Genomic DNA, 70,380 nt, shown 5'->3' on the forward strand with positions numbered 1-70,380 from the left:
AATTCGACCAAAAGTTACGTTCATAATCCTTAACCGAAGCAAATTTGACTAAGGATTAAGTTGTAAACTCTTGACCGAAACGAAGACTATTATAATCAAGGGTTTTTTTCCCTCGTAATCATATTTTTGTGTTCGATCTTTTTACCATTAAGCACCTAGCCTCACGCACTAATTTGATCAAAAGTTAGTTGTTAATTTTTGACCGAAACAATTTGGCGTCCACCGTGGAGCAAACGGTGCTTTGATCATTATTCATTCTCAAACCGGGCCGATTCAATTAAGTTGTTGTTCGAACCGGTATCAACATTATTGAAGATTTGAAAAAATGAACTGATCCATCTATTTACACGGATTGATCGTTATTGGTTGATAAAATGGATTGATCCACCGTAGATGTTAAACGGACAGATGGTTTTCACTTCTAAATAATAAGAATAAACTCAATTATTATATGTCCGGGTTCTATCATGTATAACATTTTTTTAAGAACATTTTTTTAATACCTATAATTTATAAACGAGGAGCACACCGCTATAGCACAATATGATTAGACCAATATATTCGAATAAAAAAATCCGGTTGTCACATGATTTGATCGATAAATACGCAATTTCGCACTCGGTGATGAGGATGCAACGCATCGACGACAGATCGGATCACATGATCTACTACTACGTGTCCTTCACTAGCTTAATTTCTCAAACATTTTCTTTTTCTTTTGTTTTAAGTGATTATATTTTTTTTATATTTAAAACAAGTAATATACATATACTGATATACACATTTTCATAGAGATCCGATAGGCATTTTTTACCACTTGTTGTAATTAGCATATATTATATCATGACTAGTAGGAAACTCTCGCGATGTTGTGACGCTCATAATTTGCAACGCGGAATTCATTTATGTTAGTTAATCAATCATTTCGTGATATATTGTATAGTATTTATGTCAGTTTTCTTATTTGTATAATATTATAAAAAGGGTTATTATGCCTATTGTTTATTTTTCTCATGGTTTTTGAGTTACTAATATCAAAGTGGTCTATCTATGTTATAAACTTTACAAATGATCATATGCATACATGAACTACCACATATAGAAGATGACAATTGTTGCAAAATTCAAGAATGAGATCGAATAACACTAAATACATGAATTTGATACAAACAATATTTTTTAATGGTTAGTTAAAAGCTAACTTCTTAAGAAAATGTGTAATAAAATTAATAGAACTATGCATCAATCCAAAAGTCAACCTGGTATACTTATGGCTGGAAAGCCACTTCCGTATCATGTAAATATTACAAAAAACAATAATAATATGTTAAATCATAGTACACTTATCTGATTATTTTTACAACACAAATCTTGACAACAGCATGCTAGAGTGCTAGTCCAAACATTTTGAACAAAGGTAATCAACAACAAATTGTCACACCCTCAAAATCCACTAACGGAGTTTTACCGTTGGAGGGTGTGAACTAACAGGATCGGATTCATTAGTTATAATCAAACCATAAAACAAAGTTTCAAAACCATGAAAACGTTTACGAGTAATTAAATGCGGAAGCGTAAAAACCATAGAAACCAATGTTGCGTCACGCAGGACGACTTAAAACCCAATGATAACAGTTTAAAATAAGTTTGCATTATTAAAAGTGTTTCAAGCAATGCATGATCCTAAACCGCGCGCCCGCCTCGGCTACCTGAGAATAACATACTAAAAGTGTCAACACAAGGTTGGTGAGTTCACAAGTTTATATAAAATAAAGCGTTTAGCGTTTGCGTTCAGCGTTTTGCGTTACAGCGTTTTGCGTTACCAGATAGTGTTATGTCAATTATATATCTATAGGTAGCTAGCCTATAAAACAAGTATCACTAAGTGTTCGACATCGAAGCTGACTGTTTATCATTTGCCTTGCCACCAGGTCTATCCCGACCATGGTATGTGTTTAGCCAAGATTACACCCACTCGACCTCCAGTCGAGTTTAGCGTTGGGTGGGGTTTGTCAAACCCAGTAGTACTACTCAACAATGACTCGCTATTATCCAATATTAAACGGTTCGATGTGAATGAAGGACTTTAGTTATTGCGTTTGCCACTTAGTCTTTACAAGTGATATATAATCTATATTAACAAAATCTTAAATGCGTTTTCGGAGTATGTTATCTCCCTCAATTGAAAAGCGTTTGAAAACAGTTTAGAAATGGGAAAGTGAAACTCACTGTTTGCGAAGTATTCCCAAAATAATTCACCAAGCTGCGCGTCACAAAAAAACTCTCTCTAGCGTTCTAAAACAACAAAGAGATTTTTCTAAGTGTCGGAAATTTATCGAGTCTCTAGACCCGGCACATAATACCTATGCACACAACATGTTTCGTGTTTACTCTTGTGAATCGTGTGTGACTTGAACAAGTGTATTTGTGATACGTTACATGTGTGAGCAATTATTTACGTGTCATGTATTTATAATGTACATCACTAGCAATTACTCCCCGTAAGGGCAATTTGGTCAAAACATAACAATTATATAGCAAGTATCATGTTTCATGCATTTTCACAAAATTCAGCAGCTAGTTTCACCGAGACAGAAATTCTACTTGAAAGATTGTACTATTCCACCGATCATAGCATCTCAATTAATTTACCAAAAATCATCACAAAAGAATATATGTGTTAGGTTTCCAGAACATATTTTATTTTATTTTTATTCCACATAGATTTCTCATAATGATCAAAACATTACAGCAAACTCATAACAGTCAAATTCATGCGCAACAGAATGTTATTTGAAATTCCCGTTAAACGAAAAATCCAATAAATGCAAGACCACTTGGGTTAGGTTCCTAACTCAATAAGTCAACTTCCAGAAGTGGAACCAACCCAATTGGTCTCGTAGTTCATGAGATATAATATTTACAAAACAACCTAACAGCAGGTCTAACAACTCAGCTTTGCACAACGTTTTTGTAAAATCATAAAAGTTAACTTTTACACGTCTAAAAATTGCAAATTTATATTCTTTAGAAACTAGACTCAACCTAGTTTACTGTAGTATCAATAATATCAACCAAGTTTCACCTTTACACCCTGTTACAGTCAATTAAACATCAATAACACAATCTGTCCAGAAACTGTTTGCATCCAAACTCAACATATTAACTATCTATGAACCATAATTCATTCATATAACACTCTAGATTCCATAATCACTATCCATGCACATCAATTACACATTACATACATGATTAGGGTTTTTGTTTGAACTCAAATCAAAGACACAACAATTAACATGTAGCAATATCAATTCTAGTTATCAATTCATCATCAATACATCATCAAATCAAACAAACTCATATGAACACAATAACATGTAAAAATCGGAATCTAGGGTTTGTAATTAACCCAATAAAAGTCAAGATTAAGTATAAAGGATGCATAGGATAGTCGTTTATACCTTCCTAGCACCTTAATCTTCAATCAAAAGCTTGAAATTGATTGTATGTATGTGTGTGTATGTCGACGGCAGCCAAGGGAGCCAAGGGGGGGGGGGGGGGGGCCGATCGGATTGTGTGGGGAGGAGGAAAGAGTTAGGGTTAACATATTATAAATAATAATATGTTACACCTTGGCCCCTCCACTTCTAAGTATTACTTATCTAGCTTAAACTAACTTGTTTACATCTTGAGTTGGTGTTTTAACCAATATTATCACATAACACATAAGTCTAACACCTAATTATCACATAATTATTGTTTTGACGTTTTTCGTTTATTCACCAATCGTTTGCGTCAACTCGTTTGCGTTTCGGTGCAATTCCCGAAACACTACACATGTAGTAAGTGTTAAGCGTCATTTAAACCCTAGTTTAAATGTAATGAGGTGTGCGTTATAGATTCAGTGATCTTAAGTTTGAATTGACGGAGTTGAGTTAACGGAGTTAACCTGAAATTGACGATTGTCACACAAATTCACCCAAGAAACAGCCTTGTTTTTGTTTGACTTCTACCACTTAAAGTCAATAGGCCAACTATAAACTATTTTGATTGATTACTTCAAATCGTTCAACAAACGGGTGACTAGAAAACGACCCGTTAAAACCGTAATGTTTTTTTAATTTTGTCTTGATTCACTCTAGTCCGAATAGTCTGAACAAAAATGAGCATTTCTAAGATGGACCAATTCTGATCTGAAAATAGCTATCAGTTAACATTGTTAATGAAAGAAACCATAATAATAATAATAATAATACTTGATTATGATAAAAGACCCCTCCTCATCCAAAAGCCTCAATTAAATCTTTATTTTTCCCATAATTTTACGCCCTAAATTAAATGTTAAAATTTCACTAAAGGTAGGGATAGAGAACGTGATGTGAATGCTCTTATATATAGTACTTTGATTAATTGTGATACATAAGATAGCATGTAACGATCAATCTTTCTCATTCCCTCTTCTATGATTATATTTTATCCACTATATACAAATGTATCGTCGGTTCTTGTATTCTTAATATATTTTTTGCGCTAAAAAGGCCATGCTCCCATATATTAAATATTTTAATAATTTAGCGAGAAAAATGTTCATACAGTTTTTAATCTAGGATGTCCAATGAGAATCACTTGCGGTTTTATCGACGTGTTGAGCATGAAAATCAGAACCACAACCACACTGTTCATCATTTGAAACTATTTCAGAGTCCATAATAAGCTTATATATATGTGTGTTTCAATAGTTCCACTTCTGATGATAGACACCATTCAGCAGCTTCTGATTTTCATGCTCACAACGACGGCAAATCTCCAAGTAAGTTTCATGTTCTTGAATCTCAATCTGTTGAGAATTAGAGAAGAAACTAAATAACGAGAGGGTATTTTGAGGGGGTGGTTCGAGTGTTTTTCTTCGTTGGGGCATAAATGAACCGATTAACGAGCCCGGTATGTGAAAACTAGACTGGTCAAAACATGTCTAATATTCATAGGATTATCTATATATATAGTAACGGACGTTGAGTAGCTTTTGGCTGTGCAAGAGTCGTCCTGGAACAAAAATAGGGTATCTTGAGGGAGATTGAAATCGAATGGTTTCGTTAGGATGTGTAGCCAATCATATAAAATTTTTGTTGGACATGTGATTCACTTTTAAATAAAAATCTTATATTCCCCTTAAAAAAATATGTATTTCAACAACTTTTATATTAAAAAATGGTTCAAGTTACAAGTTACTAACTAACTTATTTGAAATTTGAAAAGAAAATAAAATACAAATTTGATTACAATAAATTATAAACTAATCGTTTGTCGATAAATTGTTTTAAAACTAACCCGGTAAAGGTAAATTAATAAACTTAAAACAAAATTTTGATAATAAACTTGTAAAATCGATATCTTATCTTAAATCTTAAATATATATAAACGAAACATCCATAAATTATCTCAAGCCACTAGATTGTGTTATTTACAAATAAAGGCTTCTTATGCATTTGATACGAATTCACGTGTATGAGTCTCATTAAACCTAAATAGCCCTTAAACGGGTTATAACATCTAATTATATTAAAAATTAGTCTCGCCAAATATTTGATATAACAATCCTATAAAATTGGAATATACTAAAAACTAATATCCAATTTTTTAAAAATATATTATTTATAATTAATTAAAAAACAATTTTATAGTAAACAAAAGCGGATCATAGGTCTCACCAAACTCATATAGCTTTTAAACCAGGTTATAACACCTCATTTATTTGTGAAACCATTTCATCATCAAATCTTAAATATAACTTTTTACAATAGATAAAATTAAAATCCTAAAAAATATATAAATATTAGAAATTAATAATGTAAGTCAACCCTGTAATACAAGAGATAAAAAACTAGTTATCAATAAACATATCACGCGGATAATAATAACTAAAAAGTGTGTGTAAAAGATTATACTTTTACCTTCACTTTTAGTTTAAAAACCATGAACGATAGCCCACCTGTTAAAACTTAAAAGATGCAATTTCACATCATATTTAATTTCAAATCCAAAAAGCACCAAATTAACCCACTAAAACATGACGGATTCACATAAACATGTTACCAACTACCATTTGCATACATGTTAATAGATACCAAATCCTCAAATATGAAAAACAACTTTAAATACTGCATTTCTATAAAAACTTACCTGATTAACAGAATTGGAGTCCCCCTATCATATCTTGTGGTGCTACTTTAGCCATATACACAGTAACCTTTATAACAAATCCAAAATAATAACAATTATAATAAATTTCTTATCATTGTGTTGATTAAAGGACATTTTTAGCAATAAGTTAAAATGATGTTAACTAAAAGACATTTTTAGCCCTTGGAATTATAAATTTATGCTACAAAAGTTGTACTTATAGCAATATGTTTGGTACCTTTTAAAATTAAGAGTCGTTAACATATTATATATAGTAAAGATAAAGTTTGTTTGCCCACGTTTATTTTTTAATGTTTGTTGAAATTGGTTGTAGTAGTGAATAAAGAAAGAGTAATGATAAATGTATATGAAAATATTATTTAACTGAACAAAAGAGATAGATGTAATGGTTTTTAATGTAATTATAGATATGGGAATGGGGGATGGGCCGGGAATGCTCTAAGAGCATTCAGATCCTATCTCGTATTTCCTATGCGGGAGGCTTTTATAATGTACAGAGTAGTTTAATGTGTGGTGAGTAGAGAATAGAGATAATGCAGTGATTTTTCTGTATATTTGAAAAGTTATAGGTCATCATTTATAATTTTTTAATATTTTTTTTAAAAATGGTTGTGAGTGAAAGAAAGATAAAGTTAATAATAAGGGTATAAAAAATAATCTATAATTGAAATGGATAGATACAATTTTGTAATTTTTATTATAATTTTGATTTGAAAATAGGGGAAAAGATGATAATACTCTAAGAGCATTCAAAACATGTCCTTTATAATTATGTGAGTATGTTCTCTATAAGATCTTCAATAATAAACCGATCTTGACAAATAAGATGGTGATTGATATAAAGGCAACATCATTTTTACGGGTGATGCATAGAAGTCGAAGATCGAGCGTAGATTGGGAAAACTAATGTACGTTCAACTTTGTCAATTACCCATTATAAGTCTTTGATGTTGCTTGTTATATCCTCCTTTGTGACATTTTGTTTCTCTGATTGTTTGGGTTTATTGTAGCGTGAAAATATTCTTTTTTTTGTTTAATAATATTGGTCTTTAAAAAAAATTGTTGTAAGTGGTTGGAACTTGAAAGTATAGAAGAGAGAAAATGATAATATTCATAAGTAAATTTGAAGAAACATTGTTCATGTTCAATATTTTTTTTAATATTTGTTGAAAATGATTGTGAGTAGAGATGAAAAAAATGTAATGATAAAGTTATTACAAAATATATCATTTTATTAAAAATGAGAGAGAATAAAATTTTTAAAGAATTTTAATGTAATTATAGAGATGGGTCAGGTATGCTCTACAACATAGTTACCTTATTTTTTGATGTATAAACTTTATCTCACAAGCACTATGCATAAAATTTCGAAATACAAGTTATATTTTAGTTCTTAAAACTATAAATTATATTGTATTAGAATATGTAAAAGAAATAAAATTTTGATAGCCCTGGTGATTCAAATGATGCACCATGAAATTCAAATATGTATCGGCCCAAAATACGTGTTATATTTATTTTAAAGATTATTCTTCAACTAACCTAATGTTAAGAGATTTAAAAGTAGTTTTTAAAATTTAGAACATAATTTGACAAAAACATCATACTATTATTACGCTGCCTTGGCCAGAATCATTGAGAATCCAAAATTCGAATCGACTTATTCGATTCGATCTTTTAAGCTTGATTTGTTTTCAAATAATCAGCATGTTTTAATACTAACTATTTATATATAACAAACATGTCTTACTTTAATTCATATATAATAAGTGTTAGTATGTAATCATATGTTACTTATAAAAGATAATATTTACTCAAAAAATACTCGATTATTATTTTAGAATCGCAAACCGTACAAACCGTACACTTAGTAATTCTACTAAATTATATTTTTTTAACAACAATAAGGCTTGAACTATCATCATTTGTAAATGTCACGTCTAGCACCTTAATATTGTTAGGCCAAAGACCCTTTGATGATTCGTAGTCATAGGCAAAGCCACCTAATGGTTGTTTGGTTCGTCTGACACAAGCTTTTTTGTGTTTACCTTGGACCGTATTACTATACGCGATATTTGCAAAGGAGCACGTTCTCTTTTTTTTATCTCTCTTTGATTGAACCCAATTAAAAACAAATTGAGCTCATTTAGTAAATAAAGTTTTAATGAATTAAATTTTAGTAATAACATGCTTATATATATAATCTTCAATATAAATAAATAATTTACTAGTACGAGTGCCCTCGCGTTGCAGCGGGACGAAAATTTGGTTAGTAATGGTTCGGTACATGATTGCCATGGTTGGTTTTACATGGTTTTTTGTGACATTTTTGTTTGTATAAATAGTTGTGCTACAATGTACCTACCATTGTTCAAATCTATTTGAACCGTTTTGATAAAGAAAAAACTATCCCAAGCTTGGTACCGATTCACAACCGGTATCTGTTTTTTTTAACTGATTTTGTAACTTAAATAAGCAAATACACGACAAATTCTAATTAAGATACGAATAAACAATTACAACATATGTATATACTAGTATAACATGATAGGTATACAAAAATTTCTTATATTTACACCTCTACCTCTTACCATGATGTACCCCATTATTATGAAAAAGAAAATGAAAAAAAAAGTCAAATATTAGTTGTAATAACCTATACTGTGTTGGCAATCGCGGGTCATTTCCAGATTCTTTGTGATGCAATCAAAGCCTCAACAACAATTCTTTGAGTCTCTACAACCGCCATGCCACACGCTTCTTTTGAAGCTCTTTCAGCTTCTAATGATTTGGCTTTAGCTTCTTCGTCTTCTATTCAACTTGATGCTTGGCCTGCACACAAAATATGAAAATTAAACAACTCTTTAGCAATAATATAACAAAATAAGTAGATACAATTATAGAAATGTGTATTTTTATACAAACCTCTTTTGTATTTAATTTTCCTTGACTGTTTTTTCTTCTTTTAAAGCCTTTGCTTTCTTTGCCTTTTCAAAATTTTCTTCTTTTAAAGCCTTTGCTTTGTTTGCCTTTTCAATTGCAGCATCGTCTGTCATGTTTGTTTCCTTCTATATGGGATTTGTATTCATGGTGAACATCAATAAAATGATTGTCAAGTTTTTAGGCACTATAGAAATAATAAATAAATAAAAGATTAACATACTAACAAGCTCAAAATTGGGTGGAAAAACACATCACCGACTATTTAAATGCAATATAATTAGGTCTTACATTTGGCGTTGATCTTGCAAATCATTAGCCACATGTTGTTGAGAAGTACCACTAACACCATCATGATGTTGAGCAACCCCTAAAACATCACCCCAAAGAGTCTGTAGTGTGCCCGGTTTTATTCCTTCCCTTCATTACTTCCAATTGCCTTGCTGCCTAGTATTGATTGTAGCAAATGAGAATTAAGATCAGTAATTTTAGCAAATAATGTAAAATATTAAAATAAAAAAACACATGTCACCCACCATATAATAGCCACTCAACATCCTGACATACCCCTTGAGAGTTGCCCTGCTAGTAAAGTATCTTGTCCAATACGCATCTACATCACTTGCATATCTAAGAAAAAAATTTAATGCTAAGTTTAAACATACTGGAGACTTTAGTATGAAATTATATATTTTAAACTTCAATTATACTTACAGAAAATAGTCATTTTCTTTGAGAGGCCATGAGTTGGTCTCAGCATATTTAGCATCAATGTAAGTGTATATAGATGGTGTTGAATAGAGAGCATTGACCATCCTGTATGCATATGTAGTCAGAATTTAAAAATAAAAAAATAAACAAAAAGCAAGTGAAGGTGGTTGGTGAAGTAACTAACTTTATTGACATAATGTATAAACTTGTCCATATTCCTATACCATGACTCTGCATACTGATATTTGAAGTCGGTCCCGTTGTCCACATTACATGATTTGTGCGAGTAATATTCTGTATAAAAGAAAATCCATAAATTTTTGTAACATTTGGTTGATTATACAGGAAGCCATTAAAAGTTTAAAACATATACATATAGCTCACCTGTGCAATGGCTGCAGCCACGAAAACATTAACTCATTCTTCAACATTATAGTCAAACAAGTCTATGTCATCCTTCAGTGTTACAAAAGCAATTATGTTAAGTCTTCATAAACATTGATACACCTTAAATCTTATTTATTAGGTTACATGAATAATTGGAGAATCATCATTAACTTCAAAGTAGAACCCGCCAGGTGGCAGTTAATAATTCTCGGAGAAAGCACCAGAAAAGATCTGTAAAGATTAATAATATCATGTTAGCCTGGATAAACCAATTACAAACACTAATGATAATAAAAGCTAAGCACACATGTGAAGATGAACCGAGACTCTTGGATCCTCGCCAGATGACTTCAAGATGTTTACCCCCTTTTCATTTAGCCCTATCTTGTTAATCAATTCTCCGAAAGTAAACATAATCAAATCCAACCAAAAAGATCATGTAATAAGATTATTATTTAATATGCATTAATAATGGCGGTTATATAACAGAAAAACCGACATCTGCTCCCAATACGTAAGCCTGCACAGCAGAATGACCAAAAGGGTCAATTTGCCAACCAATTCTCGGTGTTACATTGAACTGTTGCTTAATAAACCGATGCCCATAAGTTGTTTGATCAATCATGTCATTGTAATGTGGTGCTGCTTCATCATGCATGCACCAACCTCCATTTCTACCCAACCAAAACAAATGCATCAAAACCAGAATTTAAACAAGCATAATCAACATTAATAAAAGAGTCAACTATATCCGCTTACATCATCTCGAGTTGACCCGTGCTAACAACACGCTTTACTGTAGCCTGGGTTGCCTCACTCTGATCCTTCCACCAACGTTGGAAAAACGCTTGCAACATTCATAAAGAGCTTGAATCGAACCGAGCTTAAAAGAGCTCGAGCCGAAAATAAGCTTGTTTAATAAGCGAGTCAGCTTCAACTATTCTGACCCATAATACCTACTAAGCGACTGTCAACCACCTCAAATTGCACGACATGATATGGGCTCGAAATCGAACCTAAAAGCATGACCATTCACAAATACCTCATTTGTTCTTTTATGGCAAAAACTTTTCAAGCTCAAGTGAAAGAAACTATAACCAAACCGAACCCATTGTGAAAACCGAAACCGTACGGTTTCCAAAATTTTCCAAAATAAAAAAACTGATTTTTTTAGATTTTAGTTCAGCCCAAAACTAATCCAAACCGACTCATACACATTCACAAATACCTCATTTGTTCTTCTTTGGCAAAAAACTTTCAAGCTCAAGTAAAAAAACTAAAACCAAACGAAACCCATTGTGAAAACCGAAACCGAACGGTTTCCAAAATACAAAAACTGAATTTTGCAGATTTTGGTTCAGCCCAAAACTGATCCAAACCGACTCAATACTCATTCACAAATACCACATTTGTTATTTTTTGGCAAAAAAATTTCAAGCTCAAGTAGAAAAACTAAAACAAAACAAAAAAAAAACCATTGTGAAATCCGAAACCAAACGGTTTCCAAAAATGCATGATCTCATTTTCAACCTTTTGAATATTAGTTATCGTTGGCTAAAGATGTGATTTAAGAAGCAATAGCTCAAAAGACAGAAGGATTTAGGGGAGCGGATCTTCAAGCTCTGTTATCGGATGCACAGCTGGCGGCTGTTCACGATCTTTTAAACAGCAAAGAAGCTCACGAGGCCGGAAATATGCCACTCATTACCGATACACTATTGTGGTTCATTTGTGACAATGCACGACCTTTGGTTTCAGAAGCTAAAAAACAGAGATTATAAAGCATTTATGGCCAATTTTCGGATGCTTCTGTTAACTTCTAAACTTAAACACAAAATACTAATGAGTTTAATTTTTGAGGAAAAAAAACACTTTTTTAAGAAAAGAACTAAATAGCACGACATGTTTAGATGAATGTTTGACTTGAAATTGACCAAAACTTGCAAATTTCTTATTGGGTTCATGTCATGGCAAAATGGGTAAAGTGATCAAACGGGTCATATTTTACCTTAATTTTTGTTCCCTCTTTTTAATAAAATTATGATCACGAAAGTTATTTTATTTCAGCCACTATGTAACTTTTTACAAAAAGTTAATTATAACTAAATAAGAAACTTGTACCTGCATTACCAAACTTGTCTAAAAGTGAAGTTAAATAATTAAAATTTAAGAAAGACAGCATCTTCTGATGATTGATAAAAGCAGTTGCTGTTGCTGATGGTGAGTTCAAAACCAAACCTTTTCTCATCTGAAATTTGACAAATAATTAATTATCTTAAAAACATGATAATGATGAAAGATAGGGGACCATAATATTTAGAGAACAAACTATAGAAAAACCATTTGCTCTCAAAAGTTTAGAAAGTAGCAGCAAGTCTAATTCATAGTGGTCACAAACCGTAACCATAAAAAGTCAAACTAAAAGGATGCAGCATAGTAATAAGAATGCGAAAAGATGAAGAAATTTAAAGGATGTTGATTTCATACGCTTTTAAATGCATCCAAAACAGCTCGAATCTGTTGAAATTGATAATTCTCCAAGAAAATTAATAATTAAAATGGCCTGCACCATAGTGAAACAAAAAAAAACAACTAACATGTGCTACTTTATACATAAAGTTTCATCAAAATCATAATGGTAACTAACAAACTTCGGAATCTCTAGGATCAATTGTACGTGATGTCTTTTTTTAAGGCTTCATGAGCTTTAGTAGTCTGGTTAAACTGAAGATAACCACATAGTATATTCATGTATCAAGAACAGTTGGTAATAACCTGCTACCTAGGGCTTATTATAAGTCTCTCTACGTAAAAAGAAAGCTTATATTGAGACCCAATCATATATGACTAAGCAATCGAACAAAAAAATTACAAAACCACAACATGATAACAAACCATAATTCTATAAGAATCTTCAATTAACGAATTAACAAATCTAAGAAGTCTAATACCTGTAATCGAGGAAGCCATAGCCCAGAAATTGATATCAGAAGACCAGAACTCAGTTTAAAACTCTAAATACAACCAGGGATGTTACTGAGACTAAAAGAGCCACTTTACGCCTCACCGTCTGAATTTGAGGATTTAAGGTTTGCTTTGGGTCCGCAAAACACCACAATATTATGATCTGGAATGAAGAACACAATCCAGTAAAGGTAATTAATTGCCAAAATAGGATTGAATACCTTTCATAGAATCACAAACCTGGACTCATCGGAGGATGATACGATCGCCTGAACTTGAGGATGTCAGCCAACAAGTAGTTTTGATTATAATTGAATATGAATCGAGTTAAGAATCCAGTGAGCAAGAGAGAGAGACGTTTGAATTGCCAACAGATGAGTGAAACTATCAAATAAAAGGATGTTAAAGACACAATTGAAGGATCAATTAAAACAATTAAAGGAGCAATTGAAGCTCGCCTGAGATTTATTGTAACTGACCGATTGAATGGCTGAAGGCGTCGGCAGGTGAGGGAACATTTAATATTACTGCGTTTTTCTTTTCTCCTATTATAATTATAATGTAATATAGATAATATAGATATAGATAAACAAAAGTGAAACCCAATTTGATTTTTTAAATTGCATTTGTTATATTGATTTTTTATATAAAAGTTGTGATTGAATATGCTATAAATTGTTTTGTAAACATGAAAACTTGCAGGAAACAAGTATAATATGTGTTTTTCTTTTATATCAGATGACTTTATATTTTATTCAGTGTTTTTTAATGACACTTTACTTTTTATTATTTTTCCATTTTATTATGTGGCACTACTAGGCCATACCTGATGCGAAAAGTTTGATGTCGAATAGCAATGAATTTAAGCATCAAAAACCACTTACACCATATGAGAAAAATTAAAATTTTATGGCTTCGTCACTATTCATAACCTACTTAACTTGGTATATAAGCTCGAGCCTGAACTCATTTGCTAAATGGCTTTACTTTAGACTCAAGCTAGTTTTTTCTTATTCGGTTAAAGTTATAAACAAGTCAATCTCAAATAATTTATAACATGCTCAGTATAGTTACACCTACTAGTATCATACAACTTTCCTAATCCTTATGTTTGAAGTTTTAACCCAACTTGGATGGCAAGTTTCTCAAGTAAGTAGTAACTACCATTATTATTATTATTATTATTATTATTATTATCTGTTTGAAATATTATGAAGATAACTAGTAAGGAGAGAATATCGGTGAGACATTCTCTAACAATTAATATCCAGGTAATATTCTTTGGCATCTTCCCTACGTTTCCCTCATCATAAATACCCTCTCATACTATCTGCCTTCCAACAAAAAACCACACATACCTCCCACCATCTTCAAACACCCGAGCAAATTAAGATGTCTGGCATTGTGGTTATTTTCGACTTCGACAAGACGATCATCGACACCGATAGCGACAATTGGGTGGTGGATGAATTAGGCGCCACGGATGTGTTCAACCAACTCCTCCCAACCATGCCTTGCAACACTCTCATGGTACCATGTTTTTCCGTTTAAAATCTTTAACCACTTTCATGTTCTTTTTGCTTAATGTCAATGGTATATTATTAATATTGAATAAAAAAACAGGACAAGATGATGGAGGAGTTGCATTTAAATGGTAAGACAATTGAGGACATTAAACAAGTACTAAACCGTGTCCCAATACATCCTCAAATTGTTCCTGCTATTAAAGCCGCGCACGCTTTAGGGTAACTAATTATATTTTCTATGTATTGGTTTTTGGAAGTGATGTTTTGTGGTATATTAATATTAACTGATTACTTATAAAGGTTGGTTTGTATGAATTTTTTTCAGGTGTGATATGCGGGTGGTTAGCGATGCAAATACTTTGTTCATAGAAACTGTGTTAGAGCATCTTGGAATACGAGGATGTTTCTCGGAGATCAACACCAATCCTAGTTTCATAGACGAGGAAGGCAGGTTAAGGATTTTGCCGTACCATGATTTTCATAAGTCATCCCATGGGTGCACTCTGTGCCCTCCCAATATGTGCAAGGTAAACATTTAATACTTGAAAAATATTAAACGTTCCCTCAAACTTAAAAAATATTCTATTTTGTCTAATACTTTATTTTTTCACAACAGGGTAAAATTATAGAAAGAATCCAATCTACCTTCACAACCGAAGAAAAGAAGACGATTATATACTTGGGAGACGGGGCTGGTGACTTTTGCCCGAGTTTGAAGCTTGCAGAAGTAGATTACATGATGCCAAGAAAAGATTTCCCCGTTTGGAGCTTGATATGTGAAAACCGTCATCTTGTTAAGAGTGGGGTCCGTGAATGGATGAATGGGGAGGATTTCGCTCGAATCCTTTTACATATTATTAATTCAATGATTTTGACAGAGGATATCAAGAACAATGTGGACAACACAAGTCAATTATTTGACTGCAAGTTTGTGACCATTGCTATCGGAGCTTTGCCTAAACCGCTCTATGTTCCTCATTAACATTAAGTTGTTATAGCATGTGTCCTATGTTGCATTGTTGAAGATTTTGTTCATAAAAGTTGATGGATGGAAATGGAACAAGATGGTAACATGGTTGTGTTTATTTGTTGTTCAAAGATGGAATGCATTGAAATTATTGACCCCAACTCGAAGATCACAAATGCTAGACAAAAATGATTCTATAATTGACTTCGTGCACATTCGGATATGCTAATAATTATATATATATATAAAAATATTTGTCTAATCAAGCTATCAATGAACACTGGTCTGATTAAATAAATATATAAAAGTATTATGGATTATGTTAAATATAATATTTTTTTGGAAACATTGTTGTATCTAAGTACATGCCACATGCTTTCGGTACGTTGAACGTGAAGAATTATTAGCTTTTAGTAGAAAGTTTTACTTTTCTTGAAGTTTCCTCAAAATTATAAAGTTTTTATCAACTTATTTTTTATTCTAACATGTTTGTTTACAGGTATTTTAGTGACACCGCTCCCTATATATAAAAAAAACCCACCAATACGCCCTCGTATAGACTATACAAGGCGTATAGAGGGGTGGTCATTGTACGACCTTTATTTTAAAACAACTATATATTTCAATCTACTCTATAGAAAGTTATATAGTATATCTTGCATGATTTCAAATTAATAGTATGTTTTTTGTCTCTTTATATATTTAATTTGTCTATTTATTTGGTGATACATGTCACAACAATTTAGTTTTATTTGGAGGCAAGAGCAGGCCTTATAATTTTAGCCTTCGTTTTAAATCATCCACGTTAGCTAGGTGTAGTGAGCCGGCACGGCATGGCTCGATCACAGGAAGCGGTTTGGGGACATGGCTCCAACGGTTCATATATATCCGAAAATGATATCTTGTTAGTTGCATAGCTAAGATGTTGACCACTCCATGTTCTCTTTTGTTTGGAGTGGCAATGATGATAAAATAACAAACAAATGATGATAGAACATAACATATAAATTTTATATTAACTACATACTGGATCACTAGTCCAGAACTACTTTCGTATCGGAAGTTAATTTAAATAAAAGTATTAATTACCTATGAAATTCAAGAAAAAACTTATAAAGAATATTTAAACAATAACAATCTCAAACTTTTAAATGGTGAAATAAAAAATTGGGAACTTAGAGAAAATCAAAGATTTGCATCTATCATTATATTCAAAACTGAACCCCCAGTTTGGACCTTGAATCGATTTATGTTTCGTAGGGTTCAAATGGGTTTGTAACCGACTCGAAATTGGTTAAATTGGAACCTAACTGGCTAAAACTCGACTCTATCAGTAATCTTGTTTCAACATGATACGATTTGAAAAAAAAAAAAAACCTAATTTGACAATCTTTGATCCAACCCTTGTTAAACTTTGAGCAAGCGAATCAAGAACACGAACACGAGATTTGATCAACACACGATCGACTATTAAGAAAACAACAAACAAGAAAAACTTAATAATTAACTGATACAATGTATGGCTTATATAGAGCTCATACATGACTAATCCTATACTAACTCAAATACACAATTTGAATATAAAACAAATAGGATTAAATAAAATAAGACTAACTTATCTTATAATAATAAACTAATTATTATATTAAATATTCTCTGAGATTCTAGGAGACTCCAATCTGATTTGGTGTTGGACACATTTAACACTTCCTCTCAACACCAAATTTCTTCTAACCGTGACAAACACGAAGCACCTCGACTCGAAACAACCCGCGACTCAACACTATAGGTCACGTCTTCCGACATCGGCTCAAATGTTGATTTTCAACACTCCCTCTAGATTCATACTTTTTCCTCCAAGGTCTTTCACGGTCCCGCAACACATGTATCACTTTGGACTTGATTCTTGAACTCGTCACACGTCTTCACACGAAGTTCCGTCTAGGTTCGTCACTCCTTAATCTACACAAGATCAAGGACATATTCAACTCACCTCCAAACATTCTTATCACATGCCTAGATCATCTTCGGTGGTCTCCTACGAACCCACTATTCGTACAAACCGAAAGCATTGAGCCCATTGTCTTCTATTTTGACAGCCCCAAAACCATAACTATTTGACTATTTAAACTTGGAAGTGGGTATCTAGAACAACGCAACACACGCACACCGACTCACAGTTTACTTGAAAAGCTTTTCTTATTAATCGACTTACGATAAAGAAAACTAGATACATAATAAACATACAAACTAATGGGTTTATATGACCCATACATAGCAATCCTAACCAAACTCAACTAGGACTTTAAATTCAAATAAACTAAATAAAAACACTTAAAGATAAACTCAAAACACTATTAAAAGATAAACCAAATCTTTTAATTATTATCTTTTTATTTGAATCTTGATCTTCTCCTACCGCCCCTACGAGATCGAACCGTACCACCCTTGAACGCCAAGCAAATATTGTTTTACGTTTAACACTCCCTCTCGGTATTTGCTTCTCTAAGTCTCCCTCTCAATCGTGACTTGTTCCACCGAGATATCTAATCCCCAAAAGTACTCTTAGCTCTTCAACATTAATTCTTGAAAGAGTTTCTTTACCTTTGTTCATCCGATTTATTTCATGGTCAATTACTCACATAGACCAACCTCATTCTTTACCAAATTAATTACTTGTTGTCCGACTTATTTCCATTTGTCAATGGACTTGTATCTATTGATCCAGATAAACACCAAAATAGAACCTTTGGTGGGTGTGTAACCACCATTCCTTTAGTCACCTTCATCTCACATGCATGCCATTGCATGGTGTTCATCACACGTGATCCATCTAACAAGAAACTACCAGACCCATTATATTTTATAAGTTCTTTGTTGACTTCTTGATTCATAACCTTCACCGGCTCTATTGTTAGATCTTGAATATCCAAATTTTGAGGATTTTCCAAGCCATAGGATGCTCCCTCTGTGTTCTGCGTCACGGTGGTTTGAATCTCCACAACCTGAACATCAACTCCGACACCGATATTCAACACCGGACCACCGCTAGCGACCGGTGCATCACCTTCAATCACCATAACATCATTATGAAATACTGTATTATCCGTAATCAACTCCTCACTACCGGTATTCATCATTGAATAACCTCTAACAACCGATGCATCATCACTGTTATGGGCCACAACATTATCAACGGTAGCCACCAAAATACTCGTAGACTCGTTCACATTTAGCATATCAACACCATCTTCAATGATAGCTGTAAAATGCAAAAGCATTCGTTTCTAGGACGACACACGTCTCTTCATCCCACACCTCTTTATTATGAACTTTTGAGGAGTCTCCATCTTCCCGTGGGTTCGATTGACAGTCACGAACCCTATGACCCGTTTGTCCACATTTGTAACACATGAAAGGAAATCTTTTTCTACCGGATCTGGATTTCTTTTCATTACCTTGATCTTCTTCATCAGATGACTATCTCTGCTTATGTCTTGTTGGTTTCCTTGTTTGAACGTGAGATCGATTTTTCTTGGAAAACAAATTTTCAAGAATATCCCACAACTTCTTGGGCGTCTCAACATCTAGAAACTGTTCTAGCACTTCCTCTTCAATCGTTGTTTTCAATATGAGCATGGCTTTATCTGCTTTAATCTTCCACTTCCGTAGCACTCCTGTTGCATCTTCTCTCGGTGGTTGTACCGTCTCAACACCATTAACAACTTCCCACAAATCTTCGCATTGCATATATGAACTTATTCATGTCGACCAGACGTTGTAGTTTTGGTTGTTGAGTTTCCTCATAGCACCGATATCTAGAAGATCTATCATCATCGGAGGTTTGCTCGTTCCCCACTCTTGGATCTTCAGCTCGGACCACAAAATCTAAACCTGACTTACAGGTTAATTCGTAGTCTTCAGCCTTCGATCGGATCCTCTATTCTAGACGAACTAAAACAGCCAGCCCTAGCTTCCTTCGACTTTGACCGGTTCAATCGCTAACCCGACAAACAGGTCGCAACTCGTTCAGGATAAAAAAACACGGGCCCTTCTTAATATGAAGTTACTAGACTTAACTTCGCCAAACACTTAGCAGCGCTCACGAATTTGATCGTGACTTCGGGTTCTCGAAAAATAAACAACAAAAAATTTCCGTCCTAAATCAATTTGAGATGTGTAGTAACGTAGTAGCCTGGTTGCACTTTATTATTATTTTTTTTCATGCACAACGTGAATTAATTAAGGTGTGCACTTACCCTCCTTCAAATCAATTTATTCAACACCTACTTGCATTTATATATCACTTAATCACAAACAAAAACGGAAACAACTTCGGTTTCTTTTCGTAGCCTGCAAAGGATTCCAATCAACCCCGAACTCGATCGCCGGTCTTCGATCAGCCAATTCAAAACCAAACTCGTTTGCTCCCAGAAACCAGTTACAAATGCCTCTCGAAAACCGAATCACCACTTTGATCCGTGAAAAGTTGGTTAGAACCGAACTCGTTCAACCCTTTTTCTTTCCCTTAAAATCACTTTTCCGTAACCCTTTTGTTATTCTGATAGCTTCCACCTTACCGGAAGAAATAACCGCCGTAGGAAATTTTGTTTTTTCCTGATGCTTTCCTTTGCAAATTACCAGCTATGTCTCGCTAGTATCCACTCGATGGTAATCGCCGGTTGTTCCACGAATTTGGAACGAAAACAAACGGATGGAAGGAACTCTTGATCACTGATCTCCTTCTCGATCACGGCTTCTCCAAAAATCAATTCCTCCTTATCGATCACAACTTTGATCGACAAACACCAAGAGCGCAACCGCTCTGATACCAATTGTTAAACTTGTAAGTGGGTATCTAGAACAACGCAACACACGCGCACCGACTCACAATTTGCTTGAAAAGCTTTTCTTATTAATCGACTTATGATAAAGAAAACTAGATACATAATAAACATAAACAAACTAATGGGTTTAGATAGACCCATACATAGCAATCCTAACCAAACTCAACTAGGACTTTAAATTCAAATAAAGTAAATAAAAACACTTAAAGATAAGCTCAAAACACTATCAAAAGATAAACCAAATCTTTTAATTATTATCTTTTTATTTGAATCTTCATCTCCTCCTACCGCCCCTACGAGATCGAACCGTACCACCCTTGAACGTCAAGGAAATATTGTTTTACGTTTAACAACCCTAACCGGTTTGAACACACAACCTGATATGAAACTAGTCAAACCCAAAGCGAACTAGCTAAAACCCAATTTAAATCGGTCATACCCGACCCCCTCAAACACCGGTTTCAACCAGAAGTAACTTGGACCTATAACCTAATGTGTGCTCCTCTATCCAGTTAGAGGTGTAAATCCTAGCTAGTTAACCGACCCAAAAGCGGTTAATAATGGACATAGTACAAACCATTTTGTAACCAATAGGTTAGTGATCATTTAAGGATTTTTCACATAGAAATCGGTTCCCAAAACAAGTTAACCGGTAATAGATTAATAAGGTCGGTGTCATGTTAATTTCAATAGGTTAATAAGATTAACCGGTTATAAATCGCACTCGACCGATTACAATGGTTAAGGTTTTCCACTCAAAATCTGTTAGAAAGCGTAACCCTTTATTGGCAATAACATGCTTTAACCGTTTGACCAATAACCAATAACCAGTTATAGTGAATAACCAAATTTTCAAAAACCTGTTAACTGACATTTGCACTTCTACCTCTAATACTCTAATAGCCTAATAGGGTTAAACTAGTATTTGCACATCTACCTCTAACTAGAGGTGCACAAATTGGGTTTTTCAAATACTCGGGTTCAGGTATGACCGGGTATGGAAAATCGGGTATTGGTAATACCTGGGTAGGGTTCGGGTCCGGGTGTTGTCTCTACAAACGATACCCTATGCATCGGGTTCGTGTCGGGTATAGAATCGGGTTTTCTAAAACCGGGTATTTGAATACCCTATTTTCGGGTATTGAAAAAACCCTATTTTCGGGTTTTTTCGAGCTTTTTTCCAGGTATTTTTCTGGTATAGATTGGATTTTTAAAAGGTAGCACTTTTTAGGGTTATTTTTCGGGTAATTTTAAGGTATTTTTCGGGTATAAATCGGGTATTTGAGATGCCCGGTTTCGAGTATTGGAAAAACCCGATTCCAGGTATAAAACCAGTTCAGGTTTCGGGTATTACCGGGTACAAAATCGGGTCCGGTTCGGGTTCGGGTTCGGGTTTTACTACCGAAATGCATACCCTATCCGTACCCTACGGGTAGGGTCGGGTACGAGTTCGGGTATTTAAAACCCGGGTATTAAAAAAACTAGTTTCGTAATTTTATTTCGGGTCCGGTTTCAATTCGGTTTTTCTTTTCACCTCTAGCTCTTAACAACTCTCAAAGCTAAGCCTTAAGATCACTTGCCCTGGGCTATAATTTTATAACAACAAGGCAGGCCCAACTACAACTTAGGCCAACCGGTATACCTCAATAACTCAGTTTGCGTAATGGTCTTACGTGGAGGGTAAATCATGGAAATTGTCTCATTTGAACACCACCACGCCCTTACACGTGACCGGATAATTTGAATTCGAATTTCGAATTAAATTGAATTTAAAATCATAAATTCGTATTCGATTCGAAATTCGATTTCTAAAATCGAATTCGAACCTTCAAATTCGAATAAGAGTTGAATCAAATTTCGAGTTATTCGATTCAAATTCGAATACTGAACACCCCTAGACCGGACCAACATGAGGACCGTCACACAGGTCATTATTCTTTAAACCAATCAAAATTTTATGTTTTTCTTTTCTTTTTGATTTATTGGAGGAAAATGATCCACTGGTGTTTGGTACAGAGAATGGAAATGGAGAGAAAATAGAAATGGAAATGGAATTGTAGAGAAAGAGAATTGGTATGGAGAATGAGAATCATTTCTCTTGTTTGGTACACGAGAAAATAAACAGAGAACTCTACCATACCAAACCCCACCTCCACCCAACCTGACACCACTCACCACCGCAGCCCCACCACCACAGCCCCACCACCACCAGCACCACCACCACAGCCCCACCACCACCACCAGCCCCACCACCACAGCCTCACACCACCAGCACCACCACCACAGCCCTTTCTTCAACCACAACCCACCACCACCGGCTGCCGCCACCAAACCCCCTTCTTCAACCACAGTACATAAGAAATTAAAAAGATTCAAATTTTTGGAACATAAGATATAGAAAAAGGAGGCTCAGATCTGTCATCACTGCCTCTTTGGAGATTTTGTGGTGGTGGTTGTGGTGGCGATGATGATGATGATAATCAGAAGCCACCTGCAACCACCGCCGATTTCCACCACCACTGTCACCCACCTGCGACCACAATCAACCGGTTACCATCTCTGTGTTCACCACTGCGAACGGCGGAGACGGGGTGGTGGTTGCAGACTTGGAGACGAGGTGGCGGTTGCAGACTTGGAGACGAGGTGGCGGCCGGAGACGAGGTGGTGATCGGAGACGAGGTGGTGGCCGGAGACGAGATGGTGACATGCTATGAGGAGGCTGCTGAGAAATGGATTTCTCTTTGTTTTAAAGAGAAATGGAATTCTCTAGTTTTAGAGAAATAGAAAGAGAAATAGAAATGAAAAGTGAAAAACAAACAAAAGAAATATTTCTAATTCCAGTTTTCCCCAATCAAATCCTTCTATCAAACACCCCCTAGGGGTTGAAGCGAGAAAAGAGAGGGGGGGGAGCTAAGTTGGCATTGACGGAATAACCAAATTAAACCATACCCAGTAGCCTACGGAAGCAAGCACTACTGGTCAAATTACTAAAATTAAAAGATATTGTCAAAAGCAGGTTATCTTTTTATCATGCTTTTGAATTTTCAGGAATTTCAGAAGATTAAGTCAAAAAAACATTATTTCTCAAATTCATGAATATTCCAGTCACCAGTAGCCACCACAGAATCCTAATTCACAACCTACTAACTACATTACATTAACCATCTAAAAGACAATAACATACCACAAATCACATTCTTCACTCCTCAAATCACATAAATAAACGACGTATGATCCATAGTCTCCCCAGGCACATCATCATGCACATTCGGCTTCTTCGCTCCACCTACCAACCTCGCGGGATTCCCCACAGCCGTCGTCCACGGCGGCACGTCAATCATCACCAACGACCCCGCACCTATCTTCGCGCCTTCGCCAATCTTCACTTTCCCCAAAACCGTTGCTCCAGCGCCGATCAAAACCCCATCACCAATCTTCGGGTGCCTATCCCCACCTACCTTCCCGGTCCCACCCAACGTCACGTGATGCAATATCGACACGTTGTTTCCGACCACTGCCGTCTCTCCTATCACCACGCCAGTGGCGTGGTCCAATAGGATACCCTTTCCGATCCTAGCGGCAGGGTGGATGTCTACTGAGAAAACATCTGCTATGCGCGAGTGGAGGGCAAGTGCTATGGGCTTCCGGTTTAATGCCCAGAGCCTGTGGGCTACACGATGAGCCTGAATTGCTAAAAAACCTGTAGTTGTTACAAAAATGGTTAATCAAATGATTAAATCAATAGTTATCTACTAATTTAAGTTATCCAATAAGATTAATAATAATACATATGTGCATTTAATCAAAAAAAAAAAACAATCCAAAATAAGTAAACCAAAACAAAAACCGACAGTTTGATTATACATTTCTGTAAAAATCAAACTTTTGGTTTTATTATTTTGCTTGACTAAAACCGAAAATACTGAATTGAAGTTATAGATTTGTATTTCCTATTTTAACTTTGAAGTAATTTATAATAGATTATAATAGTTTATTTTCATCGACTTACGACTTATTAATTTTTTTAAAAGCAATAAGATGTTTACTATGAGAGGAAAAGTTCGATAAGTTACACTTTTGTAACTTATTAACTTTTTGAAATGTTGTAAGGAGGTAAAATAAGGAATTCCAAACACCCTTAGTCCAATTGTAATAATCTGATAAGTATTAACTAACAAAAAGAAATTAGGTCTAAATAAAAAAAATAGATTAATATATAGTTTAACCCAAATACTTTTATACTAATTAGTTAACTATTGATTTAAAATAAAAAAATTTCCCCAAATTTTTATTATTTTTTAGAACTTTTCTCTCTTTCTCAGCCCAAAATTTTCAACACCAAACCGATCAGAACTCAAACTGAAACCCAAAAAACCGAAGCCAAACGATTATAAAAAAACCCAAAAGACATTTCGGCTTTTGGCAAAACTGAACCAAATCAACCCATTCACGCCAACTAAGTTCTACTAATTACTAATTAAAGTTGTATTAGGAGTGAAAAACTCGTGAATATTTTTCAACCAAAAAACTTTATTCACCCAACACTATTTTAATTAAAAAAAAAACTCACCTTTGTAGTTTAATAAACAATGAGCGAACGAGATACACGCGGGATCACGTTGACGGGCGGCGCGTAGGTCAGCAACGGTGGCAGATAACAAAGACGGATCGGATGAAAACGTGTTTAAAAACAGATCGTAAAGGAGAGTTGATAAAAGAGTAGAAGAACAGAGCTTGTTTCCTAAATGGAAAGACAAGGATCGAGTGAGTGATGAGTGTGAGATGATGGTGGAATAGAGGTAACTGGCGAGAGCTGGTTCGGACTCGGCGTCACGGCGTGCTTCGGCTTTGATCTGGTCCCAGACCCACGCGTCTTCGTTTTCTCCGCCGCCGGTTACGGTGCCGTTAGTGGTGGTTGGTGTGAATGATGACATTGGGGTTTGTGGTGTGGCGGAGCGTTCTTGAAGAGGCATATTATTATTTATGGAAGAAAGTTTGTGTGGCTAAAAGCTAGTTTAGGTTCATAATAATATGTATCAGAAGTCATGTGAAGTGATGTTACCTAAGTGCCCTCGGTACGTGATCATAGGTTTTTTGAGTGGAATATTATTAGAAAGTGAAAGAAAGTGGATTTGAATTATTGTTTTCAATTGGGTTTTTGAATTCTATTCGAATTTGAATTTGAATTTGGTGAATTTCAAAAGATTACTTTTGAATTTGTTTACATGTCAAATAAATTTTATTTTTTTATGATAAAATATTTTATCTTTTAATTATCTAATCTATATAATTTGAGTATTTTGAGTCAAATTTTTTTTAATCAATAGTGTAGTCTTGAATCTGTTTAATTTGTTTATTATAGTTAGTGTATTTATACAATCGCCCTTTAAAAGAGAAACACCAATTGCACTATTAAATATTATTGAGTCAAATGCCCTTTAATACTTTGAGTCAAACTGAATTCGGATTTATTTTACTTGAACAATTAAATAACATGCACCCTGATCAACTTCAAAGCCAATATGACAATGTTAAATGCTTTTTAGAATAATAGATAAATTAAATATGATATTAGTTTGACATATATAATGTTGAAAATTCGTATAGCTTGAATGGTACTCAAAGCAAGTAATATAAAATGATTATTTAAGAGACAAGTGTGATCTTGTTATCCACAAGAAAACATAGTTGTCGGCATGCTACTTGCTCGTATTTTGGCTCTTTGATCAAAATATTGTGTTATTTGACAATAATTGATAAGACGAAATATTTAATACTAGATCCAAAAGATCCAAATTAGTAAAAAAAAGGTAAGAGACATTGATGATAAGAATATTGTTGGAAAATATGATTGAATGAATATTAAGTGGCTTTATTAAATGTGATTATTCAAGTGGTGAATTGAAGATTAAACTCTTAAGTGATGTTTTATGTTTCTTAACTAGATGACTTATGTCACTTTATTAGTGTTTTAATGTCTAATATTAAGTCTCTAATCAATAAGAGACTCTTCATCCATGCATAACTCTATAAGAGTTCTTGTGTGTCTCACTCAAAAGAGAGAGTGAGAATTCTTAGAAAAATAATAATTGAAGACTTTATATGTGAAAGTTTACAGAGATGAGTACTTTATACTTGTTTCCGTCACCATCTTATTATTCCATATATTTTTTCCAATAACACCATTTTACCAAATGCAATCTCGGGTGCAAGTGTCATCTCCGATTGTACCCTGGGAGACAGACGGACTCTTTAATAAAGACCCGAAATCTGTTTTAAGGAAAGCGTATTGAATACGTGCCTCAACCAACGCTCAATATATTGTTTCGTTTATCTTTTGTTGCAGTCAACGGAGTTGGGTCAAGAACAAGAATCTATAGCCATAAAAAGGAAAACTAAGTCGAAGGTGAAGACATTCAATAGGTAAACGACTCAAGTCAAGAAGTTTATGTTGAAGCTTTTACAAAAGACGTCGGCTTGAATTTTCATATTTATACAAGTTGTACTTCATATTTATTTTTTTTTTCGCTTTTGTACACTGTATTTCTCTTATATAACGAGAGTATCGTTATATTATTTTTATTTTAAATAAAAAGTGAACCTATGTCCTACAAATATTTCCTCCTAAATGGGGGTCTCTATGTGGTTTTAACTTTTAAAGTAGCAGTAAATGGTAATGACTCTCTTACTAAAATAGCGGATATTTAAACCTTATAAGAGTTCAAAACGTTAAAGAATAATTTAATACCACACATATACACTAATACACACATATATACGCGTATAGCGGTATAGACATAGAAAATTATAGTAAGAATCATTTGATTATATACTAATCAAAGTAACCAATTTTTAACCTTTGATAATCCAACATAAAAAAGAGGCAAAAAGCCTATCACGACTAATGGAGGGATAGAGACATAACTAGAGAAATCTCTATCATTCATTCAAATAAGATAAAATGGCTTAAAAGTTGTTTTGTTTTGGTCCTAACTATCAATTTATTAAATGGTTTCATTTGAGCTCAATGCACGATAATTTGAGGACGAACGTCGCAGTCGTAGCTTGATATATTCAGTAACTTCACTAAGAAAATATACCATGCCTCGTACCCATCAAAAAGTGTTGGTTAAAACTTAAATCAGTAGAAAACTTTTAGCAAAATTTTAATTTTATATTTTCACCATTTGTTTGGCAAACAAATTAAATATGCAGCCATTCCTAATTGAGGGTAGATATGGCAGCAGATAAATCGTTTATTATCATACTAAGAAATGAAGCCAATTAATTATACTAAGAAATGAAGCCAACTAATTATTTTTTTTATTTATGTTTACACTTTACTGTTTCAAGGAATAAATGGTTTTAAGAGCTTAGGGGGTGTTTGAGATTGCTTATTTTCTCTAACTTATAAGTTAGAACTCATTAGCCTTCTATGATATTAAAAAAAATTGCTGGAAAAAAAATTCAGAAGTAACGGGAATATCGTAATGTTAAATTAGCCTTTTGAAGATGTATAATAAGGTGATTGCTTTTGATATGAAGGGGAAAAGTTAATAAGTTACACTTTTATAAAAAGTGTAACTTATTAACTTATGAAAAAAGTTATAAAGAGGTCAAATAAGTAATTCCAAATACCCCCTAATTAATAAAAAAAAAAGTATTACGTCATTTGTGTTGTGTTGTTACTATTTATAGTCTTATACTGCGTTTCAGATCTATTAACAGAAGCTGGAATAGCTCAGTTGGTTAGAGCGTGTGGCTGTTAACCACAAGGTCGGAGGTTCAAGCCCTCCTTCTAGCGCATATATATTTTATTTCAATAATAACTATTAATCCAATTTTCCTTTTTATTAAATCAATTAAATAAGTATTTTTATTTAATTAATATCGTTTTACATTTTTCACCTATAAATTCTAAACAACAATTTACCATAACTTATAGTTATTAAAAATGATAATGAAAACTTACGTTACAAATTTTATTTTTACTTATAAATAAATATTTAAACTAATATATCAAATTTTATACTTACTTAAATAATAATAATGAAAACTTATATATTTATAATAATCAAGACATATTGATTGACGTGGATATTCCTGTAATCTGTCATCGATCAAGATCCAGATCCAGATCCAGCACCAGCTCAATGAAGACTGCAGTAGACTAGTTTCACAGTCGTTATTTCAGTTAGACCAATTCCTAAAGCCACCATGGGAGCGGCATCGAGCTCGTCGTCATCGTCAACTTCGGTACTCGCTTTCTATTCGTTTATATTCATTTTCACCGAGGAGTATAATAATGATTAATATTATTCTATATATATATCTGGATTAGGACATATAGAGATCCAGTTCGCTGACGGTAGGGGAAAAGCTCTGTGCGGCGTTGATACCGTGTGTAGTTGCAGTTGAGCTTCTCATCCACTGCTTATCTCCTTGTTTAGATGCGAACGATAAGCGTCCGGTGAAGCCTGTTCATACTTTTGATGAAGTCAGACGCCTAGCTCGTAACTCGCCATGTACGTTGACTGCGTATACTTCGGAGTTAATTTGTTAGGTTTTGAAATGAATGTTAATTTATTACGTGGAATTGTTTCAGTTTCGGTTAATGAAGTTGAGGCGTTGCGCGAATTGTTTAATAAGTTTAGCTGTTCAATTATAGACGACGGACTCATTCACAAGGTATTGTTATTGTTACTGTTATCTAGTTTCAGCTCATCTGTATGAATAACTTAGTTCGTTCGTTAGTTAGTTAGCTAGTTACAGACTTGCGGTACTCTAGGGTTTGATAAAACATGAAAACTAGATAGGATTTAAATTGTAGGTAGAAATTGAGTTAACAAAAAGCATAATTAGCTAGTAATTTTTTTCTCATTGACCAAGTAAATATTTATAAAAGGATCCAATTACAAATTCACAATAAAGAGGCTAGTAATTGAACTACATCTTATGCATTATAAGGTATATCTTGCTTATGTATATAAATGAAACAGAGTTTTCTGGTGTACACAAAGACAAACTCGACACAACAGTAAGCGTATTTACTTTGTTTTTTCTTCTTTAAAGGAGGAGCTTCAATTAGCTTTGCTCAATTCAGCAGGCGGTGAAAATCTATTTTTGAACAAGGTGGGTATTTTTAGCCTATGTGTACAATAAACGAATGATGTATTTTACTTCATATTCCAGAATCCAGACTAATTGGCAACTAATAACATTATGGCATTATGTCCCTTGTCTTTTTATGTAGGTTTTTGATCTATTTGATGAGAAGCAAAATGGTGTTATTGAATTTGAGGAGTTTGTTCATGTATTGAGCATCTTTCATCCTAATGCCTCAATAGAACTAAAGATCGATTGTAAGTACCGTGTTCCATATTTCCAGGCAGATTGTTTTTCAGGTGCCTTCAATCTTCATAGTATTATTACCTTTTTCATGTTTTTCATTCAACAGATGCATTCAAGTTTTATGATTTGAGAAAAACCGGGTACATAGAACGCGAAGAAGTAAGCAGTTAATCTCTTTACATTTGGAATATCTTTCTACTATTGTTGTTTAACAGATAACTGTTTTTATCAGGTTCAAGAAATGATTGTTGCCGCTTTAAAAGAAACCGGGATGCATCTATCAGATGATGTTCTTCAACAGATTATAGATAATGTGACACTTCTTAAGAGTTAATTAATCATTCTTTTATTGATAGGTCAAACAGGTACTCATATTTACTTACGTTTCTATGTTTCAGACGTTTGCTGATGCGGATGCTGACATGGACGGAAGAATCAATCAAGAAGAGTGGAGGAACTTTGTTATTCACAGACCCCATCTCTTGAAGAACATGACCCTTCCATCTCTTAGGTACCATCATTCTTCGTAAAGTTTCTTAATCTTGTCGTAATTGGGGGGGGGGGTATTTTAGGCATACAATTATAGGTTAAGGATTTCTGTTTATTGATATGTCATGTAAACTTTTTATCTAGGTACAATGTCATAAATACACAGGAAATGAATAAATATAACATACTCAAAATACTAAAAAATATCACATTGGCCCATTTCAGTGGTATGACCAACCCTTTTCTTTCTCCTTACACACTCTAATATCCTAATGCGAGTGTTAAGGTAAGGGTATAAATGTCATAAATTCGAAAGTGCATATATTTGATATATGATTTTGTTGAGTAAACATGACATTATACCAAGTTTTGAGGGGATATATGAATTGCTCCTTATCTATAGTGAAATTGATTACGGTGCACATATTTTCTTATTTTTTCCTCATTAAGGCGCATTTTAGGTATTCAGTTATTAATCTTTAGATTCATTTGTTAGGGATGTGACCGCAGCCTTCCCGAGTTTTATATTCAACACAGGAGTAGATGATGTCTGAAGGCAGAAGGCCCATCAACGTTCTTTGATCGCTAGGTAGTTAAAAGTTTGTATTTTTTATATTCTTTTTATGAAACTCATGTTTCATAAAAATATATTTCATCCATACTACAATTTAAACATTGGCCATGCTGTTAAAAGACAAATACGGGGGCGTACGGAAACTGGGATTGGCTATTAAAATCTAAAACTGATTGGAGATTGCTTGTCACAAGTACTTATCAATTCACAATATAATGAGCAACCTAAATCGATGTCGATTATGTGAACAAAAGAACCAATCCTAAATGTAAGGCTCGTGTCACGTCTTATGAAGGTATAATCAGCATCAATAAAGTATCATCAATAGCATCAATAAAGTATCATCAATGGCATTATTAATCATTAATGCTTTTTGAATGGCATCCACTAAATTCAAGTATTTTGAGGTCGATCAATCAAACAAGCAAACAACCAGAATTTAATTGAAGTACACAAATAAGTTTTTTTTTTTTATTATTATTTTTTATTTTTTTATTATTATTTTTTATTTTTTTTATCTAGAAAATAATATAATCGGATCAGCCTCTTTATTCCAATCTTCTTATTAATCCGGCTATGCTATCGCCTATTTTTGTACTTGTGACGAAAAAAGTGTTATATTTTGGTCGAGTTAGCTGAGCTAAAACCCAACAAGCACAAAAAATATTCTCGAAAACATATAACAAGTCATACTCGACATCACATTCCAAAATTTATGTAATATGATATGACTATGTCACACATAAACGACTTATATTCAACTTTCAAGCCAGAATTAACCTTGCTTGGGTGAAGAAACAAGGCACTTAGGGGCTGTTTGACTTTTTCAGATCTGAATGAGTCAGATCTGAATGAGCATCTGTCCCATTCAGCAACAACAGTAAGTCTGAATGATTCAGACCTAATTTTAACCATTATGTTTTTCTGTTTGGAACCAAACAGTCTAAGTCTGAATGGATCAGATGTTTACATCTGAATGGTTCTATTCAGATGTAAACAAACAGCCCCTTGGACGAATAGTAGTCTAAGACGAGTTAAACCATGATAAACATGACATTTTTGTTTCTTTAACTTATTAACTTCGGTGATTAAAGATTATTTTTATTTCTTTCTTGCGTTATTTCTAGTTTGTATGGTTAACTGCGCACCAAATAAAAAATAAAAGTAACATATAAACATATTTTAGTAAACAAAAAAGCAAAATTTTATGATAATTATTGTAAAAAAGAGAGAACTAGAAAACAAGAAAATTAATATCCTTTTACTAGCAATCATATGAATGTCACCTACTAGTAACAATAAAAGATTACACCAACCACTGCTTCATTTCTATTCCTTTCCTTACCATTCTCTTCTTCCTCGTCATAACCTTTACTGTTTACATCATCAATCAGTCTATCTTCACAGATGAGTAAATCTTCCTCACAAACCACAGGCAAGCATAAAACCCGATCGTACCCGTTAACACAAAGAACGTGTAAGAAGCAATTGACATGTACCCGAAATACAAAATACCCGAAACCAGCTTTGTAATTTCCAGTTTGGTAAAGAAGTAGAATATCGAGTAGAGGAAAAGATACAACGCGGATGAACCAGCAGTAAGATACGCACGCCACCACCAATGGTAATCCTCACTGCACAACTGGAAGTAACACAACACCACCGTTATTTCCGCACATGTGATTATCAAAATCACAAACACAATGAACAAGAACCCGAATATGTAGTAAAACTGGTTCAACCATATGGAGGTTAATATGAAGAAAAGCTCGATAAAAACTGCGCCGAAAGGTAAAATCCCGCCAATTAGAATCGAGAAAACAGGTTGCATGTACCAAGCTTGTTCCGAGACTTGTCTCGGGATCTTATTCGTTTTCACAGGATCTTCGACTATGGGTTTCTTGAAGCCCAAGTAACTACCTACAAACACCAACGGTACCGATATTCCAAACCATAAACAGACGAGAGCAAACATGGTTCCAAATGGTACAGCTCCAGACGACTTCTCACCCCATATTATCGCATTTAAAACGAAGAAAACCGAGAACAGAATACCAGGAAACATAAACGCGGTTTTCAACGTGTTTCTTTTCCATTCGGTGCCTTTGAACATTTTGTATAACCTTGCAGAGGCATAACCGGCAAATAAACCCATAAACACCCATAAAAGAACCATAGCCGTCATGAGGCCACCACGGTTGGATGGTGACAAGAAACCTAGTAATGCAAAGATCATGGTAACTAAAGTCATTCCTAGGATTTGGACACCGGTTCCAACATAAACGGAAAGAAGCCCAGACTTTGTGGGGGCCCGGAAAACGTCTCCATGTAAAAGTTTCCATCCGGTTTCTTCTTGGGCTTCTTCTTGTGAGTCTAATTGGTTATAATTTGCAATGTCTCTGTAAAGTGTTCTCATCATGATCATAGCTACCATACCCGACAGAAATAAAACTATCATTAACGAGTTTATGATTGAAAACCAGTGGATTTGATCATCATTCATAAGAAGGTATGTGTCCCAGCGTGATGCCCATTTTATCTCACTCTCCTACAAATTTTATAAAGATTAGACAATATAATGAAGAAAAAACGTGTGACGTATTTTTTTTATAAAAGGATTCATTTGCCCATACCTTGAAAGTAACATCATAAGTAAATACCACCTCCTTATCTGTATCAACTTCCTGAGGAACCGTGCTTCCTTGAATTATAGTTTTGGTGTTTTGATTGCATGTTGTCAACTGCGGGTTCTTGTCATCCCAATCTTTGTACTCATGATTGATACTGTTAGAGCATAATATATAAGATAAAAGTCCAGACTGATATGAAAGATAATCATCTATGATGTAAGGTGGACCCATATGTAACTAACATACCTGTTTGGAGTAACTTCAAACCCAACAATTCTTGCAGAATCGGTCTCAAGGTCATTATGATACATGACTTTAAAGCTCAAGTGATTGTTAATGAAATACTTTTCCTCTTTGCTCTACAAAGGAAAATTAAAGAATTTATTTATTAAAATGAATGGTTCAGTTACAACTTTGCCTACAAAACTCACCCCAGCATAGTTCCCTTTAAAACCAACACGAAAACCGTGTTCATAAGTGGTTGACTGGCTACCAACCCGTCTTTGTCTACGAACAGCAACCGGAAGGTTATCCAAAATCCTGCATTGATCCAAAACAAATGAATAATAATGTGCCATAAAATTGGTCAAAAACATATAATAATGAAAATTAATGTGAAAAAAATTCAGACATGATTTTAAAAGAAAGGTGCATACATGTTAACACGGTACTCATCATCAATTTTTTCCTTGAAGTTTTTTGCAGATTGCGCATCCAGCTTTACTCTGCAACCAGCTTTACATGGGAGCTCCTCTCTCATATTAAACTAAAATAAAGAATAAGAAACTTAAATCATTAAAATCATGTTTAGAAACTATAACTTACAGAAAAAAAAAGGGAAAAAGTAGATACACTGTAGACGGAATTCTCTATGCGATCACCTCGCAGCACCTCTCCCAAGTTTTCAGCACTGTTCTGAATGTGCTTGGGCTTGCAATAGTTCAAGTAATAATAGTCATAAGGAAGTTGGGTCTTTGTAGAGGATAGCTTGTTGACTTTCACTTGAAGAGGATCCCCCTGATAAGGATCAAAATCAGGCAATATAAGATGCTATAAAATAGCTATAATCAGATAAAAGAGTAAAAAAACAAAGCAACAAAGTCAACTAGGCTTTTCAAATTGTGTTGCAACTTTACAAAGATGAACCTCAAATCCTGGAAACAATTAAAGTCCAATGTTTATAAGATTACAAAAGAACATAAATCAAGGAGCTAGATGCAAGCCTTTTCCACGTGCTTGATCTGTACTCTACATTATAGATTAATATTATTAAAATTTACTTGATTTGGGCTTTAGAATACTAATTACTAATAACCACTAATGCATACACCTAAAGGTACATATCTGCTGTATTTTACAAATTCATCCTAGCATACCTCATTTTACATTATGAAAACTCAAATATTATTCCTTTCCTATAATTAATACCGCCATTGAAACAGAGAGTTGGAGCTATCTGGTGCATAACGAATAAAACTGGCTTAAATCTTTGCAAGCATTAGCATTAAGCCATCAACTCATAAGCTCAACAAACAGCAAATGTGGTTCGATTACAGATCACCAACGGCAAACGAAATCAAATACACTAACTCAACGAATATACCACCGACCGATCCCAAAACAAACTCCTATTGAAAATTCAAACACTAAATCATGATACCAGATCATTAACTTTTCCTTTCAAACAGTACCTTGAGATAACCTAATCGTAACAAAAGCACAAAATGTAAAACCCTAAACCCTAGATCCAATCGCAAATGATACAGATCGCACACTATATACTATATAGTAACTACAACCATTAACTAAAACTAGAACCACGGATCCGAGTATAAACACATAAATAGATGTTAATATAAGCCGATCAAATCTAAACAAAATGCAGTGAGCAATTGATTTGGAAACACACGTACCCGTTGAAAGTCACGAGGAGCAACACCGGGAAGATAGAACGATTCGGAGGACGAGATTAGAAAGAAGAAGATGAGAGAGATAAATATTAATAATTGATTGAACCTCCACTCCATCATCTCTTCTATCGTATGAGATTTGATTCAACACCAAACCAGAAGAAGAAGAAGAAGAAGAAGAAATGAAAGTTTTGTGTTGAGTTGATTTATAAACGCCCTCGGATTTCTACTATTCACCCCCCCCCCCACCCACCCCCACTACAACTTAATTATTAATTTATTATTATATTATATAACTTTTGTTTAATAGTACATGTATCATATTAATATTTTCTTAAACGTCTACTTTCTTTTTTATGTTTAGCCAAACGCACTCCCTAATTTGAAGATTCTTGTTTTCTTACTTTGGTCAGACTATATTATTTTAACCGGACTCAAACTAACTTCAGAGTTTGGCTTGGGTGTTCCCATGGGAAACCATATCACCGACTATGACAATCGTTGTGCCGCAACAAGAATATTACTCTATGGCGTAAGTGCGTAACACACGGTGGGACGAACCTGGTTGGATCAGAATTCAAACAACCTCACAAGGCCTAGCTAAATTCTTCATTGCCAATATAGCACATGCTCGGACGAAAACCCTCGTGGGCAAAGAATTTGATTGATAACCTCACAAGGCCCAGCTAAATCTTTCATTATCAATATTCATCAAAAGTAACACAACTGATGATCGAACTTGGGTCTCCACTGGAGAACGCAAGCCTTTCTACCACTAGGTCACAAGTGGAGATATCAGATTATTGCTAATTAATACATTTTTAATTATATGATATATTTTTTCAAAAAAATATATTTTTTTATATATAACATAAAAACATAATATATATTATTATTTAGTTATATCATAATAATTATATATGTTACAAAAATTTTATTATATAGATAAAAAAAATAATGCCGTTTAGGCTTGCAAACAATCTCATGTTAGATGAGTGAAGCAAGGGTTTGGATTCGTTTGTTTAACAAACAAAGACAACTTTTAAGGATTGAGCTCGTGTAAACTTGATTCGAACATTAATGATTCAATCTCGAATGGCTTAAAAGCTGTCTTTCTTTGTTTACACTCCCTAGGTCCATATGATGAGTGTAAAAATTTGTGCGAGCCCGTCTAACAAATGCATAAATACCGTATTATATAGGATCATTGCAATTTACACTACATTAACTTTTTTTTTATTATTTTTTTTACAAGTGCATTAAATACTTGTCTTTATTCATAAATACACAATATATCTACAAATTAAAACTTATTAATTGTAAAAATGGTTTTGTCTCATGTAAATGTACTATTCATCAATTGTACTTATTAAACTTTGGGTACAACACTATGAAGCATCCTTAAATAATACCGGTCTTTTTGCACTAACACGACATTTTTAGTGTAACTAAAAGAAGATGTCAAACATTTTGTGTAACTGATACTACATTTTTGTATATGACTAATCATAACTAATCAATGGTAGTTGTTACATACGTCTTTTGTAACCTGGCAACACATTTTTTTGATACGACATGTCATTAACTTCTTCACTTAGTAAAGTTTTCTTATTGACCAAAATAGTTAATACTAAGTAGCATTTTCGAAGTTATATTAAATATACTTTTCTCATACAATTAATTATGAGATATTAATGAGCATGTTCTCAAGAATTAGCCTTAGTTTTTTTTTTTTTTTTTGGTTTCTAAAATGTTTTTCAAATATTCAAATATGCATGTATTAACATGTTTTTCAAACGCATTAAAATGAGCATCATCCTCATTATTTCGCTTATAAACTAGAAATTTAGGTTTTAAAATGCAAATTGTAGCGTCATTCAAAATTTCTATTCGTTCATGCTTTAAAATTATGATCACTTGTCAAACTAAATCTATTAGGTATAGAATAAAAGCGCATTACATTATTAGTGACAGGATTAACCAAGCCATAACATAAACAAGCACTCAAGCTCAAAACCGAGAAATTGAATCAAACCAGAAGATGTTTTGCAGATCAACAACCCACCCAGCTCGTGTTAACCCATACTAAAAATGACACGTTTTAACACGTTACCCAATTCATGACCCCGCCCATTTTATCGCCTCGATTTCAGCTTATAAACCATACACGAGCACCAAACTTATCACAGGCAAAAAGCATAAATTTCCTAGTTCCAATACTGCCCTTAGGTTAAATCTGTGTCTGCAACATGTCTAATATAACAGAGATCAACATGTTCCAAATCCTGACCATACAACTAAAACTTGGAAGGTACCATAACGCCATAAGATTCAATGAATATCTCGAAATAAGAGAATCTAAAGTTCCACCCTACGAAGTTGGACAAGTGAGGATGTGTGACTTGAATTTCTCCAGCTCCTCAATAACCTCCTCTTGTGGCCTATAGATCAAATCAATCATCCTCCATATCTACACATTCACCCGCAAAAAAGAATAATCAAATAAGTACCCAATTATCATATAAAATCATCTTTAGAAAAATAAAGTAAAAACCATACCTGTAGGGTACCACCGCCACCAGTACTTTCACCATCATCAGATACACTAACAATCGTCCACGGATCATGCGAGTTCCAGTGAAAATCAACCACTTTATCCCTGCAATTGAAGGAAAACATATTATTTTCAACAAACTTATTGTTTTATTAAAATAAAAACTTTGTACCTGTGACCAGAGTGACGGAATAGCAAGCCTGGTGCAAATTTTGAAGCTGGGCCAGACCGCTCACCAATCTGGATATGAAAAAAAAACATGTTTAGAGAACGTGAAAATACAGTAGACAGATTTACCTTTTAAAGCAGTGAAAATATCTTGCATATTCACTCAGACAGCAGATAAAATATAATCATTTACTTATAACAACTTGTTTCACTATAAAAACGAACAAAAAAAACCAGAAAGTTGTGTCAAGATAATTCATAGTAATAATGTTTCTTTTTCAATTCGTTCATTAAGTGAAACAAACGATTACAAGTAACTGATTTTTTTTTTTTATGGAATGAGTAAATATGTTCCTCTTATTATTAAATAGCTTCTCACCTTATTGTGATCCCATATGTTCAAGACACCATCCTCAGCCGAACTTCCAAAGATGGATGATTTGTCTGGTGACCACTGAAATATATTATTTAACTCGATGAATAATGTGAATAAGTTAAATGATGATTATAATAATATAAAGTTTCCGAAATTTAAATGCCTGTACGCAAAGAACAGCAGCACTGTGATTAGTAAATATGTGGACAGGGGATCCAACCCCGTCAGAAGTAAGATTTCGACGGTCAAACAAGCGCACAGTGTTATCGGCTGACCTGTAAAAAAATAATAAAAAAAAAGATATTTTTTGAAGGCCAGGACCTAATTTATTGGATTAGTTTCACATGTATCTTTTTAAAGTTTAAACGTTTATATACACCCTCCTAATTTTATAATAGCATATTTGCTCTCTTCAACCCAATTCATACCAAATTAATAAAATTAGAGACTTGTAAGAATCCATTTCATTGAACGAACAGATAAGAAAACAAAATTATTACTGTAAATAATCTCTTTTCTGTTATGTCACGAAACAAATTATAAGTAACTGAAATTTAGTTATTAACTACAGGATAGAGTGATAGACAAATATGATATATACTGTTTTGAAAGGGTAACTATGATATCTTATAATTTATAAAGATGCATATGAAACTTTGAACTTTGAAGATGTTATACATGACATTTTCCTCTATTATTTATCCCATAACAAACATTTTTTTTATGATCTGATTAACCCAAAATTCATACAATAATCTTTAACGGGTGCTAATAAACGCTCCTAATGTGAAGCAAAATATAACATCTATGATTTACCCGGTCAAAATGAGATTTTCATCAATCGGGTTCCAATCAACGCAGTGAAGATCCGCATTATGAGCTTTCTCAACCTGCAAACAATCATAAAGTAATCTTACAACAAGATTTTATTAAACAAGAGTTCGGGTAACTAAACTATATTATCTTTTCTTATATAAATTTCAACTTTAGTTTTGTCTATATTCCAGACAGATGAGAAAAAGCAATCCTATAAATCATTAAGCACGCACAAACTAGCAGAACCCTCAGAAAAAGTATATGTAAAAATCACCTTGACTACTGGAGAAGTCCCGGTTCTAGCATCCCATAAAATAAGACAAGAATCATCACCAACACTACAGAACTCTTGAGCACTTCACAACACATATAACAATAATTAAACAAAATTCCAATTAGCATATTATAGCTGTCATAGCTATAGATAAAAGTGGCAAATTAGGCAGGTTGGGTAGCAGGTCAAACAGTTTGAGATACCTTGAAGGGCAGAATTGTACATCCTCGACAGTATCTTGATGTCCTTGATAGATACCTCTTGCTTGAATCTTTGGGATCTCAGTAGGTTTATCATCATTCCCACCAGAATCTGTTGCTAAAGTGGAGATGTGATCTTGAATGCTCCACAACACAACTGATTTATCCTTGCCTGCAACAAAGTCAATTATTAACTATTAAATAGAATGATTTTATAATATATCAGCATCAAACAGCATAAGCAATTGTTGCAGTGCATCACCTCCGGAGAGTACAAAGGGTTCACTTCGGCACATATCAAGAGCAAATTCTGCATTTTCTTGGTGACCAGTTAATATCTACATTTTAAAGAAACAAAATATCAACTTTCTGCTTTGAGAACTGAGTGAATACTAAATACAGTTATAAACATCCGCATTACTAAAAATATCTAGAATTTCACATAATAATAATGAAGCATGCAAAGAGACAAAGTTAGTAAAGTGGCTATTGGAACTGGACTGAACGAGTCAGCCCGGCCCGACTTGACCACTTTGAAATGTTACAACGACCTACCAGATCAGGGCGAGATTCTGTGGCCCCCAGGACAGCATGGCGATTGGGTTGAGCTTCAACATCCCAGATCAGAACCTGGTTTTGGAAGAAAAAAATGTAAATAATAAGATTATATCGATTTAACTATATACTGAAACCAACAAAAAAAACGAATCAAATGCATACATCAGGACTGTCGGTGTGTGTGGCTACAATTTTGCTGTTCTGAGGAAGCTCCCTGATGCGATTTACCTTCACAAATAAAAGTCAATGTCATATAAAATATAAGTTTATCAATTCATATTTTCAAAAATAACTAAACTGCAAGGATTATAATTACCTCTCCAGGATGAATAATGGTTTTAAACTTCTTCACAAACGGAGAGCGTGCTTCTTCATTGAACTACAACAGTACAACATCAGCCGTCGTTAGTCAAATAACTCACAAAAAACAAATATCAAAATTGTTGCAGGCTGCAAATTCATATTATTATGGCCTTACCTGTGCAATGTGTTCAGCAGCTGCAACTCGTGGTTTCACAATCTCACAATTCGCTATCACGAGTGTGTTTGGAACACTACCATCAGTCTGGAAAAAGAATCATAAAACATTTAAATATACAACACAGATTATTATTACCATAAAGGCTTTACAAACAACTTTCCGATCACTAAAGCTTTTGTAATAAGAAAAGGCTTCATTCACCTGTTCTGAAAGGTAGAGTCGTTGGCGGTTCTTGTAAGTAGCTTCCTCTATAAGCGGTCCCCATCTAGTAACACAACAATAGTAGCCAATGTGAGTAACATGCATTTTAATTTTAAAATGATTACTAATAATACAACCTATAATGTAGCTTCTGCACATTGAATAATATCCTTCTTTTTCCAAAAACCACAAATAATAAATCACTACATTTCTATTTCAGAAACAAAATTAGGCATAAACCACAGATATAAACAATTAGTCACAAAATATGCGAAATCTAGGTCATAAGTTAAGCTAATTTCCGTAACAAAACATACCGGAGCTGAACAAAACCCTAACAATGGAAGCTAAAGATGTAGGGTTTAAGAAACTGATAACGTATGCAGCATAGCTACTTAAATGTTATAAATAATGCTAAGTAAACATGGATTGAATAAGCAAATGCAGATACTAGACTAGTGTGTCTGTTTATATATTTGAACGATAAAATTGAATCTGTAAAATAAAATAAAAAAAAAACCCTAGGTAGAAGGTGTAGTGAGTAACCGGCATGAGAGAGATGGCCAGAGGAGGTTGTGATTAGCGAGCCAGTCGTAGAGAACGGGTACCAGAGACTTACGGTAATAACAATAAAGTTAAAAGCGTAAGCACGTTTGAAATAGTAATGACGTTTGTATAGATTATTACGATGAAAAAGCATTTTTAGAACGATGTGTAGCCGGATGGTAAACTCGCAGAGTGTGGCTGCGAATCAACGCAACATGTGTATCGTGGTGACGAACTGCCACGAATTCGGTCGGTATGATAGTAACAAATAAACGAAACAAATTGCAACGACAAATCGACGCGAATACGAGCGCTATGAACAGTACTGACACTAAGTCGAATACATAGAATTCGGTCTGTATTGACGACACTGACACTAAATCGTAAATATAAATTAGTAAGCCCAAAAAAAACAACATTAAAAACAGCTTATGTGACAATATCATAACACACCACGTGAAGCAATTAAAATACCCTCGACACCAACCAACCATAGATTTTAGTATTAAGTATAACACATTAGCAAACGAAAAGGCAAAAGTATTTATAATATCGTAATTATTTATCATTAACTAAGGTCTAATAGATATTGGTAGTAACATATTGGTTTTTCCTAATTATTTATCTTTGTTTTCACACTAATTAGTTTTAACTATAATATTGTTTTTCCTAATAACTTTTAATATTTAAGGTTTTTTAAAAAATATAAAAATGTAGTCTTTTTCAAGTTTTTTTGAACACATCGGTATAAACTTTATTAAAATTAGAGTTAGTAAAAAAGAATATTTTTAATATAGAATAAATACTAAGTATGCTTGATGAATATAAGTACTTTTTTATATTTTTTAAGTATATATATTGTTAATTTTCAAATAATTATTTTTTTATATTTCTAGCCAATTTTAATAAAAAAAAAACAATAATTATAAATCATATTTGCTTAAAAATAAAACCATAGGAAGACGATGTAATATGGAGTAAAATAATTAAACATAAGTAAGTTCGATCAACTTATTTTAACCACATAAATAGCATTTAAATTTTTCGATTTTCATACTTATATAGCCTGAGTTCAAACTTTGAACTATGAAGCCACATTTTGGTGCAACAATTTCTGATGTCTTTTGTTTTTTAACGGCTAACGACTTCTCCAAAGGACTACCAGCTAAATTCATAATATCGGGATACACTCGTCTTTCGATCCAGGGAAAACCCTCATTTAAGATCATCGCCCTTGAACACTCGCCCAAATGCCCGATAGTACGGTAAGATAAAACACGTTCAGTTTAAGGATCCAACTAATGAACGCTAACTACTCGCCTGATATCCCATAATCACTTGGTGCCGCAAAAGCTAAATGATAGGGACAAGAATGGAACCTCGGTCAAATGAAATACGAAGTCTCTCATTCATCACTCCAGCGCTAGCTCATTAACGTTACATTTTAAACTTTAAACTTTGAAGCCTCAATTTGGTGCAACAATTTCCAATGTCGGAAAAATAGAAAATAATCCTGTGTAAAATAAAATACAATACAAACACAAAAAATAATAGTAAAAAAAGTTAAAAAAATATAGATACCGCAGCTTTATCATGTAATGACTTTGCAATTATTCTCTTTTAATTACTTCTCCCAAAAGTAAATCTTTTATATCATCAGAAGAAGACCAGACCAGAGTCACGCACTCACGCCCACCTTTCAACAACTCTTAAAACACACGGGACTATTTTACCCCTGAGATCGCCTTCTTCCTTCCACCAACTTAAACATCAAATTGATCTTCAACTTCTTCTTCTCTTCTTCTTCATATGGGTAAGTTAGTCATTTTAATCGGATGTTCTTTGATTTCTTATCAGCAATTATATTATATTATCAAGTTTCCAAGTCAGAGCCCTATTGATTCAATTTAAACATTTAAATCTGATGTTATTGATATTATTATTATATACACATCACAACTTTATAATTAGTTATGATTCTAGTTCAATCTCGATGTTAATTAACGGTTTGTTGCTGCTGATTTACTCTAATTTTTAATTAGGTTTTTACTAAAGTTGATCTCAACTTAATTGGATCTGATTAAGTAAATATGAATTAAATTAAAATGATAAACTTTGGATAAACTGAATGTATATGGTTGTATCTATTTATAGTGATGCAAGTGATATCTTATTATTTTAGATAAAGAATCAGAATCGTGCTCGACGCACCTCATAGACGGAGATGGTACTTTCAATGCGGTTGGACTTGATAGTTTTATTAAGCAAGTCAAACTGGCTGAATGTGGACTTTCTTATGCTGTTGTTGCTATCATGGGCCCACAAAGCAGTGGTATGTATTTAGTATGTGTCTATGGGTTCACCGCGGTTGCATTATATGCGAAGTTTAGATGTTAATGTGTTTTTTTTTTTGCAGGGAAGAGCACACTTTTGAATAATCTTTTTTATACCAATTTCAAGGAAATGGATGCTTACAGAGGAAGGCATGTTTTGATTTGATCCTTTTATTGTACGTGTTATTGTTATTAGTTTTACTTTGCTTAAATTTTATTTCTTTTTATCAGGTCTCAAACTACCAAAGGTATTTGGATAGCAAGGTGTGCTGGTATTGAGCCATGCACCATTGTAATGGATCTCGAGGGTACCGATGGAAGAGAGCGAGGAGAGGTTATTATATATATATATTTTTTAATTTTGTTTTGTTATGAATAATGTTTGATCACTTTGATGTTAGTTAGTAAGATTTTTAATTTTGTAACCTTTTCAGGATGACACTGCATTCGAGAAACAAAGTGCACTTTTTGCACTTGCTGTTTCAGATATAGTGCTTATAAACATGTAAGTTTGCTAGTAACTCCAGATAATCTGTTACCAGTTTGAATTTTTTAGGGTTAATTGCACCAAATGTTACATAATATTACCATTTATCACTCTATGCATGTTACTCTCTACCATTTTCTCTAACATACTTAAATTTTCTTACTTTTTACCATTTTGACCTAATTTTTAATAGAAGCAAGTTGTGTTTCTGATAAATTTATGTTATACAGGTGGTGCCATGATATTGGGCGTGAACAGGCTGCAAATAAACCCCTTTTAAAAACCGTATTCCAGGTACATTATCTGTATCTACAATATATCTATTTCTCATTGTCCGTTTGTTAATCTTGTGGTTAATGTTTTTCAGGTTATGTTGCGGTTATTTAGTCCACGTAAAACAACTTTAATGTTTGTTATACGTGATAAAACGAGGGTGGGTTTTGTCTCTTGTACCTTGTGTTAGGGTAACATAATCTAGTGCAGATTTAATTTATATCTTTTTTGTTACTTACAGACACCTCTTGAAAACCTAGAGCCTGTTTTGAGGGAAGATATCCAGAAGGTATAATTTGTTTAATTTATCATGTGATCTAAAAACATAATGTGACCACACTATATATGATAATTGTTGTTTGTTGTTGTTTGATGTAGATATGGGATTCTGTTCCCAAGCCAGAAGCCCACAAACACACCCCACTGAGTGAATTCTTTAATGTAAGGACCTAGATATACATGTGTTATTTCAATCGGCTAATTAGAATAATGTTATGCCTATCTATCATATAATAACTTATTGTTTTGAGTCACCAGGTTCAAGTTGTTGCATTGTCTAGCTATGAAGAGAAAGAAGAACAATTTAAAGAGCAGGTATGCAAGAGATTAGTATTAAGTTCAATCTAGCCATCACGAGCATGTTGATGGTTTAATAATATTATTTTTAGTTATTTACTTATTATTTGGATTTTGAAGGTGGCAAATCTAAGGCAAAAATTCAACCAATCTATTGCACCTGGCGGTCTAGCTGGTGATAGGCGAGGGGTTGTTCCTGCTTCAGGTTTTTCCTTCAGTGCACAACAAATCTGGAAAGTTATTAAGGAGAATAAAGACCTTGATTTGCCAGCTCACAAGGTAATGGCTCTAGACCCTTCTCTAGTAAATCTTTACATGCTTTCTGGATTTGGATTTTTTATTTTTATTTTTTTTATCATGTAGGTTATGGTGGCAACCGTACGTTGTGAAGAAATCGCTAACGAGAAATATTCTTCCTTTGTTTCAAACGAGGTATACATAGTTTAGTAACTAAATAATCAAAACACATTCGTTTCTAGACATTTGAACTAAATTAAGTTTTGCAGGACTGGCTTGAATTAGAAGAGGCTGTGCAAAATCACCTTGTCCCAGGCTTTGGGAGGAAGCTTAGTTCACTGCTCAATAGTTGTTTATCCAGGTATTAATCATACCGTTTTTGCAACAAAACTTTTTTTTTTAAATCTTTGTTACCTAGTTTTCATGTATTATTTTATAATTTGTTTTCAGTTATGAGGATGAGGCTACTTACTTTGAAGATAGTGTTAGATCTGCAAAGGGAAAGCAATTGGAAGAGAAGTTGCTGCAAGTAATGTTTCTTGTTTATCTGACTTGTATTTATTTATCTATAGTTATGATTCTCATTTTTGTTGTTTTTTCTAATATTGTATTCAGCTTGTACAACCGGCCTACCAATTGATGCTGGAACATATACGATCTGAAACACTGAATAACTTCAAAAAAACACTTACTGATGCTCTGAGTGAACAAGGATTTGCAGTGGCTGCTCGTGATTGCACCACAAAGTTCACAAGACTGTTTGATGAACAGTGTCAAGGTATTAACTATTTGGTGTGATTTGTTTTATTTTCATAGTTAGATGCTCATAATATCTTTTTAAAATTCTACAGATGCCATTATCAAGCAAGCCAATTGGGACTCGGCTAAAGTAAAGGATAAATTTTCACGTGATTTAGAATCACATATTGCTGAAGTTCGAACAGCCAAATTATCTGAACTTACATCACTATATGAGGTAATAATATATTAAAACACATTTGTATTGAAGTCTTGTGATGTAGTTGTTGATCAGTTTATACATATTTCTTTAGTCAAAATTGAAAGAGGCGATATATGGTCCCATGGAAGCGCTTCTAGAAGGAGCTAATGATGACACCTGGCCTGCAATTAGAAAGCTTTTTAACCGTGAAACTGAAACAGCTGTCTCTGAGTTCTCTTTTGCACTTAATGGTTTTGAAATGGACGATGATGAAAAGGAAGATATGATTTTAAAATTGAAGAATTTTGCAAGAGGATTAGTTGAAGGGAAGACAAAAGAAGAAGCCGCCAAAGTTTTGTACCACATGAAAGAAAGGTAGCATATGCTTGAAGATACGTTTTTTTAGAACGACTAATAAACCCTAATAATAAAACACAACAACTATAATTAACAGATTTACATCCATATTCAACCATGACAACGATTCAATGCCACGAGTTTGGACTGGAAAGGAAGATATTCGAGCAATAACGAAAATGGCCCGGTCTTCTGTAAGAATCATTGCTTTGATAATATTGGATATTTTACCCTTTTGACACATGGATTATGGTCTGTTCATTTATGTTTTTCTTTTTAATATCTCAGTCTTTAAAGTTGCTCTCGGTGTTGGCTGCAATTCGTTTGGATGAAGAAACAGATGCAATTGGGGATACACTTGTCCTCGCATTAGTGGAGCCTAAGAAAGGCGCTAGTAAGAGTACCACTGACCCATTGGCATCTAGCACATGGGAAGAGGTATTGTGTGTGATTTATATGTGTTCCTTTTATCATAATTTTATGCATAATAATATTAATAATTATATAAATACACACAGGTTCCAGCTACAAAGACACTTATTACTCCTGTTCAATGTAAAGCATTGTGGTCTCAATTTCAAAGAGAAACCGAGTACACCATCACTCAAGCTATTGCTTCTCAGGTATGGGTTTATCATGTTGTTGACTAAAAACGGTGGATTGTTGACTTTGCTGGTTTTCAGGAAGCTAATAAGCGCAATAACAACTGGTTACCACCTCCATGGGCTATCGCTGCCATGGTGATTCTTGGATTCAATGAGTTCATGACTCTTTTGAGGTTATTTTTGTCTTTTTACGTTTCTTCACTTTCATATTTATCCAGAATTTACTTAATTTAGATTCAATTTTGCAGGAATCCTTTGTGGCTACTCTTTATATTTGTTATTTACTTGCTTTGTAAGGCGTTGTGGGTCCAGCTAGACATTTCTGGTGAATTCCGCAATGGCGCGGTAAGTTTAACTTCAAATAACTGTGCAGCATTGTTTACACTTTTCCTGATTAATGTTTCCGATGGGTGTCTCTGTCTGCATGTTACAGCTTCCAGGAATTCTTTCATTATCCACCAAGTTTCTTCCAACTGTCACAAATCTTCTTAGAAAACTAGCAGAAGAAGGTCAAGTTCCGGTCAACGCTGATGCACAAAGAAATAACTCAAATTCATCAAGAATTACTCAAGGGAATAACAGTGGGTTCTCATCAACTGCTTCGTCAGAGGTAACTATGGAAAATGAAGTGGAATATACAAGCCCCCCAAAATAAGACGATTAGCTTCACCAATAACGTTCTGCCTGTATCCATACGAAGCTTGTTTAATTTCCCGAGAAAAATGTGTCAAGATTGGTTTTGAACTTTGTGGTGTTCAAGAGGGTATAGAGTTTACTAGGAGCCGTCTTTTGTTGGCTCTGTCGAGTAGATTTTGATTTTGAATACTTGTGTTTTAGATGTCAAGATTAGAATGGTGTTGTATACGATGGATATAATATGATTTGTGCTCATGGTACGTGTACGGTGTACTGTTGTTTGTTTTGGATTTTGTCTGCAAAGCTGAAGGGTGTAATATTTATGGTCTTGGTGTGTGTACTCTTGCTCGTTAAGTTGTTTATCGGATTTTGTATACGATGCGTATAATATGATTATTGTTCTTGGTAGTTTACTAGTTCTTTCAGGTTTGTGTTGGATTTTGTATACAACGGACAAAAAATCACGGGTAGCAACCATGTAGGCAAAAATAGGTTGTATACTTGTATATAGCCATATAGGTCTATTTGGTGATCTCAAATGAGTCACAATTTCAGTCTAACACAAAAACTTGTCAACATATCAAAAACCAAGTGCCGTTGGCACCGCCTATGATTATTGTCTTTCCTACCTACTCGTCTCCAGTGCCGTTGGTCATGCCGTCGACACTCCACCACCACAACCGATGCCACTTCACCGCCACCCCACCACCACTAATCATCTCTTGTACTAGCTCAGAATCCTGTGTAAAATCATCAAATACCAAATTCTCATACCAGTTCCCACACTTCTACCACTGCTGCTCCTGACTCGTGCATCGCTTCTGCCGCCTTCACTGCCTACCACCACCAATGCCGCCTCTATGATTCTATCTCTGCCAGCATCATCGCCACCTCCACCAGCCAGCACCACCGCTGCCACCCTTGACAGTCAACACCATCTCATAGTCGTCCCCACAACCGTCGCAAGCCGCAACTACCACCATCGTTGCCTCTAGCCACTAAAAAATGAATCATGTGAACCTAATATAGTCTTTTAATTTCTTTCTAACACAAGAACATGCAAAGATGACTAAATATATAACAAATTCATTCTCTCTTAACAAACTCAAAAACTCTTAACATAAATATATATGATTGGCAAATCAAAATTAACTTTCAAATAATCAAACACATCTGCCTATATTATATTATGTCCTTATATAAAGAAATTAAATCTGTACAACAACCATCACCATTATTTTCACTCTTGAAACAAATTCTAAACTTCACATCTTTATAAATTCGAAGAAAACCCATGATCATGTTCATGTTCACTCGCGCTTCCTCTAGACAAGCCTCTTAACCGTTGCCAGAACCGCTTCTTCCTCCCCATTTTCAGAGGAGCCGAATTGGACACCCGTCTGAACGATTCAGACTCCAAAACCCCAACATTTTCAATCGGACTCCTCAAATCCGTAGCCGATAATCCCATGTTAGAATCATAACCACTCGTTTCATGAACCATCACTGCAAAGTCAAGATCTTCTTCACGACGGCTGCAACTTCTAGAAGGTGTCATTTCTCTTATTTCATCAAACTCATTGCATACAAGTTTCAGGGCTTGAACCACTTCACCCATGAACGGGCGGTGCGATACTTCTGGTTGCACACACATTGATGCTATGGCTGCAACTTTGAGTATGCTGTCAAATGGGATGTTTGAGTTTGTGATGTTTGGGTCGATTATTGACTCTAGCGCCTCCTTGTTTGTGAGCAGTGGTCGTGCCCATGTCACAAGATTTTCTTGGCCCGGTGGCTGCAATAGGTCCACAGGCTTTCTTCCAGTTAGAAGCTCGAGAAGAACCACCCCGTAGCTGTAAACATCACTTTTTACCAGAAGATGGCCCGTCATCGCGTATTCTGGTGCTAGGTAGCTGTATAAGTAGCATGAAAGAATGCTAAGGTTAGTCTAGGGACGTAAAAGAGCCGAGCCAAGCCAAGCCAAGCCAAGCCTAAGACTACTCCCATTGGCAATCTCATAATGAGATTGGTGTGTCCAAAGTTAAAAAAGAAATTGAAAAAAGAAAATAATGCAATCTAGGTTGGTGGAGCAAACCTAGATTGCAATCCAAACTAACCCCCGATAACTTAATTATTTAATTAACTTTTAATATTCTAACTAAAAAAATAATTAAATACACGATATTTCTCAAAAAAAATTATGAAAATTCCAATATAAATTTTATTAAAAACGGACTTCGTTAAAAAACATTTTTTTTAAGTTGGGATGGGTTGTGAATGTGTATAAAAGATTGGGATGAGTTAAATTATGTAGATTGGAGAGAGAAATTAATTTTATAATGTAAGATTGAGATTGTGAGATTGCCAATGGGAGTAGTCTAAGCTCGTGTAAGCTCGAGCTCGGCCCATTTAACTTATGAGAGCTCGAGCTTGAGATAGACTCGTTTCAAGCTCTATTTCTAAAGCTTGAGGCTTGAGCTTGCCTCGTAAGCAGTTTTTCAGGCTCTAGCTCAGCTCGATTCATTTATTATTTAATTAATTCATATACTTTATAATTATTTTATATAAACAAAATTTAAAATCTAACAGCATAATAATTAAAAAAAACTTCATATGTTCTATTTTTTAAATCTGCCATTTATATGAATTAGTTTTCTTTATCACAAATTTATACATACTACTAAATATTATAAACAGATATACTTAATATATCAAATAAAAATTACATAAACAATAAGCTTGTTTAGGCTCGCGAGCCGGCAACTTAATAAGTGAAGCACTGGCTCTAGATCATTTATTAACCAAACTTATTTCAGACTTGAGCTTGCGTTCAAGTTTGTTTAAGCTCGGCTAATTTCTAGCTTTTAGCATGCCGATCTAGAGTAGTTCACGAACAGCTTGGCTTGTATACACCCATTCTCAAAAATAATATTTTTTTCTAGTGTGTTTTTTGGTGAAACAACACACAGTAAAGTTTAGCTACCAAATGGGCTGAGAATCGTACCCGAAAGTTCCCATTACATGAGTTGAAATGTGTTTATGATCATCTATTGCCGTTCTAGCCAACCCAAAATCAGAAACTTTAGGTGTGAAATCATTTTCAAGTAAAATATTACTCGACTTGAAGTCACGATGAATGACCCGTGGACTCGAATCTTCATGTAAATAAGCTAAACCACGCGCTGCTCCTAGAGCAATCTTCATCCTTGCATACCAGTCCAGAGGCACCATCTTATCAGCTCCTGCAACAAAGTTCCACAAACCCCAAATTATTAAAATCAAGTTAGGGGTGTAAACGAGCTGAGCCGGGCCCAAGCTCGACTAGGCTCAACCTTTGCTTGTTTTGACTTACAAGAGCTTCGAGCTATTTTTCTAAAGCTCGAGCTCGGTTAGTGAATTTTTTTTCAAGCTTGGGCTTGGCTTGTTTATTATTTATTAATTAATTTATATACATTTTTTTATTAAGTATATATTTTGAGAAACACCTTAAACGAGCCTAAGCTCGTCTCGAGCTCATGTAGTACCTTAAACGAGCTTTATTTGAGGCTCGGGCTCGGCTCGATAACTAAACAAGCTTTATTTGCGAGCCCAAGCTTGAAAAAGCTCGGCTCATTTCGAGCTTTTAATCGATCCGAGCTCGAGTAGCTTGCAAACAATGCAGCTCATTTCGTTGATTCAACCTCCTATTTCACTAACCGAATCATAAACCTAACTTACCATGTAAATGTGATTCAACACTTCCATTCGGAACAAGCTCATAAACCAGACACCGGAAATGATCTTCGGTGCAAATTCCGAACAACTTCACCAAATTCCGATGATGAAGCCGACTCAGCATCTCGACTTCCGCCAAAAACTCACGGCTCCCCTGCCGATCATCTCGTTTAAGCACTTTCACAGCCACTTTCCGGTTATCCTCAAGCACGCCACTATAAACGATACCGAATCCACCTTCTCCGAGTATCATACGCGTATCGAAGTTACACGTGGCTCGTTCAATCTCACTCAAGCTATAGATCTTAGCGGTTCCAGTGTACGCCGCTAAACTCGAGCTAAACGACATCGTTTCTGAGCCTTTTCGGCTTCCGATTATCAACGAATCTCCGTTGCCTAACGGTTTCCGTTGGCGGTTATTTTCCGATTGTGAACAGCATCCGCATTTTAATAACAGAAGCCAAACGGCTCCAATTAGAACAACGGCGGATGTGACGGAGGATATAATAACCACTGCGATAATGCTTCTGTTCGGATTATTATTATTATTATCTCTTCTGTTTGTAGGTATGTTCGCTCCGAAAGGCTTTGACGGTAATCCTTTAGTTCCGTTTGCAGATTCCGGTTGGTCGACTGTTACGTCGGAATTTGACGGAATCGATGGCGGAGACGGTGGAAGCCCTGAGTTTAGATCAAATTACACAATTAGGTTTTCAAGTTCTGCAAATTTGCAGCCGAACCGGAGCTCGACTTACGACGGCGTGAGCTCGAGCTTGGCTTACGAGTCATTTTTACAAGCTCGAGCTAGGCTCGTGTATTTTTTATAAATTAATTATTTATTTGTATATATTTAGAGAAACCTTAAATGTGCCTAAGTTCGAGTCGAGCTCGTGTACAGTACCTTAAACGAGCCAGAGCTCGACTTGAACTCAATTGTGCCATGTGAAATTAATAAATAGAAGTCGAAAACAACTAAAATTTAAAACTAATTTACACGATTAGGTTTTCAAGTTCTACTAATTTGCAGATAGTGAGTTGTGTGCTTTGGGAGATTATTTGTATATATTTTGATAAACCTTAAATGAGCCTACGTTCGAGTTGAGCTCGTGTGCAGTTCCTTAAACGAGCCAAAACTTGACTCAAACTCGATTGTGTGGTGTGAAATTAATATACTGAAGTCAAAAACAGCTAAAAATTAAAAATTAATTTACACAGTTAGGTTTGACTTGATTAAAGTCAACATAATGACAGTATGAAACATATGAAATTATTAAAACCTGGATATTGAACGTGTACGACTTCATATGCTTCAAATCGAGAGGCGCTGATGAGCACTTGTTTCTTCCAGAACTTTTGGTAGATCGAATACGCAGTGAAGAAATCAAAATTTTGTTTTAGGGGTACTAGATTGACAAGAACGATGGTTTCGTCGAGCTGGTCACCGGCAGCATTGGCACCCATGATTCGAGCTTGAGAGGCATTGAGTGAGAGACTGGTGGCGATTTCCTTAGCGAGTTCGGAGACCAATGGGAAGAATGTGTATGGAGAAATCATGAGGCGTAGCTTGACTTCGATTGGCCATACACAAGCACAAGGTGATCCTGCTGGTGTGTATGTTAGTGGCTGTGTGCATGTCACTGTTGCACAATCTACAAGTAAAAGTTGGAGTTAAGAGTGTGTTAGACCATATAACATTACTAAAGCCTGGATTGGGTTAATGCTCGTTTAACGGGTTGGGTTGACCCCCCGCTAACATATTTTTGATCCTCCAAATGATATAAATTGGATGGACCGCAAACAGGTTAGGTTGGGTTGGATTGGATTGACCCTTCAAACAGATTTTAATCCAGCCAAATTTAGATCGGCTCGTTATAGATAATATAGACAAAATTTCATAAAATAGCAAAGTACTTGCATTTTTGTTCTGTTTTGGTTATTGTACAATATGTACTTACTTTACTTAATGTTTAGTCATTAAAATTATAGTTATGTTCATTGTGATCATTAAAAGTATTTTTAATGGCTAAAATGGAACAAAAACATGCTTTTATGACCCTATCTAAACAAAACTAGCACATTGCTATTTTATGCAATTTGCCTTAAAAACATAAACAAAACCTGGACCAATATATAAGTAAATAAGTTCAAGTAAGTTTTACCTTCATTAGGAGGCAGAGGTGGTAACGCGAAAGCTGAAGTGGGTGGAGAGTTCTTGTTTAATGATGAGCTTGATGGGGATATTGCAGGTCCTTAAACATTATAAAATAATTATTAATCATTGTATTATTATGATATAACAATAGTAATGTTGTTTAAATGGCAAAAAAAGATCAAAGCTTTAATAATCTTGATTACCAAATCTGCTTGTTGGATCAAAGGGTGTTGGTGCAGGACCTGTTTAAGATAAAAAAGATTGAAGCTTTTAGAAATCTTAATGTCAAATGGCTAGTTATCAGAATGTTTTTAGTACCAAAACTGACCTTGCGGGATGTAAGTTGGTGGTTGAACCAGATACGATGGTGCAGGGGCCAAATGGTTAGGTTTTGACCTTCCATGATGGTATCTATGATACGAGATGCTAGAAAAAGGCCTAAATCCTCGCTTGATCCATTTTGTTGCATGACTCTTCGAGGGAGAGTGTTTGACATAGTGATCAGGAGCTAAAGCTCGGTCACTAGTGGGGGTTGATGCCCGCGAAACACCATGATCTGTAGAAAGTTTGACTTTTAAGGTCAAGTGAGTTATTTTCAGGGTTCAAAATATAGATTTATATATGTATATAACAAAAAAGAATGTAATATGTTAATTTACAAAGATTTGGACCTTCATTACAATCATGTCAGTTTGGCATGAGAAAAATGACTAGTTTGACTATTCTAGTCAAATTAATTTTATTATGTAACATTGACCTCACATTCACAGAACAAACCAATACCAGAAAAAATGTCTACTTTCGATTTTAATATCTCAAAAACTAACATCTTCATTATAATCTTCATTATAATTTTGCATAAATGGTTATCATTTTCCCCAAAAATAAAACTATTCTTGTCAAATTTTGATCCGAATACGTCATATCCCAATCAAAAAGTCCAGCTTGCATATATTTATAGATGAACACTAAAATTAGATATTAAAACCAGGATACATTGTGTTCACCGATATTATACAAATCAATTAATCAAATTGTCCAGAAATCAACAATCAATAATATCAAGAATCTTGGTGTAATTAGAAACAAAAAATGAATCTTGATTTGATCCCAAATCACAGTTTCACAAAAATCTAACTGTGATGAACTCTAGAACATATAAAGAATCAAACTTTCTTCAAGAAACTAAATCTATGAACACAAAAACCAACTTACCAGCAGATCCAAGAGCCAAAGAACCACCACCGACACACAAAATCAAGAATGTGATCAACCTGAGAATCACTAGCAACCCCATCAGCAAGCAAGATGAACATGCCAAAGGGCTTTAATATTTGATCACCAAACAACCAAGAGTTGCATCAGCCACTTGTACTGTACCACCCATAGCTTCTTCTACTTACAAGAAGCAGGGGTGGAATGGCAGAGTTGTCTACCAGATGTCAAAAAGCTCCAAACTTTGCAGACTAACTAACTAGAGTATACTATTACTATTAATAGAATGGTGATGTCTTTATATTATTATATATCTACAAAAATTGAAAATTTAAGAATCAAAAATACTAAAAATCAAGAAGATTTAAATACCCTCTTGCCCAAAAAGCAAAATGGAATTATGGGCTTATTTCTTTAGTGGTAAAGAAGTGGTAGTATGAGTGATGAATTGATGAGAGAGAAAGTGCTGGTGTGAGTTATTAGGCTGAGGGGTGTGGGGGTTCTAATGGGGGCTTTAGTGGGGGCTCCAGCCAATAATATTATGACGTGTGGCAGAGAGAGAAACTGGATAAGGGGGTTGTTGGAGCCCTGGCCCCTGGTGTGGAGGGGCTCCAACAGGGGCTCCAGCGAAATTTTTTTTTTTTATTTTTTAATAAATATATTCAAACAACGTATTATTAAAAAAACTTATAAAATAATGCCTAATTAAAGTATCGTTAGCACCCGATCGATCACGATCACGAGGTGGTGCTCTAACCCTCGGGACTCGAGGTTGATGGGCTTGATTTTGCAAGAGATCGACCACGGTTGCGGTCAAAACTCCCCCTACATGAAGAAGCAAATCATCCTCTTCGGAGGAGTCGGAATCAGACGAGTACCACGACATTTTTTTTAAAAAAAGTTGAGAAGATGAATTGATTTTGGGTGAAGATTTGAAGTTGTGGTATAAAAATGGGATGAAATGGGGTATTATATAGGGAAAAAACGTTTTTTGTAATTAAATAAGAGCCAACGGCTCTTTGAAACACTACCAACGGCTCTTTGTCCCTTCCCAAGGCCACTTTATGCCCTCCTCTGCCGCTAACCCCATCACGCCTGCTTTGTTTTTCGTGCTCGCGCCCCGCTAGCGCCTGGTGGTGTGGTGGTCGCGCCTGGGGGCGCGAGCGGAGGGGCTCTAGCGCCCCCGTTGAAGCCCCACACCCCTCAGCCTTAGATATTGATTTTTTTGGGTCATTTTAAATGGCCAACAAGGATGTTATTGATTCCTTGTGTGGGTGTCAGTTGAAATCTAGAAAAAGATGTTAGGTTTTTCTTATTGGATTAGTCTTTCATTACATTTTTTTATTAGATTTATTTTGACTTTTTGTTTGATAAGAATCCCATTTGATTTATTTTAATTTTATTTATTTGTTTGTTTGTTTGAAGATTCACATTACCCATTTACTCTAGCTTTGAAAAAGCTGGTTTCTTTAGCTTTTTTTTCTTCTTTCTTTATTGCCTTTCTCTTTATTGTGATTTTGATGGATGTGTAACTAATTTTTAATTTTATTTTAGTTAGTCGTATAGCTATACAATAGATGGTAAATCTGGAACATTTTTATTGGGAGTTAGAACTTTAAAGACGAAAATGATTGAGGGGCCTTTATTTATAGTTGTTAAGGGGTGTAACATCATGATAAGTAACATATAACTTCTTATTTAATATAAAACATTTTAAAAATTATTAAGTATTAAAGTAACTGAATTTGTTAAACCATATGCACTTGTTAAAGAAAAACAAGTTAAAGTAACAATTAATTTATAAACTCTAATTTAACGACTAAACAATGAAATTGTCAAGTAAGAAATAAGCTGAGCCACACCACCCATACAATTGAACACCCAGCTCACCTGATCAATAAACACCCAATACTAATTCAAACAGCAAACCTTCACCAATCCTCCCATGTTAACCCGGTTGATCTCGAACGATTTTTGATCCACAAAGGCCAAGCACTTTAATTTCTTCAACCAACTTTGACAATCGAACTGGAACACCATTAAATATCAACACATTTCTAGCCTTCCAAATGCACCAAACCGGGATTAAGCAAATAACTTGAAATTTGAAATGTTTTGGTCTTCCATTTAGAGAACTTGAAAAACTTATGCAAATCGAGCACATCCAACAATTGAAAAATACATAAAATATCAATCATGCCTAAGAGATCGAGCAAAGCCACATGAAATAAACACGTGTTTAACCGTTTTTTTACATATATGTGATATGCTTGTGCTAGCAACTAAAGTTTATCACTTAATTTACATGTACATTTTGTTAATTAGCTTTATGAATTTGATTTATCAAATTTGACAAAAATAAAAAATATATATGCTGATTATTTTATAATACCGATTATTAATTTATTTTGACACTTTTCGTTTTTATGATTCATCATTGTATAAGGACTATCTCATCGAGTATTTAGGGAAACCAACACCTCACCCCCTGAGATATTGAATGTGAAACTGGTTTATAATAAACATACAATACATGTTTATTCAACTAGTCACGTCGAAAAATTTCAATCACTAAAGGGAATCCAATGTGATAAAATTTTAATTTTTTATTAATATCAATAAATAAATCTGATTTTTGTATGTATAGATTATTTAAGAAAAACATGAAGATAGAATGTATTTTACTGTCTTAAAACTTTTTTTACAATACTAAAGTATTCTATAATTGATTATTTGATAAATACTTTATAAAAGTGATATACTTGTCTTCCAAATCAAGTTTCCACATAGATAACAGATAAGGTATGGAAATTTAGAACAGCTGTTGTAAAAAAATGAAAAATAAAAACAAGAAGAAAAGGAGAATGCATACCAAAAAATAATAATGATTAAACAATAAGTTATGACGTTAATGTTCTTTTTTTCAGAGTATCATAGAATAAGTTTACATGATTATATATAGAGATAAAAGATCAAATACAATAATCCCTAATCATACATTACGTACGCGAGTTCCTACATTGTTGATTTCAAAATCACGCGATGGCAATATTGTAAATTTCATCAACTATGATCCACTGCTCCCGTCGATTCCGTCCGCCTTCACTATCACCGTTCATCAATTCTTCACCGTCTAACGATTGTATTCACCGTCGCGACCATCGACGTTACCGTCGTGAACACCATCTTTCTCCGTCACGAGTTGTTCACAGGTTAGTTTATCAAATTGATCAATTGAAATTGAAATTGATGAACTAATTGATCAATTAAACTTTGAAATTGATCCAATTAATCATCAATTTGAAGTTTCAGTTATCAATTTTGAGTTTGAGTTCTGGGTTTTAACATTGAACGTATTAACATTAACCTAAAACGTATAAACTTTTTGTACTGAACTTTTAAAGTTTAATTGATTTATGTCCTGAACGTTTAAACAGAACGTATAATACGTTTAAACAGAACGTATAAAGTTTTTGTATAGAACTTCTAAAGTTTTTTGTATAGAACTTCTAAACCTTTTGTTAGAATTTCTAAAGTTTTGGTACAGAACATCTAAACTTGAACGTTTAAAGGTGTTCGTTTTGGTCAGAACGTTTAAATTTGTAGTTTTGATCAGAACGTATTAGTTAAACGTTTAAACTTTTTGTTCATTTTTTGTCCGAACGTTTAAACTTTTTCTTCATTTTGGTCTAAACTTTTTACTTTAGAAGTTCTAGACAAAAAAATTAGAAGTTCTGTACAAAAAGTCCAGAACGTTTAAAGTTTTTGTGCAGAACGTTTAAACATGAACCCTAATCATAGCTCAATTAAGTGTATTATTATACAATTTCATAATCGACTGATGATTCTAAAGCCTCCTACACATCAATTCTATTGATTAATTCATCAATTTTTGATCAATTTGAAGATTTTTAATGTTCAGTGACGTTCTTTTCAATTTGGGTTTTGACTTTTGAGATTTCATACTGTAAGTTGTGATTAGAGTTTAGAAATTGGATGAGATAGATTAAAGAGTTATGAATTTGGATCGGAATCGATTTTAAATCGATGAATTTGATCGCGAACTACTGTTTGGGTTATTTACCAAATTGCCACCGCGTGAAATTGAAATCGATGACCAACAGTGTCGCGTACGTAATGTACGATAAATCATTATTGTACAATAACTCACCTCTATATATATATAACAATTCCTCTGGTTTTGTTGTTTTTATATTCATATTAATTTTCCAAATATTTTTGTCATTTAAATTTCGTAACTTAATTTCTTATTTGTTTTATGTCTGTTACTATTAAATAGCGTTACTTAGTTGGCCGTATAAAAAAAATAATAAATAAATAAATAAATATTAATATTTTGAGGAAGGCGTCCCATCACTGTAGTGGTCATGAATGGGTTGCTTTGTTTTGGAATGACTTTGACGGACACTGTCAAACATTCAAACCCCTTCACTCTTCTTTTTAACTATTGTCGGTGGATGTAAATGTTCTTTAAGCGCAATTGATATTGTAAAAATAATACAATATTTGTTCATTTCTTGTTTTAAATTTTTTTTTGCCTTTATGTAAAACCATAACCAATGCATCTTCTACGTAGCGTTCCACAATCGCTTGAGCGTAGAAAGTGTAGACCATACGCCATAGGTCATCCCCCCCTAATTGAGGAATAAGTAACTCTGATACAGGACATAACGCATATACTCATCGGTAAGTAGAGGCTGCCGTAATTGACTAGATAATGATGGGGACAAGTTTTAGGATTGGCGGCATAACAGGTTGAGGAAGAGGCTATCCTAGTGGACTGTGTGTGTGTGTGGTTGGGGGGGTTCCTCGCGTCACGCCAGGTTGTGACAGGAGTTAAAATGGCTCTCGCTATTATCAATATCAACAAAAATAAACAAAGTAGGAAACGAGAGCCAAAGTAAACCCATAAATAAGACCGGCACTTGAATAAAGAAAATGCTCATGTCAACAGTAAGGAAAGAAGGATACATCTAAGATCATGTTGTAATCTCACGAAAAACGAATCCATATTGAAGCCACCCCATGGAAAGCACGAAGTGGAGCGAAGTAAAGTCTTCAACAATACTGAAGGGCAATCCAATTCCGTTGGAGCAATTATGAGGAATAGCCATTCTAAAACATCTTTAGAACTCGTCCATTCCCCCATTTTTGCTAGTATAAAAAATATAAATCTCATAATTCAAATGAATTTATCCTAACCAAGCCTTCTCCTTGTTCACATCAGGGGTTAGGGGCTCTGGGACTTAAACCCTTGTTCTTTCCACGACCCCCTAGAAAGCAAACTTTTCTCCTCTCTTTACTACGAGATTGATGCTTCGCTACTTTTCTACTATACATCTACGCTACGATCTTTATTCTCTTATGAAATTTCTAGTGATGTTACACTTCACTTCATTGCACTACACTCCACTCTCCATTCTTGTTGAAGCCTCTTGCTATCCGGGTTCCACGACATTAAGAAGTTCATTTATCATGATTTGCGTTTTTGGTCGAGATAAAGAAAATCCCTCCTTAAGTCCCTGAAGCCTGTATGAGTAGGAGCAGTGATATAAAATAGAGAGTTTTGTTTGGTTGTTAACCAAGGGAAAAAAGAAAAAGAAAACCACTGCTCACAGTTTCGAATCAAACAAGTATCAACAACAACCTCTTATTTGCTTTTCTTATCTCATTCTGGAAGTACCGCGTCGAGATAGGCACCTTATCTATGCAATAATGATCTTGCACTTCAAGAAAAATTCGTGAACGGTCAATCTACGCCATGGAAGTTTCATTTCATAATGACTTGTCTGCTACCAACTTCTTTCTCTATTGGTAGGCCCAACCACCACACTACACTCTTAGGATATTTAATGGAATACCAACCCAATATCCAGGAAGGACTTACTCTACTAGTGGCTCAGCTTGGTCTCGATCCCTTCCCGTACTATTCCTCCCCACTAAAAAGAGTGATTAAGAATCTCGAGAACCTTTCTGAACATTAGACTTCGCAAGGCGATTTGAAAAGGAGTATATCTTTCTTGTAGTGCCTTCCATTATATTATTCTAATCGAGAAAGAATCTCTTGCGAACGACCAAGTCATAATGAGACTAAAGCCGATTTTTCCTTGGCCTTGTGCAGGCCCGTCTCAACGTCTTCGAAGGCCTAAAACTAACTAAAATGTTGAGGCCTTTTTATTTTCTTTTCTTTATGCGTATAGCGCTAGAAAGTATATAAGATTTATAGAATTTGGATGATATAGTGTGATAATGGATATGAAGCAATCATCCTTAGCTTGTGGCTCATCACTGAGTTACTAATTCTAAAAGAACTATACTTTCAAAATCTCATAATACATAACTTTTATTTAAGATGGAGGCCCTATAAATCTAGAGGTCTAAAGCCATTGTCTCATTTAGCTTACCCACGAGACGGTCCTGTGTCACACCCCGGCTTAGGGCCTAGGCGTGTGACCACAAGTTGGTACCTGTTTTGTAAATACATCAGAGTTGCGGGTTATTTTAGCGGAAGACTTTGGTTAAATAAAATATTAAGTTATTTGAAAACTTCTCGGATAATAAATACCCGGTGTTTGATTTATAAAGCTTGTTGAAATACCGTTTGCAATATTTTAATAATTAAAAACTGAGCCATCATTACCTTGCGAGCATCTAACTCCATGAACGTCTTGCTACCAGTACTAATCTGTATTCCCTGAAATGTGGGGAAAATACGTCAACTATATGCTGGTGAACACGTATGACTCTATAAAACATTTGAATGACGATTATAATACAAACGTAGTTTTCTTGACAACCTCAGCGGAAGCATTACTACTTCCGGTATATGTACCACTGCCCTACACACATAACGGTATTCCCCGAGCCAAACGATCCTAAACTGAGAACTGGTCATGACCGTTTAAGCTCGCGGATTCATTGCCTTTGATTGATTGATTGAGCTTTAACAGTTATGTTTGGATCCAGACACATGCGTATTCGGTCTGAGTTGATATTATTCTCTACTTTGTATTATAATGTTTTAGAGATTACTCGATCTCATATAGACATTTGATTGACTCGCTAAGACAAACACCCGTTCGTCTCATTGAGTATAAATATGATTTGACTGATTGAAAAGGTTAACGTATTCACGTTATAAAAGGTTTGAACGTATTCACCTGTGATTGTCTGTTCTGAATGATATGGTAATTTCGTTTGAGACCTTGACTGTGAATGAATGATTGATTGACTGACTGATTGATTGATTGATTGACCTATAATAAAATATGTATATAAATATCCGGATCGTCTCTTGATCCGGCTATAGACCTTTAGTCTGGTTTAAATAGCTTTAAACCTTGATTGATCATTTGTTTGAATAAAATATTTAGACTTGTAGTCTTTCTGTTTGTTGACTAATCATATGATGAGTTTCTTCTTCAAGAAGAAACATTGACTGTTATGCATGTAAAATCTTATGTTTCTTACACATGAAGAAACAATGTTTTAACTATATTCTTTGTATACGAATGCTATGTTTCTTAATCGTGGAGAAACTATATTTCCTTATGAATGAAAAACTGATGTTTCTTAATTGTAAAGAAACAATATTATAATCCTTTGTATGTTTAAAGCTTATGTAAACATAATTATGATCAAGGTTTGGGCTATACCCCTGACTATGGTCTAAGCCATATAATAATAACATAATGACTTAGGTCAGAACCATTACCTTACACGAGTATTCGAAGTTAGATACCTAAGTTTGTACGAGCAGCACTTCTAGTCTATGTCGCGTACTGGTGCTTAGATTGTCAGAACTTCGGGGCTTAGCACGAACTTCGAGGTTGGCACGCAAAACGAGGCAACATATGGTGGTCGTTGTAACGTGCACGTACTTCGAGATAGAATGTCGGGTTATTTTCGGATGGCACACACTTCGAGGTACCGTCGGTATGTGGCATGGATTACGAGGTAACGATTGTCGGGTCGGGGCACGGAAACCGAGGTAAAGAGAGAGTGATTTCTAGAGAGAGAATCTAGAGAGAGAAAGTTTGGTGTAAGAATGAATGAGCCGTGACCCCTCCCTTTTATAGCTGATTTTGTAGCCCATCGCGGTACGCGATGGGTCTTGGTGATCCCGTCGCGTATCGCGGCGCCGCAATTCCCCTGCCGCCATACCACAAGCTGCCACATGTCCGCTGACTCACCAAGGTCCATCGCGATACGCGATGACCTGAGTTCTGGGCTCATCGCGTAGCGCGATAGGTCCCTGAACTCAAATTTTCACTTTTAGTCTTTTGTTTTTGATAGCTTGTCACTTATAGGCCTAACTCCCATTGTCCAAAAATACTAAGGCGGCTCTCAAGCGGCTCGTGGCGATGCGAGTGAAAGTGCGCCATCAAAGCGCCACATTGCGCCCTTCGCCCGTGCCTGAGCCCGAGCCCGAGCCCGTGCGCGTGCGCATCGGGTGCTTCGCACCCTCCGCTAGGACCACTGGGTGCATGCTTGGCATATAAGATTATTATTATAGAAAATCTCTTCCTTATAAAGAGCTTCCATTTCTTTACCACTTTCAATGTGTGATGGGTTTTAATTTTCTTATTTATACCCATGTGGAATGCTTCCACTTTCTTACATCTTTCAATGTGGGATGAAATTTCTTTATTCCATATCCTTAACATAATGTGACTTTATTTATGGGATATTTTATTTCCTTATAGAATGATCTTGTTTTCTTTAACTTTTCCCAACACTTATTTTAGGGAATAATTTTGATCATTCAACTTTACTTGGTTGTCAAATTTGGATCGAAATTTTGAGGATGTTACACCCTGGCCGTGTGGAACATGGATCAACATTATTTCATTCCTATGATCCTCCATCCAGGATTGGAAGAAGCACTATATGAGTACCTCGAGATCAAATAGAATATGTTCCATTCTATTCCTCGTGAGCCACTGATTTCTCCGAAACAAGAGATCAGAATGATCTTCCTCCTTTTTCCCAATAAGTCGACAACCATACACCAAAATAATTCAAATCATGAAAACTAACTTCATAAAGATTTTTAACAAGCTCACATTTAGCAATATTTTGTCCTTCATGGAGAGTACCGTTTGAAAGGGAGGCGTATGAAAGGCTGCAATGACACAGACTAAAACCTAGTATGGAGAGTATGGTTTCAAAATAGTAAAATGACTATATTACTGTGTTGGATAAAAATCAGCTAAGGATCAAGTATCCAAATCTGTAAAGTGAGGTATAGTGCTATGTTGATAATAACGAATATGTAATCGAAATCTTGATGTACACAATAATTTGATCACGAGGGAAAAAGCCCTTAAATACGATAATCTTACTTCGGTCAAAACTTAACAAGGTAATCTTTAGTCGAATCACTTCGGTCAAGGATTAACGAGGTAACCTTTGCTCGGATAGTACGTGATTATAGTAATCTCCGGCACAAAAAACCCCCGGACGGTGAAAACTATCACCGTCAAGTTTATTAATCGAATAAAGGGTGTTACAATTGGTGGAGATTATGATCAGTGATACAATATTATCTAAGTGTGTGTGTGTATTGCTAGCCTTGCTTGTCCTTGGATGATTATGAACGTGTACTATATATAGGTAGTGTGCCCTAACTGATCATAACTCAATTTAAATAGAAAAAGAATAACAAATATCCTAATTTTAGCCTAGAATCAAGTTTTTCCATAATTTTAGCTCTTTCCTTCATTATCCACGCGGTATATTAATTTGATTGCGAGATTATAGCTTTGACTTGGTTATTAGCCGTTATACCTGCCATAAATATCAAGATAACAAAGGAAAATCGTTAATAAATAATAAGTACTGAGGATCATTGATCCTGACAGGATCTGCAACATATTCTAAGGATAATTGATCCATATTATATGTCAGGATAACATATCCACAGTGTCAAATTTCCGTGCACTAACAATTACCCTTGTTGGTTTTTTTTATTTTTATTTTTTTTTGCTTTATGTAAAACTATAACCTTCTTTAAAATTATTTTCATTTATGTAATGTAATATTTTCATTGTAACTTTATAGTTTTTCCTTAGCATCAATGATCTTAAGAGACTTATCAATACACTGCTAGTCTGCTAGGTAGTTAATAAGATAAAATGCAACTTGTGGTGCAGAACTAATATAAGTTAGATTCATACCTAAGACATTTATCGGATTGATAAGGCGCAAAAAGAATATGAATTTTTTTATTTGTCATAAAGACAATATAACTTGCATAAGGCACAAAAAAAAAGTAAATTACGTTAGAGAAATCTGAAACATCAATTGATATGGTTAGAACTTAGAAGCAATGTTATGATCCAAAACTCATGTATTTCTATAAGATTACAGAATTACATTGATCGTATATATAACCCTGGCAATCTTAATCAATCTAAAACCTTATCTTTAAATACTAAAGCAATACAATTTGTACACATCATTTTCTTCTAGGCTGTCCACATGTGCAATCCAGTCAGCAACTTTCTATTCTCATATTCTCTAATATTCGGCCACGTGTCATCTCACATACTATATTTAAACTTTAGAATTTTCCACCATAATCATTTTAATCTCTCTCTCTCTCTCTCTCTCTCTCGGCTTACTAACTCCACCATCCACCATCTTCTATATTCCGTAATGTAGATCGAGATTAATCGTTTTCCGGTAAGGTTATATATTATACTCTAATGGCTAACAATGTTATATGATTTTCCGACAAGGTTATATCTTTTTCCGGCAACATCATATTTTCTTCCGGTTATTGTAGATCTAACCTTTTTATCTTTATTTTCATTGTTAACTGATTTTTTTAAAATAAAAAAATCAGTTTAGGTTCTAAATCAAAAACGGCGATGAAGCTAATATTTCTACGTATTTACGTTTTTCTAGTAAGTTTTTCCGGTCATGTGTTATACCTATAACAATGGTTGTTTTATATTTATTTGAATTTTTATATTTTTCCTGTTTTTTTCTTTTACATGCTGTTCTTCTAGGTTCTAAATAAAAATCAGTTTCATCCATGGACATTATCATTATTCTTTTTCCGGTAAGGCCAATTTAAATTTTCCGGTTATAAATTATAATTCAAATCTTCCATAATATCTATGTTATAACAAAACTTAATTATTTCATGTTATTGTCCCGATCGATGTACGAAATATTTCATTTTACCTTCTAAATAAAAATCGGAGATACCATCGTCAGTATCACTATTTCGTTTTTCCGGTAAGACCATTCAAATTTTCCGGCTATAAAATTATAATTAAAATCTTCCATAATATGACTATTAATATTTGACTTTATCATTTCAGGTTATTGTTCCGACTCATATAAGCTAATTGCATTGATTGAACATTAGTTAATAAGATGCATTTTTTATTTTTTTTAATATTGATGTATATATTTTTTTAATATTCATGTATATTTCTTATTTGTAATATTATAATATACATTAAATTACCTATATTAATATAATCATTATTCTATTGTTTTTGTCAACTTCCAATTAAGTGACAAATATTCCGTCTAATTTAAAATCTCATTATAATTTCCAATCTTATATTAGTTTACATTTTTAGATTTATACACATTGAAGAATCTCATTAATACAATTTATAGAGTTTGACATTCCTTATTTTTTAAAAAAACCGAATGAACAACTCTGTTTTATGTTTTTATTTTTTTCCATTTTTATAAACTCATTCCTTAATTTGTGGTTTAACCGAAATAATAACATAATTATCCCATTATTACAGCTTATATGTTGACTTTCATTATTTGTTAAAAAAACCGAATGAATAAGTTATAACTTAAATAAATTTCCGACCGATTTAAGTATTTAACCATTCATATTAAATCGTTTTTGACATTAAATCATTTTTGACCATTCATATTAGTTTACATTTTAAGATTTATACATATTTAAGAATCCAATTATGACACTTTATAAAGTTTGACATTCCTTATTTTAAAAAAAAACCCCGAATGAACAACCCTTTTTTATGTTTTTAATTTTTTCCATTTTTATAAACTCATTCCTTAATTTGTGGTTTGACCGAAATAATAACCTAATTATCCCATTATTACAATTTATATCTTTTAACTTTCCTTATTTGTTAAAAAACCGAATGAATAAGTTATAACTTAAATAAATTTCCAAGGCTTACTTGCAATAAGGTTTAAGTATCCCATTAATACAATTTATTGAGTTTGATTATCCTTATTTGTTTAAATAACTAATAAGTATAGTTAAACTCAATAAATTGTATTAATGGTTTTAATGCAATTTAATTAACATATTTAAACTCCTTTTAAATTCGGAATTTGACCAATCTTTCAACAAAGTTTTAAAGGTTTTAATACTCTCCATAATTTTAAACTCATTTCAAAATCTTTTCATAATTTTTTGAAGTTTTCAAATTAACTGATTTGATTTTCATTTTTGTAATTATTTCTAAATTAATTAGTCATATTAGTAAAATTAGAACATTATATTTTTTGTCATTTGGCAATAACTAAAATAAGTTATCATTTTAATATTCAAAAAACTGATTGTCAAATTAAAAATACTTGTCATAATTGTAATGTAATCTTACTTTAAATTACGTAAATATATATTAATTATTAATTAATAATAAAATAAAAAATGCGTTATTTTAAAACACAATATTCAAATTGACATAATTTATAATAATCGATACTTAATATATCATAAATTAAATAACCGTTTTATCATCATTTATAAATATTATTCGACACATATGATTTAGTGAATGTTATTAAACATGACAACTTTTCATAATTTATTTATATTATTATTCCCATGAATAAAGATATTTCAAATTATTTATATCTTTACATGGAAGACCAAATTTAAACTTAAAACTACAAAATTTAATTAACATATTGAAACTCCTTTTAAATTCGGAAATTGACCAATCTTTCAACAAAGTTTTAAAGGTTTTAATACTCTCCATAATTTTAAACTCATTTTAAAATCTTTCCATAATTTTTTGAAGTTTTCAAATTAACCTATTTGATTTTCATTTTTGTAATTATTTATAAATTAATTAGTCATATTTTTTCAGCTTTAATTATTTTTAAAGTCAACATCAAATTTTTTAATCTTTCCAAAGTTATTTGAGAATTCATTTATTGTAAACGTTTTTAAGTTTCGCAAATTTAACAAAATATTAATGTCAGTGATTTAAAAGTTTGTTGCAAGATTGGTCAAAAATCAAAACCATTTCATAATTTTTTGAAGTTGACTAATTTCAATTTTTCTATATTTTGTAACTTTTGAAGAAGTATTTAAAGATTTGTTAGTTATAAAATGACGGCAAAAAAAGGTTTTTATTGATATATATTTTTGGTTTAATGGTTTAAGTTAGAAAGATGTTTTATGTTGTCATTTTACTTTGTTTGTTGTTATATGTTATTTAGAGTATAAAAATCGAAGTTTTATATAATTTACTATAAAACGATTACAATAAAGTGGCAGGCAAACGGGCAACAAGCTGCGCCGCAACCCCCTTTTGAACAGCAAAGCCAATCCTGCTAAAAACGAAGCTTTGAGACCTAGAAGCTGAAGAGGTTCCGTGTACGACGCGCTGAACCCTACTCAAAAATTTCACAGCCTCTGGAGCCAGAAAACCAAATGTATCAAAGGCAAATGGTAGAAAGACATGTTGATTTTGTTTTAATAAAAACAACAATTTAATAAAAACAACTTTATTAATGTTCAAATGTTACTCATTAAATATGTTATTATTGTATATTTAATTTGGATGCTATTGTTTTATTATATTTTCAGGTGGTGAAGTAAAATGAGTTTCTTTTGATATAATGTTTGAAGAAGTTGATGGTGTTTTAATATGAAAGAACATGTTTATGTCTTTTGTTGATGTTTTTTGGTTGTTCGATGTACATTAACTTATTGTAACTTTTAACTTTTAATATCTAGACAATGAAATGGTTAAAGTTTTGGTCCGAAAGTTTGAAGAAGTTTTGTGTTGCATGAATTTGTTGTTTAAATTTATTATATTTTGTAACATCTATGGATTTTCTTGTTAATAAATGCTAGTTTTTCTACTCATTTAATAAAGTTATCGTATTCATTTCATCGTCTACATTTATTATTGTTGAATTATATGTTATTTAATTAATAACATTAACTTTGTATGCTTAACTGTATGATCCTATGTTTATTTCATCATAATCATGCTTAATCGTTAATATGACACGTTGAACCGGAATGCCTCGATTAATATTTTATAACATGCAACAAAATATTTTGTTATAATTAATTTTACCATAAGTATTTAAATTAATCATGTGATTTAAAAATATAATATTCTAGAACCTTCTAACTTCACATTGATCCTTAAGTTTTAATTTATCTAATTATTTAATTTGAAAAAGAAAAAAAATAAAAAAAAAGGCTGTAAAAGTGCCGTGCACTTTTATAAAGCGCACACGCACATATATATATATATTTTATTATTATTAGTTATTATTATTATAATTATCATTAAGCTTTATCTATTAATCTTTAAACAAGTTTTATCTCTATCTAAATCGATTTAAACCTCCTTACCTCCACTATAAATAGAGGCTTTCATTCTCATTATTTTTCGCACCAAATCTCATTATCTCTTTTCTCTCTAAGCATAAACAAGTAAGTCTTATAATTATTTTGCTTTTCATTGATGTTTTTATACATTTTTGTTTTCTATTATAAATTTCTTCTTGTTTGTTTTTATGTTCTTGAGTTTTCCTTTGAATCTTCATAGTTGTTCATAAACTCTCACCATGATCATCATGAATTGTTAATAAAATCCTTACTTTTTGCTTTAAAGATTATGATGATCATGTTATTCCAAGAAATCACAATTATTTTCTCAAGATCTTGAATCAAAAGTATAATTTTTCCATGAACAACTATGAATATTTTTATCATATTCAAAAACTCATAAATTATCATAAATATCATAAATTATAATATTTACACTTTAAACCCTATACTTTCATAAATGTCAATAAACATCATAAACTATAATATTTACATTTTGAACCCTATACCTTTATAAATAATAATAAATACACAAAACTATATGATATTACACTTTTAACCTCTTACTTT

General features: G+C 33.8%; 7 protein-coding genes, 1 long non-coding RNA gene and 1 other non-coding gene across 12 annotated transcripts; 4 read left to right on the forward strand and 5 right to left on the reverse strand.

Annotated features, from left to right (window-relative positions):
- Positions 1-8,786: 8,786 nt before the first annotated feature.
- Positions 8,787-11,309, reverse strand: LOC143530065 (uncharacterized). Of its 2 annotated transcripts, XR_013134786.1 has the most exons (7): positions 10,999-11,309; positions 10,547-10,913; positions 10,384-10,470; positions 10,237-10,308; positions 10,037-10,146; positions 9,678-9,957; positions 9,458-9,588 (listed from the first exon to the last, which is right to left on the reverse strand). It is a non-coding gene; the product is annotated as an uncharacterized LOC143530065 (long non-coding RNA). The 2 variants fall into 2 exon arrangements; XR_013134787.1 differs by lacking the exons at positions 9,458-9,588; positions 9,678-9,957; positions 10,037-10,146 and adding an exon at positions 8,787-9,033 and having other exon boundaries at positions 10,999-11,305.
- A 3,129-nt stretch (positions 11,310-14,438) lies between these two features.
- LOC143530066 (inorganic pyrophosphatase 2-like) lies at positions 14,439-15,905 on the forward strand. The gene is made up of 4 exons (XM_077025692.1): positions 14,439-14,733; positions 14,827-14,948; positions 15,055-15,256; positions 15,346-15,905. Exons 1-4 carry the CDS (start codon positions 14,596-14,598, stop codon positions 15,709-15,711), a joined length of 828 nt encoding a protein of 275 aa, XP_076881807.1. The 5' UTR covers positions 14,439-14,595; the 3' UTR covers positions 15,712-15,905.
- A 7,817-nt stretch (positions 15,906-23,722) lies between these two features.
- On the reverse strand, positions 23,723-25,516 carry LOC143530095 (serine acetyltransferase 5-like). Its single transcript, XM_077025721.1, has 2 exons — positions 25,114-25,516; positions 23,723-24,243 (listed from the first exon to the last, which is right to left on the reverse strand). Exons 1-2 carry the CDS (start codon positions 25,514-25,516, stop codon positions 23,750-23,752), a joined length of 897 nt encoding a protein of 298 aa, XP_076881836.1. The 3' UTR covers positions 23,723-23,749.
- Positions 25,517-28,273: 2,757 nt separating this feature from the next.
- Positions 28,274-28,347, forward strand: TRNAN-GUU (transfer RNA asparagine (anticodon GUU)). The gene has a single exon. It is a non-coding gene; the product is annotated as a tRNA-Asn (tRNA).
- A 328-nt stretch (positions 28,348-28,675) lies between these two features.
- On the forward strand, positions 28,676-31,113 carry LOC143530097 (calcineurin B-like protein 10). 2 transcript variants are annotated; one of them, XM_077025722.1, is made up of 9 exons: positions 28,676-28,799; positions 28,894-29,068; positions 29,149-29,231; positions 29,616-29,675; positions 29,797-29,905; positions 30,001-30,053; positions 30,127-30,207; positions 30,293-30,405; positions 30,880-31,113. In XM_077025722.1, exons 1-9 carry the CDS (start codon positions 28,761-28,763, stop codon positions 30,935-30,937), a joined length of 771 nt encoding a protein of 256 aa, XP_076881837.1. In that variant the 5' UTR covers positions 28,676-28,760; the 3' UTR covers positions 30,938-31,113. The 2 variants fall into 2 exon arrangements, with proteins under 2 accessions (XP_076881837.1, XP_076881838.1); XM_077025723.1 differs by having other exon boundaries at positions 30,867-30,966.
- Positions 31,114-32,194: 1,081 nt separating this feature from the next.
- LOC143530098 (transmembrane 9 superfamily member 7-like) lies at positions 32,195-35,636 on the reverse strand. The gene is made up of 7 exons (XM_077025724.1): positions 35,501-35,636; positions 34,440-34,604; positions 34,244-34,353; positions 34,019-34,127; positions 33,834-33,946; positions 33,591-33,741; positions 32,195-33,505 (listed from the first exon to the last, which is right to left on the reverse strand). Exons 1-7 carry the CDS (start codon positions 35,615-35,617, stop codon positions 32,348-32,350), a joined length of 1,923 nt encoding a protein of 640 aa, XP_076881839.1. The 5' UTR covers positions 35,618-35,636; the 3' UTR covers positions 32,195-32,347.
- A 1,883-nt stretch (positions 35,637-37,519) lies between these two features.
- LOC143530124 (WD-40 repeat-containing protein MSI4-like) lies at positions 37,520-42,846 on the reverse strand. The gene is made up of 16 exons (XM_077025749.1): positions 42,757-42,846; positions 41,672-41,739; positions 41,126-41,189; positions 40,922-41,008; positions 40,760-40,822; positions 40,606-40,671; positions 40,441-40,515; positions 40,148-40,223; positions 39,889-40,057; positions 39,686-39,767; positions 39,412-39,485; positions 38,759-38,870; positions 38,599-38,673; positions 38,224-38,291; positions 38,057-38,156; positions 37,520-37,967 (listed from the first exon to the last, which is right to left on the reverse strand). Exons 1-16 carry the CDS (start codon positions 42,844-42,846, stop codon positions 37,869-37,871), a joined length of 1,368 nt encoding a protein of 455 aa, XP_076881864.1. The 3' UTR covers positions 37,520-37,868.
- A 988-nt stretch (positions 42,847-43,834) lies between these two features.
- Positions 43,835-48,376, forward strand: LOC143530099 (protein ROOT HAIR DEFECTIVE 3-like). The gene is made up of 22 exons (XM_077025726.1): positions 43,835-44,003; positions 44,088-44,154; positions 44,236-44,338; positions 44,439-44,509; positions 44,722-44,785; positions 44,859-44,924; positions 45,006-45,053; positions 45,143-45,205; positions 45,302-45,358; positions 45,461-45,619; positions 45,704-45,772; positions 45,847-45,938; positions 46,028-46,106; positions 46,193-46,355; positions 46,429-46,553; positions 46,630-46,892; positions 46,972-47,068; positions 47,163-47,312; positions 47,393-47,497; positions 47,558-47,652; positions 47,728-47,824; positions 47,913-48,376. Exons 1-22 carry the CDS (start codon positions 43,985-43,987, stop codon positions 48,132-48,134), a joined length of 2,274 nt encoding a protein of 757 aa, XP_076881841.1. The 5' UTR covers positions 43,835-43,984; the 3' UTR covers positions 48,135-48,376.
- Positions 48,377-49,265: 889 nt separating this feature from the next.
- Positions 49,266-55,509, reverse strand: LOC143530100 (receptor-like serine/threonine-protein kinase ALE2). Of its 2 annotated transcripts, none has more exons than XM_077025727.1 (8): positions 55,197-55,509; positions 54,310-54,552; positions 54,185-54,223; positions 53,989-54,078; positions 53,107-53,478; positions 51,833-52,510; positions 51,120-51,357; positions 49,266-50,028 (listed from the first exon to the last, which is right to left on the reverse strand). In XM_077025727.1, the coding sequence occupies exons 1-8, from the start codon at positions 55,276-55,278 to the stop codon at positions 49,389-49,391; spliced, it is 2,382 nt and encodes a 793-aa protein (XP_076881842.1). In that variant the 5' UTR covers positions 55,279-55,509; the 3' UTR covers positions 49,266-49,388. The 2 variants fall into 2 exon arrangements, with proteins under 2 accessions (XP_076881842.1, XP_076881843.1); XM_077025728.1 differs by having other exon boundaries at positions 49,267-50,028; positions 54,310-54,537.
- Between the last annotated feature and the right edge of the window lie 14,871 nt (positions 55,510-70,380).

This window comes from Bidens hawaiensis, unplaced genomic scaffold (genome assembly GCF_021521415.1).
Source record: "Bidens hawaiensis isolate Kalapana, Puna unplaced genomic scaffold, B.hawaiensis_p1.1 tig00008841_1, whole genome shotgun sequence".
Lineage (NCBI taxonomy): Eukaryota > Viridiplantae > Streptophyta > Magnoliopsida > Asterales > Asteraceae > Bidens > Bidens hawaiensis.

What these genes read in the sequence shown, in the direction of transcription:
- LOC143530099 (XM_077025726.1), top strand. An exon ending in ATGGAAGAGAGCGAGGAGAG is followed by an intron (nt 44,339 to 44,438) that starts GTTATTATATAT and finishes TAACCTTTTCAG; the next exon opens with GATGACACTGCATTCGAGAA. An exon ending in CTTCCTTTGTTTCAAACGAG is followed by an intron (nt 45,773 to 45,846) that starts GTATACATAGTT and finishes TAAGTTTTGCAG; the next exon opens with GACTGGCTTGAATTAGAAGA.
- LOC143530100 (XM_077025727.1), bottom strand. Translation starts at nt 55,278, where the DNA reads ATGGGGTTGCTAGTGATTCTCAGGTTGATCACATTCTTGATTTTGTGT. An exon ending in TTTGGCTCTTGGATCTGCTG is followed by an intron (nt 54,553 to 55,196) that starts GTAAGTTGGTTT and finishes TGACCTTAAAAG; the next exon opens with TCAAACTTTCTACAGATCAT. An exon ending in TGTTGAATCACATTTACATG is followed by an intron (nt 51,358 to 51,832) that starts GTAAGTTAGGTT and finishes ACTTTGTTGCAG; the next exon opens with GAGCTGATAAGATGGTGCCT.
- LOC143530066 (XM_077025692.1), top strand. Translation starts at nt 14,596, where the DNA reads ATGTCTGGCATTGTGGTTATTTTCGACTTCGACAAGACGATCATCGAC. An exon ending in TGCCTTGCAACACTCTCATG is followed by an intron (nt 14,734 to 14,826) that starts GTACCATGTTTT and finishes ATAAAAAAACAG; the next exon opens with GACAAGATGATGGAGGAGTT. An exon ending in GCCCTCCCAATATGTGCAAG is followed by an intron (nt 15,257 to 15,345) that starts GTAAACATTTAA and finishes TTTTCACAACAG; the next exon opens with GGTAAAATTATAGAAAGAAT.
- LOC143530095 (XM_077025721.1), bottom strand. Translation starts at nt 25,516, where the DNA reads ATGCCTCTTCAAGAACGCTCCGCCACACCACAAACCCCAATGTCATCA. An exon ending in TTGTTTATTAAACTACAAAG is followed by an intron (nt 24,244 to 25,113) that starts GTGAGTTTTTTT and finishes TAACAACTACAG; the next exon opens with GTTTTTTAGCAATTCAGGCT.
- LOC143530097 (XM_077025722.1), top strand. Translation starts at nt 28,761, where the DNA reads ATGGGAGCGGCATCGAGCTCGTCGTCATCGTCAACTTCG. An exon ending in AAAATCTATTTTTGAACAAG is followed by an intron (nt 29,676 to 29,796) that starts GTGGGTATTTTT and finishes CTTTTTATGTAG; the next exon opens with GTTTTTGATCTATTTGATGA. An exon ending in GGTACATAGAACGCGAAGAA is followed by an intron (nt 30,054 to 30,126) that starts GTAAGCAGTTAA and finishes TGTTTTTATCAG; the next exon opens with GTTCAAGAAATGATTGTTGC.
- LOC143530098 (XM_077025724.1), bottom strand. Translation starts at nt 35,617, where the DNA reads ATGATGGAGTGGAGGTTCAATCAATTATTAATATTTATCTCTCTCATC. An exon ending in TAGAGAATTCCGTCTACAGT is followed by an intron (nt 34,354 to 34,439) that starts GTATCTACTTTT and finishes TCTTTATTTTAG; the next exon opens with TTTAATATGAGAGAGGAGCT. An exon ending in TTTGAAGTTACTCCAAACAG is followed by an intron (nt 33,742 to 33,833) that starts GTATGTTAGTTA and finishes ATGCTCTAACAG; the next exon opens with TATCAATCATGAGTACAAAG.
- LOC143530124 (XM_077025749.1), bottom strand. Translation starts at nt 42,846, where the DNA reads ATGAATTTAGCTGGTAGTCCTTTGGAGAAGTCGTTAGCCGTTAAAAAA. An exon ending in GAAAATCTCATTTTGACCGG is followed by an intron (nt 38,871 to 39,411) that starts GTAAATCATAGA and finishes ATTTTTTTACAG; the next exon opens with GTCAGCCGATAACACTGTGC. An exon ending in CTGCTGTTCTTTGCGTACAG is followed by an intron (nt 38,674 to 38,758) that starts GCATTTAAATTT and finishes AATATATTTCAG; the next exon opens with TGGTCACCAGACAAATCATC.